Raw genomic sequence first — 72,089 nt, 5'->3', positions numbered from 1 at the left:
CCTTTCTTTTAGGTTTTAGAAGAACACCTCCTACAATAGGTTTTGAATATATATCTCTAACAAAAATGTTGAATCAAGATAACCCACTTATCAGAACCTAATTTAGGATACAGGGTATTACACAAAGTGAAGGGACGGTTTGCATATCCAAAACAAAGAAACCGAGCCGAGGATAGCAATTAGTTACCTCTACCACTATGACTAAAAATGGTCCTGGACGATGATTCTTCATTTCAACTGCAAAAAAATTGTGAAATGTAAAGCTCCGCATTCCATTGAATATATACAGTTCAGTCTAACGAATAATACTTGCAGCAATATAAAGCTAGTAGTTCTAAGCAGATACGCGAGAAAATGCTGAAACTCTTAATTCCATAACAACTATTACGAACTACAGGAAATGTCGACCTGGGGACATTCTCAGACTAGCTCTGGCATGCCCATGTTTCTTGATCTACCAACAAATCTCGGAATAATGAAAACTCATTAAAATGTATATCAGTAGTAATTCAGTATTAGATAGAAGTTTGAACACCATACTATAAGTAACACAAAACATCGTTAAAAGACCGAACAACTCCCCAATAATATCCACCCTATCTTTGCTTAAAACCATATTTCTTGCGCTCATAGAAGAGATCAGTTTTAGCACTTCCCAAATTAACAATCTTTGGACAGCCATCACGGTCCTTCTCCTGCTGAGTACACTCTTTGCAGTAGTAGGCATCAGAGATACCCACACCTCCACAAATCACACACCGACCCTGGAACGATCCATAATTGCATTCATCACAAGCCCGAACAAGTGTGCAAGGACGCACATATGAATCACATATCACACACTTCCCATCGCACTTCTCACACAATCGACCAATTGCAATCCCAGGCTGCTTCCTACACATAATCAAATCAGGATGATGCTTTGCCATGCTTCCTTTGTCACTGACTTATATATATCAACTGCAAAATTTCATACAAAGTATGAGCTGTTTGGTAACTTAAAAGGCTAAAACTGAATTGATAATGTTTAAATCAGAGGAGGATACCAGAAAAACACAACTAAAGACAAAATGTGTTTTATGAGTTAGGTAATTACTTGCTCTTCACATCATTGAAGAATTCCATTGTTCAAATTATCACCTTAACTAATGTTTTCCATGAAGTGTTTCTCGATTTGAACTAAAATTGAAACCCAAAGCTAGGGTTTTATAGAAAAAGACGAGACCCAAATCTTATAAGATATAGCAACAATTAATCGATTAAAATTTCCAAATAGACAACTACATAATTAAGGAATTGCTTTGAAAAGATGAATTCGAATTCAGATAAAACGCATATAGAAGGAATACAAAAGAAATCGAGATTATGATGATAAGCTCTTACCCGAAATCAAACTCTAGCCTGGCTGCAAGAAAAACCCTAAACCCAACCTGAGACGTACAGAAATTTTTTACAGGGAGACTCTCGACCGAGAGATTGGTTTACGCCCCAGTGAGGTGTGTCTTTTGGTTGGTAGTAGGAATCATTATTTATATATCCCTATAAAATTCATTATTTTCTGATCAAAAAAATAATATATTATGGATAAGTATAGTACTCTATGTTTTTTTTTTTTTTTTTTCTGAAAGAGATGTCAATTTTATTAATAGGTGACTTCTCTCAGGTACAAACGCCTCACAGAATCATTCATTACAATTACGTTTAGGAAGGTCGGACGTGAGTTGTCCCATATGTATGTTCCTGCTAAGCCTCTTATCTGTGATTGTATATCCGTAGCATAGTTCGCCTGTCCATCTGCAGCTTGGTTTGCTTCCCTATAGATGTGTGTTAATGTGTATTGGCCACTTTGTTGTAGATGCCTTTGGATTTCATCTAACATGTTGTGAATGATCCATGGTGTTGTGTTGGTGTTGCTGTCTTTCTGGAGTAATCGCAATAATATCTATGAATCTGTCTCGAAGCATATATGCGTCCATTCTTCAGTGACCGCCTTTTTTGTTGCTTGTACAATTGCCCATGTCTCTGCTTCCAATGTTGTTACCGCTCCAACAGGTGATGCTGCAGCCATTATCACCCTTCCTTGAGAGTTCCTACAAATCCACCCCGCTCCTGCTGCTACTGGCTTTCCATTTGGGCTTGATCTGCTTGCCCCATCAGTATTTATCTTGATGCAAGAGTTTGCCGGTGCTTTCCACTTAATCCATAACACCTTTCTGATTGATGGTTGTGTGTTATTTCGTCGTGTGGTGTTTAGTATGAGTTTGTGTTTCTTTGCCCAGTTGTATTCTTGGTGTAAGATCAATCCTACCTGGAATATCTGCCTTGCCGTTTGGATTTTTTTTTTGTATACTCTGGCGTTTCTGGCCAGCCATATGTTCCAGATTGTATAACAACATAAACCAAAGTTATTACCCGTTGTATCTGACAGCTTTAACATGTCTTTTAAGTGGTTCGGAGAATGTATGATGGATCTGTTGCAGGTATGATTGTAGCCTCCCTGTTGACGTTGTTGTGTCCCATCAACATTTGTGCCTAACACATTTCCTTGCTGGTGATAGATTGTGTTAGGTTCTGGATGTAGTGGGAGCTGTAATCCGTTGTATGGATTGGTTTCATTTGTTCTTATCATGTTGTTGACATAATCGCACAAGATGTCCCAAGTTTGTTTTGCAAGCTGGCATTCGAACAAGCAGTGTTGCACCGTTTCTGCCTGAGTTGTACAGATTGCGCAGATGTTGGTGTTGGCGATTTTCCGAGTGCATAGAGTTTCAAACGTGGGTATACCATTGTGACTGACTTTCCACAAGAAAAGTCGGATTTTTGGCAGACAATTTGCTTTCCAATTTTTTTTTTGTGGTCCTGGGTGTTGTATTGGACTGATGATGCCATGGTGTTGTTTTGATTGGCTGTTGTTGTGGTTATTGCTGTTGATGATGACATCAACACCATGTATCCACTCCTGACAGTATAGTTGTCGGATCTTGCATGCGACCAGATTCTTTTGTCCGGAATTGGTGGATTCGGTATGTGAATGCCTTTGATTGCATTGTTGATAGGTGGATGGAAGTATTGGTTCACCAAATCCAGTTTCCAAGAAAAAACGTATGGATCAATAAGAGTACTTACCATATCATTGACCCAAGCTCCCATTATGGTGTTGTCTTCGTGTAACGGAATCCAATAATCTTTTTTTCTTGTAGATTGTCCATTTCCAATCTGGATAACGATGTTTTGTTGAACAAAAAGAGCCACCTTATGCAAGTTTTTCCAAGCTGCACTCGCTGCCGGTGAAGGTGAACGGGTTATTGGGAAAAACGGTTGGTTTTCCAGATATTTAGCAGTGTAGAGGCTGTTGCAGATTGTTGTTGGTGCAGCATGAATTTGCCAGATACGCTTCCCTAACAGTGCATAATTATGTTTTTTGCTATTCCTTATCCCTAAACCTCCGCGTTCCACTGGAAAGTTTGCTTTATCCCATCCAAAACAATGTAATTTCCTTGTATCCTTGTCATGTCCCCAAAGTTTCTTGCAATTCTATCTATCTTTTTATGTGTAGTTGCAGGAAATCCTAAAACACACCCCTTGTATTATCATGACTATGATTTCTAGATCTAAACTTATTTGATATGAAAATAAAGATAAAGATAATGAAAATAGAAAATAAGACACAAGATTTACGTGGTTCGATCAATGTGATCTACATCCACGGGGTTAGGGATCTTCACTATGATTGTTTGTAATTACATATGGATTACAATTGAGACTCCATTAATGAGTATTTGGATCTCTTGGTTGAAGAAGGAACAAGAAGATAATAATACAAATTCTGCTATCTCTCTATCTACAAATGTGTCCTCCCTAAAGTGTCTCTCTCCTTTTTCTTTTTGATTATCCTCCTTTCTCTCTCTTACCTTTCTCTTTATATAGGTATTTACATAATGGATGACAGCTCATATATGGTGAGGTACAAGTAACATTTCCCCTAATTTCAGATCTGACTAGTGGTATTTTCGCAAACTTACAAATGTTAACTTCGCAAACATCCTAAATTTTGCACGATCATCATACTTTTCTCACGTTTAAGCTGATGTCATCTGTTATGTCATTTCTGAAATCATTCTGCGATGTCTTCGTGATGTATTGCTAGTAATTTCGCAAGCGTGTCGTTGTTGCGAGATTCTGATCCTACATCTTGCCTCTTTTTTCTTGAATATTGCTTGAAGAGCGATCTTCAGGAAAAAATCCGTTGTTGTAATTGTTGGAGCGAGATATGTGTTGTTGGAGTAGTCTTTGATCTTTGTTGATGAATGAACGAGCGAAAGAATACTGGACTTGAAAAGTACGTACTTGCCTTTATTCTTTTGTGAAGTTCCGGAATGTTGCGAAGTAAATAAGAAGTATCATCTTTTGAAGTATGCGAAGTATGAAGTATCCTTAAAGAAGTATAAGAAGCATCAAGTATCCTTGATGAAGTATAAGAAGTATTCAATCCTCGAAATATATAAGAAGTATGAAGTATCCTTTGAGAAGTATAAGAAGTACTTAATCCTCGAAATATATAATAAGTATGAAGTATCCTTTGAGAAGTATAAGAAGTATCTGTCCTTGATTGCGAATAAGAAGTATTGTGAAATTATACTCCACGTTCTCTACCTCATGCAATGTTGTAATGCAAATAAAAATTTAGATTAGTATTCAACATTTCTTTTATCAAAAATTTTCATTTAATTGCAAGTTCAAATCGTTTTTCTTTGTTTTGATTTCCTTTGTATAACTTGTTTCGTCTCATCCGATAAACATGTTTCATGGAAATGATCCTAATGAGGTCTTATGCAGCCTGTTGATGGAAGGTCTTACTAGCCTGTTGATGGAAGGTCTTATTTTTCCTCCTACTACTCTCCATGTTAGATATCATTCTCATTTGAAACAAAGCAAATTTTCAAGAGAAATATATAAATTGATCTGTGCGATATTTTTCTCGGTTTTTTTTGTAATTGTGGAATCTTTGTAATTATGAAATTTATGTAATTCTGCGATTATATCGCCTTTTGTAAATCAAATCAAAAATATTTTATTTCATGTAAAAGTAAAATGTTCAAGGAAAGTGGTACTTAGCTTTTATGTGATTCGCTGTTGTTGTCAATCTCGCGCGAAAAATACGTTGCATGAAGTATAAATGTCGCTTAGCAAAAATAGATGCGAGAGGCAAGAATTGAACCAGCGACCTGCTACTTGCATATTCTCACACCATACCAACTGTGCTAAGACTCTCTTGCGAAATAATCAAAGTTCTTGCGAAGTAATCAAATTCCAACTGTGTAAGAGGCAATTCTGTATAAATTTCGCGTAACAAAAATAAACATGCGAGAAGCAAGAATTGATCATCCCGCGACCTGCTGCTTGCATTCATGCCTCCTGACCAACTGTGCAAGCTTCTTCTTTGCGAAATATCTCTGCGAAATTATCATCAACTCTCTTCTGTGCGAAATAATCAAAGATATATCTGTGCGAAAAAATACGCATATGTTGGGACTTGATCACACGACCATGAACTCATTAACTTCGCAGATGACCAATTGTGGTGCCTCTTGTTTGCGAAATAATGAAACAATATTGCGAAATTATTCATTTTTTCGCTATCTGTAAAAAATAAGAAAACTATGTTCGTAGGCAATTCGAACTTGCGACCACGAACGCACATACTGCTCTCTGGACCAATTGTGCAAGAACCTCTCTGCGAAATTAACGCATAAATTTTTTCCTTATTATTTTATTCTCCCATGCAAATGAGAAGAAAATGAAAAATATGTGTCTCTGCGAATTCGAACCCGTGACCTATTTATTGTTCGCTCAGCCTTGAACCATCTGTTCGAATTTCTGTTTGTGATAGAAATTGCAGCATCTGCCTCTTATCTTTTCTTCGTCCTTCCTTAACTTCTTTCACATTTGCCTTCATCTCCTGAACATGAAAATATTCCACTGAAACTTCCATTTTTTCCTTAAATTTCACCACAACAACTAATTTTTTCTCTCACTCTTTTCATGTCTTTGAATTGTTGATGATGTTTACTTCCTGAAAGTGTGATTTCTTCCATAAAATTTCCATTTTTGAACCTAAACTTTGTAGATCTAGAAAAATATGAACAATATCTAATCTTCATGAAAATTTCTTGAACCAACAAGTTACAGGAAGGATAAATCCTTTACAATGCTGCAGGAAAATTTTCGCTGGGTCAAATTGAAAGACACTATGCTGAACAAGCACGTTTAACTCGCGAACGTGAAAGATTGAGAGCGGAAATGGAAGAACAAGAGCTGCAGGAGGCGATTTGCCAGAATAATCACGACAATCGAGAAAGAAGGCGTACACAAAACCGAAATAACGGTAATCTCAATGAAGAGTATGATATAGTACAAAGGAGGGCTGAAATACAACGAATGGAATTGATAAGAAATGAACAAAATCATGGAGGGGAAAATGAGAGACATCATCATATGCGAATTCAAGATAGAGATGAGGAAGAGAATCGCAGGAGAAGACGAGATGAGGATGATGAAGAAGAAATGCAAAATTTCGCGAGAGAAGAAAGACATGAACACAGAAGAAGGGAGGCGAAATTAAAAAGGCCAATGGATCAAAATGGTTTGAAATTAAAAAGGCCAATTTTCTGCGTTAACCATTGGCTTTTTTAATTTCGCCTCCCTTCTTCTGCGTTCATGTCTTTATTCTCTCGCGAAATTTTGCATTTCTTCTTCATCATCCTCATCTCGTCTTCTCCTGCGATTCTCTTCCTCATATCTATCTTGAATTCGCATATGATGATGTCTCTCATTTTCCCCTCCATGATTTTGTTCATTTCTTATCAATTCCATTCGTTGTCTTTCAGCCCTCCTCTGTACTCTATCATACTCTTCATTGAGATTACCGTTATTTCGGTTTTATGTACGCCTTATTTCTCGATTGTCGTGATTATTCTGGAAAATCTCCTCCTGCAGATCTTGTTCTTCCATTTCCGCTCTCAATCTTTCGCGGTCGCGAGTTAAACGTGCTTGTTCAGCATAATGTCTTTCAATTGGAAGATAGCTCGCGAAAATCCCGAGTGAGCGAGAATTTCATAGAACAGACGGAATATCTGGGTCATTAAGAGGAATGGGAAGACCTGCGAGAATTTGACCCATCGAAACTATGATTGATTGATCATCACAATGTTGATCAGAGAAAAGTTTGATAGAAAGAATTGATTTGTCACTTTCACCAGAAACAGTAGAAGGTGTGAAACCTTTCTCGGCAAGATCTTTTTGAACTTCCTTTAAGGTTTTCTCATATTTTTGACCACTTGGAGGCATATCTGAATATAGAGTATGGGAATGGACGACGAATTAAGAAGATTGAAGAAGGAAGATAGAAGAAAAATTACAGCAGAGAAATTTACGGAGAAAATGATGAAGTTGCAGAGAAGATGAACAAGAGAGTAAAAAAGAAGAAAAGGGAGAGTAAGAAGAGTATATGTAGAGGAGATTTTCGAGAGGATAAACACAATTAATGTGAAAAGACGTGAGCGGTTGAAAAGCAGCGGTTACAGAAGACGTGTCAAGAAACAGATGGGAGAAAGAATACGTGTGATAAATGCAGAATATGAAGTTATGGATAGTTGCGGAATTTCTCACATCGTTCTCTACTTCACAGATAAGATATGAGAAGAGGCAAGATGTAGGATCATAATCTCGCAGCAATAATGCCTCACCGAAATTATTAACAACACAACACGACAGTGTCGCAGAACAACTTCAGAAACGACATAATAAACGACATCAACCAAATCATGAGAAAAGTGTAACGGTCTTGCGAAAATAAGGAAGTTTGCGAGATTGATATTTATAAGGTTGCGAGAATGTCGCAAGTCATATCCGAAAATAAAGGACAGATTAGTTGTCATCCACTATGTAATTCTCTATAAATAGTCGTTCAGTTGTAAAGGAAAAGAGAGAGATCTTTTTAGAGAGAGGAATAAAAAACAATTAGGAGAGAGAAAATCAAGTGTGGTTGTTGTTCTTAATCCCTTTATCTTTTCTTGTAAGATTGTTCAAAGATTCATCAATAAAATTAAGATTGTTAATCCAAAAATGAGTTGAATGTTAATGAAATCTTGTGAGGGGTGTAGTGTAGGATTTCCTGCAACTACGTTATGCACATGACATGGCAACAGTTGGGTCGTCATCAGATGATTTGCCGTTGGAAGTAGTGAAGTGTTTATGAGCAGTTGTCTACCAGCCTGATTTACACACTTAGCTATCCAACCTCTCGTTTTTCTTTATAATCTCTGAAGTAGTTGTGAAAAAATTTGTGACGAATTTCGACCTTGTTTAAACTGCACTCCTAAATATGTTGGTGGATTATGGGTGGTCTGAATGTTGAAAGTGGTCGCAAGCCAATTTTTTGTCTGTGACGAAGTGTTGAGGTGGTGTATTAGTATGGATTTTTGGTTGTTGATGTGTTGGCCTGCGGAAGATGAATAGGAGTGTAAAATTTGGTTAAGGTTGTCACAAGTTTGTTGGTCTGCAGAGCATGTGATGAACAAATCATCTGCATACATCAAATGCAAAATTGGAGGCGCCTTTGTGGAGATTGTCAGCCCCTTTTCAGAGAATAATTACTGGTTTGGAGGTACATTACCGACTAACTTCCTTTGCAAAGTTATTGCAATTTGCATTATTAACTAATTACAATATAAATACAAGCACTTCAAGTGTTCATCATCCTTCAACACATTTTGTTGTGATTCAACAATGTGACTCCTGGTTATTTGAGTGCAATACAAACTGTTAGGGATGGAATACAATTTGATTTGAATTTAAAGAAAAACAAACCTATAGTGAACTATATTTTGAGAAAATTTAACGTGTATGGCATTTTTTTTTATCTTTTTATTAGAATTATTATTTTATATATTATTTAGGACCAATAAATGCTTAAGGGGAATTTTTGAAATATTTTATGATTTTATCGAATTTATTATTTTATCATTAAGGACCCAAGCCGGACCAAGGAATTTATACTGTAGGTAAAAATTTATTATTTTAGCATTAAAGAAGTTATACTGTAGGTAAAAATTATTTAGTCCAAATATTTACAGTTTAGTCCAAAGTGACTCATGATGATGTTAACAATTTTAAACAATACAAAAATAATTAGAAAACAACCTTATCTTTAAAACTGCTCGTCTACAATTCGCAAACTTTATAAATTCGAAAAGCTCTTTCCGAGATCTACAAACACAATCCAATATTTTAATCTTTACATGGCATATATCCATGAGACTAGACAATGGTGTATAACTATGTACACATTTACAAAAATCCAACATACATACTTATAAAATAGGCAATATTTTCATGAGATTGGGACAATGGTGTACAACTATATACACTTCTACAAAAATCCTGAAAATCCAACATCCATACCTATAAAACAAGGCATATGTATATAAGACGGGACGATGGTCTACAACTATGTACAAATCTATAAGAATCCTGAAAATCCAACATGAATAGCCATAAACCAAGGCATATATTCATGAGACGAGACAATGGTGTACAACTATGTACACATATACAAAAATTTAACATTCATACCCACAAAACATGCAATACATTCATGAGACACAGCAATGATGCACAACTATGTACACTTCTACAAAAATCCTGAAAACCCGACATCCATAACCATAAAACAAGGCACATATCTATGATAAGCGACAATGGTGTACAAATATGTACCCATCAATAAAAATCTTTAAAATCCAACATCCATATCCCCACAAAACAGGCAATACATTCATCAGATGGGACAATGGTGTACAATTATGCATACATCTACAAACCTAGAAAATCCAACATCAATGCGCATAAAACATGACATATATCAGGAAGACAAGATACTAGTGTGCTATTATGTACACATATACAAAATCCAGAAAATCTAACATTCATACCCACAAAACATGCCATATATTAATAAGGAAATACAAAGTGCACAATTTTATACACAGATACAACTTGAATCGTTTACCTAAGCACCAATACCGATATCTATATTGAGTAAACATAACACAGAAGCTCTGATGTATTTGAACTATCAACCTCAGCAAAACTTATGATAGGCTTGGGTGCTCTACCATTTTGAGCTTATGAGTCCCTAAATTAAATATATAAAACCAAAAAACATCAATGTTAAAGGTGCATTAGGGTATAATATATACAGTTATGTACCAATGAAAATCAACAGGTGTACAACTATATACACATTAACCATCAAAAGGTGTATAATTGCATATTAACGATTAACATGAGTTCAACTATGTACACATTAACAACCAACACAACAACAATTAACAATTATATACAACTATGCTCCCATTAACAATTCAATAAAAAAAGGTCACTAGTGAAATTAATAGACACTGGTGAAATTCTACTGCTATATAATTTGAGAAAATGAAAAAATAGGAAAAAAAAACCTTATACACAATCACATACAAACAACGTAAGAAGAAAAAACGATATACGAGAATTAATCCTAAATCTCCTTAAAAGTTATTCAACCACTGCGGAACATTCAAACATCTGAAGTAAAATAATAATTATGTGTGATGTTAACTCTGCCCAGATCTTATTTTTATCATACTAAAGTGTTTCAAGGAATACGATGGATGGATTTGCGTCCCCATTTTACACATTCCCCTATGCATTCAATCAGTAGTTGTATTGTTTCACATTGCACCGCCATGTTTACAGACACAAAACCTCATTTTCCTCGCATTTTCTGATATAAACAAGTCAAAAGAAGGCCAAGAATCAAAAAGGACAAAACAGACGGGGGCCTTACAAATAACAGAAAATGTACACATCCTACTACCCCTACCACATGTACCCATAGGAGTTGTTTCCATATAATCAAAAACCAACTTAAAAGATACCCCTAGAAGAGACTCTGCAGCTTTGGACATTTTCTATAAACAATTTCTCAGCGTACTACTAAAGTAAGCATGACTAGAGATACTTCAATCGAACATGTGAACTAAAACACAGAATAATAATCTAAAGAAGAAAATTATGTACCTACGTATATCAATGATTTTAAGAGCATGCTTGACCATCCTAAGTGCAACTAAGTCACAACGAGGCAAGCACCACATGAGTTGCATTTCCTGAGATTGACTATTAACTAATAATATATGCTATATTCTTCCCGACCGACCACCATTAATTGATTACTTATATTTCTATTACTGTTATCTTTCTCTTAATAAGGTTTCAAAGTGATACATATCTATGCAAAGCGATAAGTTAGAATTAATTATTTCATCGAACATGCTTCGTTGACATTTACTTCGCAATAAACATGATAAGCTCATATACAATTAAACATGAAACTAGAATGAGACACCGCAAGAGTGCCATTATTTCAATTTTAATTAAAAACAATAGTAAAAAGCATAAAAGGTTCCAAGTGTGGTCCTGGAAGGCAATTTATGATCCCAGGATACAAGTTTCAGAAGAAAAAAAAATAATATCGCAACAGTTTTCTCCACTGTTTATTGATGATTTAGTGATCCTCATTCAAGACGCGATCACCATAAAATATCATGGAAGAATCCCTCACCTTGTGTTGTAGATGGACCAATACACAACTTGCATGAATACTGCCTCTCAAATGCCTGAAAATAAATACCCCTAAAACATTATATATGTATCAAACCAACCTCACTACCTACAACCTGAAAACCTCGCTTGGCATAAAATCAATCGCCTCCTTACCTTTCTGAGAATATGAAACTTCAAAGAACCTCCACAAATCAACAAATCCCATCTAAGGTAGTATACTAGCACATATTTGTTTTTCTTTTAGCTTAAATTAGCTCCAGATAATTTCATTTGTGAAGAAAACAAGCACAATTAATCAAAGTTCTAAAGATACAAATAAAAGCAAAGAAATATAAACATGCTTATCGATCAGACAAAATCGATCTGATCGAGAGATTACTATAATGAAGATCACAAAAGAATCGAATTAATTCCAAGTTGGTATAATTACAAGGAATGCATCAATCATCATTGAATAATAATGAAAGCGATTGATTCCTAAAAAAAATCGTAAAACCACCAAATTTGATAAACTAAACCTAAAGCATATATCTAGGATATGAAATATTAAAGAAAAGATTTTGTTAGAGCAGTACTTGGTTAAACCCACCCAGCATTGGTATGTCAAGTTTGGTTGTCATATTTAGTTCTAAAACTCGTGTCACTTAATAAGTAAACTAGAGTCAACTTTGTTAGGTTAGGCTAGAAACAATAGAAATATTGTGCTCCAGTTAGTCACGAAGATCTGAAGATGGATTGAAGACAATGAAGTACATTATCCTTCAGCTTGAGGTTAGTAACTACAAACTTGACTTGTTCCATTTCTATCTTGTTTCTTTCAAGTCTTTTAGATTGAAAACATAACATGCGAGGTTATATAAGATACTCTAGTATTTGACTTGGTCATTTTATTATGATCAAAAGTGTGAAGGAAGAATATTTGATTACGAAGTATAACGTTTATCTTTTGAACTTCGTAAATGAGACATCGACATAATCTATGTAACTCGTTACTTGATTGTGTATTGGATATAGATGTGATTTCATCATAGGAAACTATGCTTGATTACATATGCTTAAAGGAAGTACATATACGAAACTTGTTTCGTAATCGGAAGGAAATCAATAGGCGTTTTGGTCCAGTTTTCATTGAAGATGTATTGGATGACCAATTCGAACCTAGGTAAGAACTTTGGTAGAACCGATCTTGACTTATGTTGAGAGTTATGGTAGAACCGATCTTTACATAGTTCGAGATATATGGTAGAACCGATCTTAACTTATGTTGAGAGTCTTGGTAGAACCAATCCTTACCTATATTGGGATACATGGTAGAACCGATCTTAACTTATGTTGAGAGACTTGGTAGAACCGATCCTTACCTATATTGGGATACATGGTAGAACCGATCCTAGCTATTGCTAGGAGTCATGGTAGAAACGATCCCTACCTATATTTGGATATTTGATAGAACCGATCATAACCTATGTTAGGAATCATGGTAGAACCGGTCCCAAGAGCAAAACCGATCCTCTACATTCACACATTACTTTACGGTTTTGTGTGAGTTTGGAATTAAGGTTTGATAAATAGGAAAGTTCCAGATGTCGACATAATTTGGACATGAATATAATTCTTATATTTTATTGTTAAAATATATTCCTTGATATATACTCAAGGTGATCCAAATCCGAAATATTAAGAATCTTTTAAATAAGATTTTCGATTATATGTTTTTGATTTTCCAGCAAATCAAAATATATCTCTTGGAAAGTTATATTAATTAATTGCTAAACTAATATTATATATTTTCTAATGAGAGATTTCAGAATTACAGGTTGGATATTAGTTGGAAATATGAAAACCGAAATTAGGTACTTATTGAACATCTTGAGAATATTTTCGGTTTTGGAATTTCCTTGTTGTCCAAACAACCTTGGTATATAGATAAGCGAGTTTGTATTTCTTGCACATGTGCTAAAGGAACCCAGGACATGTGCTAAAGGAACCCCCATTTTCGTTAGGGGGACTCCACTTTCTTCTTCACGTTCAAAACTGTTTTTGGCGGGAAAAATGTAATGTCCACTGCAGAGTTTTCTGGGTTGATTTACGAAGATATTCAGTTGGATTTTATGTGAATTTGAGTTTGCATCAGCCTGTTAGGATTAAATAGGGATGGTAATTGTTTTACAATCAAAAAGGAAAAGACTTCCACGCTATCTCGACAAAACATGGAATATGGAAGCTACGTGGGGCTGAGAAGAGATATTCTAGGAAGATTTGTTGAGATTGATTGACATGTTGTGTGTATATATATAGCGAGAATACCTAAACAAGGGTATATCGAGAGTTTGGGTATCGACAGAGAAGAACAGAGAAGTTGCAGACGAGTTCTGCACCAGCACGGAGGAAGAAGAAGAAGAAAAAGAACTGACTCTCCAAGTCAGTCGCATATTGCAGAGGGGAGTTGTTAATAAAACAATGCTCTTTTATTTCCCTTTCAGCGACAGTAAATATACGTTATAATTGTTTCTTTTTACTCCTTCTTAATTTGCGACGAGTATATGCGTTGCAGTTTCCTGTAACAATATGTTTCTTTTCTTCTCTTATTTTTAAACACCATTTGAGCTTTGTTTCTATCTTTTGAGAGTGTTTTGAGCATGATGAGCTAAACCCCAACACTAGGACGATGGAGGAAACCATATTTCATAATTGTTTGATAACTATTATTAATTTTTTTATGACTTTTTGCACTTATTTTAATTTATTTATGATTTTCACTAATTAGTTGTAATTTTGTTTAATGATGTATGGTTAGACTTAGTGTCTTTGATGCACCATGCTTTTACAATTAATATTTTAGAAATCTACCTTTGGCAAAGAAATAGAGTCCATAAAAGATATATAATTGTCAAGCATCATTATATGCATCATTTGATTTTGATTAATGGTTGAATCCTGAGTCCCAGTTTCTCTCAATATTGTTATAATCCTTTACATATTTTCTACTTTGAATTACAATTAGGTCCAAAATCGAATCTTCACAATTCTGAGTCACGAATATTTTATTACCACTTTTCTACAACAAATAAAATCACACCAAGCAGCTACAAACACTAGCATATTATCATGCTTCAGACTGGAATGTAGTTGAGACTGAATTCACCCTATATGCAACTCAAGTGCAGTCGTGCTCCTTATGTCTCTTGAAACTCACAAGCTCTATGCAATTGATTCCCTTGGATGACGCTCTTCACATCCTAAGAGTTGCTTCAACCTAAGTGAAGACTTTTGATACTAATATGTCTCTAACAGATAATGTCTTTTTTGATATTGTCATTCCAACAGAAGATGCAACTTAGGTTGAAGCAGAGGCCAGTGTTGTATTACTACAACAAATTAATAAACATAAGGATAGAATTGGTGATAAATACCTCCTAAATCAATTGATTCAGGCCAAATCTGTGCAAATATGCGCAGCCAACCATGGTTTCATTTCATAAACTGGACAAGATTTTCATTACGCAGACACTTGAGTATATAAAGCTAGGTCTCTCTCTCAATATCTGACGGTCACTCACAATCCACGTGGGCTAATCTAAACCAACAATTTCCCCTAACTGAATATTATTAAAGACATACACTAATATTATATGGGCACTCCTAAACAAATACTAATAGCACACATCCTGGTAGCCCCTACATTCTATACTACGACATTCCACTCCCCTTGAAAACATCCTTGTCCTCAAGGATGGAGAATGCAATAAGAAGGTTGTCTTGTAGCTGGGCAGGTGCAGGTTCAGTTGGGATTGCAGTAGCGCATCATCCTTCGAACATAGTAAGAAATGTGGCCTGGCACTAACTTCAAAAATAGCTCTTGAGCAAGGTTTGAGATGCTCTTCTTGTATGCAGTTCCCCAGGGTTAACAGATTCTTAATATCATTACTACCAGCTGGATAGATGAGGAACAATATGAAAACAATCATGGGCCTTGGTGTCGAACCACTGAACATTGCAATTTGGCTGTGACTATACACGAATAACTCCTAGAGCTGGGAAGCCGGTTGCTCAATGGGTGATGCAAGTATTGTTGCAAATATAACAACTGATATCCAAATTCTTCAGTAGACCCCAGATTAGTATGCTTGCACACTTTGTTGTGATGCACAATTACCCTTCTGACAAAAAAGTTGGTTGCTTGTAAGTATCCGTTAGTTGCAGCTTCTCCTTCTTTGCCATTATCGGCGAAGTCAAACTTATGATGCTCAAAAACACTGCAGTGTTAACTTTATTAGCCATTATCCCTTTATCAAACTCCAACTGGATATAATCCCTCACTGGTGGAAACTCCAGATACCACAGTTGGTAGTAGTAGAAACACTCGTGTTCAGCATGACACAAAAAGAGATAAACAATCACAACATAGTTTGGATATACTCTGTGAACTGTTGCGAGGATTTTGAGAGCTCTATAGATAACAGATGCACGGAATAGATAGTGCAAAAAGAAACCCATGTTGAAGAACTTGAAATAACTCCTAAAGAACGATAAAAGCATCATAAGTTGGTAATGGAATCTGAATTTAAATTGTAAGTACGCCACCCTTACCAACTCGTGGAGAACCTTAATTTCCATTAGCAAGGACTGAATGCCAAGTATTTGTTCCATATTCGACCCATGTGAAATTACAGTGATCCAGAATGGGATTTCCATCATCTTTATGGGAGATTTTGTCGTGTCATGAATCTTCCATGCTGAGTACATAAAAGCATTCACCTAGCTATAACCTGAAGGAAAATTCCAAACACCACAAGATGTATACATATAACTCCAACCTGAGTGCCAAACTATCATCAAAACTCTTTCCTGTAGCAGAAACTTCCAGAATTCGCAAAATGTAAACAATTGTGGACGCTGAAAATGAATAATTCGCCAAAAATACCACTGAGTTGGAACAACTATAGGAACTGAGATATTAAGCACCAGAAGATATGTAAACTCCTTCAAGTTAATCAGCAACCCAACTTCATTAGCCTTTCTAAAATTCATTATCATTTCCAAGTGTCCTGACTCATTACTGATCCCTAATAATTGATGACGGCATGCTAGAATATATATGAAAGGGAAAGAAACAGTTTGAGGATGATACAAAATTGCATTAGTACCTGGTTTTCGAATAAGAGCTTGAATAGTGTTGTAGGACTCTTGTGAAGTACTATGTAAACCCAGTTGAAGCTGCAAGAGAGTATCACCATTACCATAATTCCATCTCCACACTATACGCCCAACCAAGTCAGCAAACAGTTTCTGTGGCAGAAACTGACCAGTATTAACACACTTGGTTGTAAGCCCAAATTGAATGTTAACATATAAAACAAGTGCCTTAGCATCCTTGCAGAACACATGGCGATCAGGTCCAGTTGCAATAGCGAAGTGCCAACTTTTTAATCTCGTGAGAATGGCTTCAAGTTCATGATGGATCTTAGCCTTGCAGGACAAAGTGCTCTTATAAGTCCAATTTTTGCCAATGCGCAAAACTGATAAATGTACAACCGCATAAATACTTTTCTCACTCCAAAAACCAGTTGAAAATAGCTTGAGTTTCCATTTCAAGTACTCTATCCACACCAATATATTTACAATATGAAGTACCATGAGAAAGACCTGAGTGCTCAACCTTCTTACATAATTTGCGATACCTGTAGAATCTTCCCCTACATGATATACTAAACCCCACTCATAACTGTAGCAGAGAAGGAAATATTGATCGGAACCAAATTTGTTTAAAACAATCATCTGGTTGCGACAGTAAGTAGGTGGTGGAGGATTTTCAGCAGTTGGTAAACCTTGTGCAACTTCCAGTAAAAGAAGTCGTGGTTCAGCTTTATGTTCATTTACACCACCACTAGCTTGACTGCCTGCACATGTGGTACCATCCTTAAGAAACACCAAACTTTGGTTTCTTATGCGAGTCTCTGCAAGTTGCTGATAATAATAATTTGTATCCCAACACAGAAACAAAATACAACCCACAATAATCCAGTTGACATCTCTCGCACTCCAAGAACTCTTAGAAAAAAATCATGCATTCCCATCTCGAGAAGATAATCAGTATGCACAGTCGTTGAACATGAAGCACAATGAGCAATAGGAGAATTTTAAACTCCTCCAAAGGTATTCGCAACACATCACTTTGTCTATCAATTATAACCACGAGCGATTCCAGCAATACAAGCCCGACAAGAACACTCACACAAGAAGTAGTTGGAACAAAATAGTCTCCAGAAGCACCAATAAAAGATGATAACCCTTGAATAAGCTGAACTTCTTTTCCGCGATCAAATACCTTTATAAGTGACTTGCCACTGCTCCATGTACAAGATACACTCTCAGGCATATGAACAAACAATTCCTGTGCATCTCCATGTGTAAATATCCATCTAAAAACAAGTGTAAAAATGCTATTTCTAGCTGGCATTTTAACAAACAGTTTCCTCCCATCACAAACTTCAGCATCATTAACACATAAAAGATAAATTGATTGCATAGATGAAAAATTTGACGTATACCCAAATCTAGAAATCAATCGAAGGCCCAATTTATCAGCACATTTACCACGATCAAATAACAAACGAGAATCATGAAGTTTGAAGTGAAAATAAGCCATACCAAGGATTTTACTGTGAAGAAAGAACAATTCGTTCAAACATTCGACATTGCCCTGGTTTTCTGAAAAAATTTTGACGCAATTTCCTTTGTTAAAATCATTTTCCTCGCCAATTTTCAAATCGTCTTCTTCAACAACCAAAAATGAAGGAATCAAATCGAGAGTTGCATCGACATCAGAATCAACTACTTCATCAATAGCAAGAGAGCTTGACTTGGTTACTCCTGATTTTGTAGAAATTTCTTGAGCACCAACAGTCGAAACAAATTCAATGCAAACCCCTTGATTCATACTCGATCCCTGAGTTGCTCTTGAACTTTCCCGGTGATTTCCTACATCAACTATGATTTGACTAAGCTCGAGAAATTGTTCACTCAACTGATTATGAAGATCCAGCACAAGTGAATCCAACTTAGATGAGAAAGATGTTGAGAACGCAGCGATTTCTGATCTGAGTAGAGTGATTTCAGCTGTGGTTTGGGCAACACCCTCTTGAATGTTTTTGAGACTCATTGGAAATTTTTTTTTGAACGGCTCTGATGCCAATTGTTGTATTACTACAACAAATTAACAAACAGAAGGATAGAATTGGTGATAAACACCTCCTAAATCAATTGATTCAGGCCAAATCTGTGCAAATATGCGCAGCCAACCATGGTTTCATTTCATGAGCTGGATAAGATTTTCATTACACAGACACTTGAGTATATAAAGCTAGGTTTCTCTCTCAATATCTGACGGTCACTCACAATCCACGTGGGCTAATCTAAACCAACCATTACCCCTAAATGAATATTAGTAAAGACATACACTAATATTATATGGGCACTCCTAAACAACTACTAATAGCACACATCCTGGTAGCCCCTACATTCTATACTACGACAACCAGCTACCCCTATTTAAATGCCTGGGCGAGAATTTTTATGTATTTCATTTCCCAGTTATTAAATCATATCTCTAGATATTATATTAGTAAAATATTACTTGTATGCTAGATAATATTTGGTTGTCATCCATGAGAGATTTCGATGTATTAGTTGGACAACAGTTGAAATCTTTTACAAAACCGAAAATTGGTTTTTTATTGCCTATCTTCTGATATTTTCTAATATGAAAATTCCTTGATGTCCAAATTACCTTGGACATTATAAATAGTGAAGTTTGTTCTTCTTAAAAAATTGTCCCTTGGACACACTAAACTAATCGTTTGTGTGGGAAGCCCATTGGAGTATTCGTGTAATACTAATTCGAGAGGAGAGTAACCTAATTATATGAAATATATTATGTGCGCTTCATTTAAAGTCTTGTGTGGGTTCAAAGAAGTACTAGTAGTAGAGTTGGTGGGAAACTAGAATCGTATTGTTATTTTAGTTTTTGATTTGATTGACTAACAGTAAAGTTGAACCTTGATATCACCTAGTTTGTTTATTCTGTGATCATTCTCTTCGATATAAGGTCACTCGAACCAGATCAATGATTTCAGATCTGATCTTTATTGATTGAAGATCTGAAGATAGGACTTATAATTATCCATTGTTAACAGACTTCGTTGTGCGTGATCGATCACAAGGGAATCAAGATTTTTGTGTAGGTATATTGAAGACTGAAGATTTCAAGAGTATAAGAGTTTCTTATTGGTATTTTAATCTCTATGATTATACTTCATGCACACTTGATACAAGCTCGTTTATCTTGATAGATATCTTGTAGTTTGTTGTATGGATCGACGATCTATCATTTGGTAGTTTTCTTCAGAATCTGAATCTGATAGATTATAAACTAAGGTTATATTATTTCAATAATCTTAATCTTGATTGCATTAAACCGACATAAAGGAGTTTATATTGATTAAACGGAAGAACCTTTGCAACTCCACTTATCTCTGATTAACTTGTTAATCTGTGAGATTGATAGAGCGCTTACTGAAACAAATTATTCCTTTAATGTTTCGGAATACGATTTAAAAGAGTTAAGTGCTAGAAGTCTTTGCAATGGATGAAGCAACTTAAGATAGTGGATTGTATATTAGGATTCAGGTGCATAGATCAAATTGGTAATAGGCACAAGGATACTGAAGTAACTAAGTAACTTGGAGTTATTTTACTTGGTCTCAGGTATACGAAGTTGGTAATAGGCTTTGTATAGTGTCTTAATTCTGAGAGTATTAAAAACTTGATTCCTGGGGTTTTTCTGTATTTGTGGTTTCCTCGTTAACAAAATGTTGTGTGTCGTGTTATTTACTTTACTTCCGCATTATATTTATTTGTCTATATAATTAAAGTAAATACAATCGTATGTTAATCAAACACTTGGCTTGATCCCATAGTTGGTTCGGTCTCGGACGTTGACTATATAACAAGTGGATATTTTGTGGTTGTCGTCTTCTTGACAGTCTTTGTCTATATATTAGATCACACAGGATGTGTCTTGAATAGGTTGATATCAAAAATATTGTGGTGTACTTGGTACCCTCGTCATATGACTAACCCATTTATTTATCATCCTTTCATGTTTTTCTCCATCACCCCTCATTTCCATCTATTTTTTCTTCCACGTCATCCAGTTCTCAAACAAAATCATCATCGAGACCTAAAATAAAGCATTGGTGAATGAAGGGGATGAAATAGAAGTTAATACTCAAGAAATGACTTCTATAAGATAATAATCGAAAAATCCACCATTTAATTTTTGACAAAACCTAAGTACCAGACGTCATTAACCCTAAATAAGGTTACATCATCATTGAACTTTAAAAAGGGTAGTACAGGCGGTTGTTGGAGCATTTGAATCTGTCACTTGCCTTGAAAATGCAGCTCCCAACATAAGGTTTTCTCTAAATGCTACTTTGTTGGTTGGATTCTCGTCCATACTCTTTGAGGTATACTCTCTCGCAATTATTGATTCAGTAATATCATTTGCGTGAATAGCCCGAAATTAAACTGAAGGAACATCGAAGTAGCTATATTAGATGAACTTGTAGTGCAATAGTAGCACAACTGAATAAAAGTCAAAAGATGCATGTTCGATTCATGTCAGGTTCACTAATTCGAGTATGTCAATTTTGGTATCGACTTAGGTTGTTGACACCATATTATGATGTCAACTTGGGTTGTTAACACCATATTTGGTGTTAACTTGGGTTGTTGACATCTGTAGTAGGGTAAAAACTGATTTTGGAGAAAAGAGTAAAAGTGGGTAGGTTGACGAGAAACGAGTCTAGACCCTAGACAAATGTACTGCACAGGAGTACTTTAGATTCGAGAGATCAATCTGTACAATTATGGTGTAAACTAAGAAATAGTAGTTCCAGTCTTGTTTCTGTCACAAAATGAAGGAGAAGGGTTGATCTTAGGGAGGGAAGCAGAGAAGGTGTTGAAATCAGAGAGACATGCTCTATAACGTGTGGTTGTTATATGACTTGTATCAGAATATGGAACTTGCTCCAAAAGATGGTAAGCTGTAAGTTCTCTATGTTTTCTGGATACCTTCCCTTAGTTTTTTGATTGAATATATTGAAAATCTATTTATATCAAGTCATAGTCGAACACCCTGATCTCATAGAAAGTGGAAGTAATTGAGTAGTGAAGAGGTGGAGATCGTGTAGAAATGGTGAGAACCATGTCCCTATTGTGAAGGGAAGAATGGTCAGCTTTACATCCACTACTCCTCTACTTTTGTCAACTGTCCGCCTTTCCTGAAACTTTATCATAATGGGCGTGTTGCACGTCGTATGTTGTAAACCGCCAGACCAATACCCTGATGAACATCCCCCAGTTTGTGACATGTTTGATGTCTCGAGTATTTTGGTAGAAAATACTACCTAGTCGTGACTTGCATAGTAAAATCTATATGCTATGAAGCAAGTTACACCACAACTAATGAAAAGTGGAGTAAGTACCGTATGGTAGTTGCTGAATGGGCCCACCACTATGACATGTGAGAAGTGGTAATGAATATATTATTATTCCAGCAACTAATCATATATCATGGGTCTTGTTTGTAAAAACTAAATATTTCGACCAATCATGCGCAACCTAGACAGCAAGTGCCTATAAGTGGCAAGCCAAGTCGTGAAAATGGGACTTGTCGTGAGTAATACTCGAAAATATCACATGGTACTTTTAGGTGAAATAATTAAATAATTAAATTATTTATGAAATCGATATTCCAAAAATATCATTTTTAAACGATGCATGTAAAGCATCGTTTTCAAGCAAGTAACTCAAAAATAATCGATGCATGTAAAGCATCGTCGTATGGAGCCTGGTTGAGTTAGTCGTGGAGGCTTAGTCGACGTTTTTAATATGTTTGACACATGCGACCTACACATGCAGTCACATGTGCGACCAACACGAGCAAGTGGACCAGCTCTCTTTGATCGACTGCAGGAGTAGTTCGAGCAGGTCGGGGACGAGATGAACGGTCCTTGTAGAAGAGGGATGACCGGTAGTACTCATGGCACTTCGTTTATTGGCTCAAATCATATCTAAACCAGTCAAATCAGCTATCCAAGTTGGATGGTTGAGATGATTTGCGGTAGTTTTTGATTATCATTTAACCTAATTAAGATCCTTATGGGCAGCGTGACTAGCCTATTTTGGGCGATGATTCAGAGCAACGCAGGTAGGTTAGTGGAGTATCGGTGGTGTGGTGGAGGCAACGATGGTGGTGGTATTGGAGGTGGTGGAGTAGCAGCGGTGGCGGAGTGGTGACGGAGGCAGTGCCGATAACGACGGTGGTGGAGTGACGACGGCGACTGTGATGGCTGTGGTAGAGGTGTAGTTAGAGGTAGTGGTAGAATAGTGGAGTAGTTAGAGGTGGTGTTAGAGTGGTATAGAAAGAAACTTGTTGTTTTTTAAAATGAAGAAAGATGTTATATGAAAGATAAGGAAAAAATTATACAAAGAAAGTTATTTAGGTAATCTAGGTTTAATTGGATAAGATTTCTAGAAGGTGCAGATATTTAAGGGTATATTTGGAACGCGCAATTGGGGGATATGAATTAATATCCCCATCCAATAGCTTCTTCTAAGGGGTGTTTTTTAGGGTCAAAAGTACTAAAATACCCTTTAAAACAAATAAAATCTAAATCTAACCTAAATATTCCCCACTCCCTTTCAAATTCTCTTCTCCTTCGCTGTCAGCTCCTCACTTTGAAGACAATTTTTTTTACATTGCCGGTATTGTATTAGCGTTGAAGACCACCGTGAAAGTGATGAAGACCATACCGAAAAATGGTGCCGACATTGTAAGTTGGGAGTACCCATTTTCTGTACATTTTGTAACATTTGTCGGCATTGATTTTGTCGGCATTTTGTATGTTGGGAGTACTCATTTTAACCAAATTCCTATTACCTCAAAAAAATTCCTTCTACTCTCACCCAAGTGTATTGATTTTGATTTGTACTAATCATTTATCAAATAATTTAATAGATTAGTTAATTATAATTAATCAATAAACATGATTAGTGAGGGGTAGATCAGAAATTAATTAAAATACATGGATAGAGGATGACTCTGATTTACTATTTAAATCGCTATTTTGTCTTATTATTATATTCCCAATTACTTTATATATCCCTTAATTGCGTATTCTATATCTGAAAGGGTTCGGGGTTCATTTCTAGAGCTAAATTAATATATCCAAGGGAAAAAAAAATATGCATGTGTACCGTTATCTACATAGGCATTTATAGGTCTAGAGATATCTCCCCCTTTAATAGGAAGGCTATTATTGGGGCGTCACATTCCAATAAAGGGGCGTCACCTAATAGGACAAAAAGGATCACCCATAAGTAAATCCAAAAACCCCGTATATGAAATATTTTCATAATGTCTAAACAGCCCTTAATTAATTCGTGTTAATCGAGTTAAGTTTAATTAGTATTAATTATTTAATTAGGTTAAATAATTTAATTTTTAGATTAAATTACTGATTGTGATTTATAGTTGTCCGGAACATTATTTATTTTTTTGGATTACGGCTAGGACGTACCAATTTTCTAACCGTAAATGCATATTTTCTTACTATTTATGGCTAGGAATAAGCATCTTCCAACCGTAACAAGTTTTGAGATTTATTACGGTTAGGAATTTCTAACCGTAAATGAAGTTCTTCTTCCCTATTTTCAAGCCTTACATAAATGCATCTCCATCCATGGAACAAAGTCGTTACCATTCCCCGGAGAAAAAAGAAAAGAAAAGATCGTTACGGGAAGCTTTATGAACTTGAAACTAACCGTATAAACATTACAGTTGGCTTCTTAAAAATCAAACCCAATCGTCCATGGTTAAATGATACGATTGAACATAGATGTCGTGGGACTTGTTTTTGTTACATTGATCATTCTAGTTTTAGTTTTAGTTTACTTGTTTCAAATCAACTGAAGTGACTAAACTGTGTATCACAGATTGTTTTCAATTGGCAAAAGTTAAATGTCCAGGTGATACACATTTCCGTGTGCTGACGATGGTGGATATGAGAAGGAAGCTGGTGCATGAATGACGCCACTTTTCTTTGTGGACAAAACATTTTTGGTGCTAGGCGATTTTAAATGTAAAGGAAAAAAGAAGTCGATAAACCAAGAACCAAAGATGCTGAAAAGAAACTAATGGGTCGGATCAACTTTCATACTGTTCTGGTGTTTAAACCGCCAAAAGATTGCATATTCCCACTGCAAATCAAGGCAAATTCTCCTCAATAATTGACTTACCGTAGTACTCTCCATATTTGTGTTCGAGGTAATAAAGCTTCACATAATGAACAAGATATAAAACAATACAAACAAATCAACACCCTACCATCCCCTAACTACCTCTCTACGAGCTTCATCTTGCCTGCTTTGTTCCCAAACCATCTTGCAGAGTTCCTTTAAATCCCATCAGCCAGCATTCCATCTCTTCTTCCTCTCTCTCTCAAAAAGCTTAAGAGATATTCGAACGGGGTTACAATTTCACTATAACCAAAGAGCAGATTTCGAGAGATTGAAATTCCTGAAATGTTCCAGGTTATAAGCATTAACTTATTCATTCATTTGGTAACAACTGCCATCAAGGAAGTTTGTAAGAAGAGTTCTAATGCGAAGTAATGGGATCCTGCTGTATTTTAGGATTGGCTATGCTATATCCTAATCCAAACTTGAGTGCTAAGACACATTCATTGACTAACCGTATATCCTCCTTCGACCAAACCTAAATAAACTTTCAAAGATAAATACATGGACGGAAAATTTTATGGCTAGGTTAGGTTGTCTAGTCAACGGTAAAAAAAGTCATACCTAATTGAAATTTTGTTATAATACATGATATCTTAGGGTTATGTTTGTGAGAGTCGAATCCAACCGTTAATTGACTTACGGTTAGAAAAAAAAATAAAAAAACTTAACCGTAAATTGACTTACGGTTAGGAAATTAAGAATACCTAACCCTAACTGGTTTTACAAACCTAATTTTTCACTGATTTAAATCAATCTAACAATTTCAAATAAAATTGGTATGTTGATTATTATGACTTCTATTAATTTGTTTCTTCCACATCTTTAACGGAGATTTCAATCAATGATTATAAGTTTTCGGATCGCCAATTAATCGAAAATAATAAAATGATTCAAATTGAAGAAAAGAAAAAAGAGAAGGGTTTTAGGGCTGATGGTAGAGAGGAAGTTTAGAGAAGAAGAGGAGCAGATTTTTTTAGTTTGATTTAGGTTTTGATTTTCATTTTTATGTTTTTATTTTAGATGAGGGTAACCTAGGCATTTGATATTGCATCAAAGCACCCCATAACCAACTTGTTAGTCACTAGGAATCCATGTGAAGCCCTTCTATTGGAATGTGACTCCCCAATGATAGCCTTTTTTAATAGCAACAAGAAAGACCCGAAACATTTCCGTGTCTTGGTGTCTGCACATTTCCGTGTTGTTCGTCCGTTGGATCTGATGATCTCAAAATTCAGCCGTTAGATCATTTTATATTTTGGTGTCTGCATAGGAGGACTTAAAATGTAATAAAAAGAAATGCGGGGACTTATAACAGAATAAAGATAAACGAGGGGACTTCTAACAGAATGAAAGGTAAACCTAATGAACAGGGACCTAAACGTAATAAATAGAAACATGGGGATTTGTAGTAGATAATAGGCAAATTAGTGTACCTAAAAATAAAATTTCTGAATGAAAAAGTGCAGAGCACGTGCACTCTACTTGTAAGTATAAAAGCATTAGGCCTAAGTCCATTAGTAGGAATATTCTAGAATATATGTAACTTAACATATGTGCGGATCATGAAAGATTTGTCGTCATTATTTCTATAAATAGAGAATCTTAATATCCAAGTTAAGGATCAAACCCAAACCCTAATGAATAGAAACTTTCTCACACTTTCTATTACTTCTTTGCTAACTTCTTTGCTACTCTGTGTTATGCTTGGGGTGTATTGCCTAAATAATAACAACCACTATATAATGATAGTTAGGTTTCGGTCGGTGATGTTATCTATTTAGTTTTTGCATGAGCTTCGAGTGTTGTTGTTGATGATGAGTTGATTCGCCACATATTTCTTAGGATTTGTAAAGAAGACACAGGCTTTGGTTATTAATCACATAGAAAAAGAAAAAAAAAAACTTTTGAATAGTGCAACTTCAAGGGCATTATCCTCTTATTTTGACCGATGAAGATGTTAACTTACAAAATGTGAAACGTACTTTGATAGTATAAAAACATCGGAAAATGGGTCATTTGTCCAAATATTTTTAAAATATGGTTTAAATGGACGAGTAAAAATTAGGAAGGGTGAAATGGACACAAAAAAATAGTACGGATGAAACTGGATTCATCCTGACTTAAACTTAAAAAATAGCAAGGATGAAACTGAATGCATCCTGATGTAAATTAAAAATAAAAAAAATATTTGAAAATGGGTAGGATGAAACTGTTTACATCCTGGCTATTTTTACATTTTTGTCCATTTGAACAGTATCAAAATCTAAACGTCCTTTTCACTCAGGAATTGTTGATTTTGGTCTTTTTAACCAATTTTGTGTAAAAACATTAGACATAGCCGCTTTTAGATTTCTACTGATGTTAAATGTGATTGTTTTTTTTTTCATGAGACATGCTAGAAAAGCAAAATGAGATATTTCACACCATTTTTGTAATCCTGGCTAGTTTGGGGACAGTCCACTTATTTGGGGCCTATGAATTTTCTCTCACAACTCTATCAAATGGCTATAGGGTGTCAAATTTCACAAAAAGTCTAATTTACCCCCAAATGAATTCCTAAAACTAACTCATATAAATATCAATCCATTACCATTTTCAGTAAAAATCCAAAAAACATAAAAACATAAACCTAAAATACTTTCTATTTATCTTTCCAAATTCTCAAAACCCTAATCAAAAAATATTTGATCTTCTTCTCCAACGATCTTCGATCCAACCAAGAAAAAGATAAATCTCCATCAATCCGTTCTAGTATTCCCATTTCTTCATTGATACATGTTTGAATTTCGATTTTTGAAAACCAAAATCTCTGATCTTACCCAGAATTGGTTTATGTTGACATATCGTATAAACCGATTCTGGATTTTGTTCTTCGGTTATGAAGAGCATGCAGAGTAATCGGTTTATATGATGATTAACATCGATCGATTCTGGGTCCGAAATCAAAATATGAAAAGACATCACCAGTATCGGTTTATAAGTGCATTAGCATAACCCAATTCTGGGTACTAAATGCTTTTGAACTCCGGGTTTCCGTAATCGAATTTTATTTGCTTGCTAATGTACCGATTGTGAATTCTCTCTTCAGATTCCATTTCATAATCGGGTTTTATATATGTACCACATAAACCGATTGTGAATGTTTGACATTCCTGTGTGTTTTGTTGTTGAGAATCGGATTACATATGTTTAATTAATTATGTAACGATTGTTAAATTGATTTTTTTTTTGTAGATATGGACTTAGGCTAACCCCTATGGGCTAGATTGAGCTGCTAGATTGGCCATTAAGTGTTGCAAATCAAAAAAAAAGTGTGGTCTAAAAGTTAACACTAGTTCTCTCTCCTATCAAGTGCTCGCAGTTCAACTAGCAGCGAGATTGAAACGCTGAATGATTCAACCCTGAAAAAGTGATCTCTACGCTAAACGATTCAGCGCTAGGCGAATATTCCAGGGCATCAGCGCTGAACTATTCAGCGCTTTCCTGGGAGCTGTTCTGTTCAGCTCTAAACACTGGCGCTGCACAATTCAACGCTTGACCTCTTTTTTTCCTACACCCCCTACACACCACCAACGACTATTTTTTTTTCAAATTCTAAATGTTCGTCAAATGTTTGGAAATTTGTTCCAATTGTTGTTTGTTTCAAAATTTGAGAATTTACCAAAGTAAGGGAAATTTTCAATTACATTGCAAAACAAGGTTACAATGTTTTTTTTAAAAAATTAAAAAAATACATTAAAATTAAAATAACTTAAAACATAAAAAAGTACATTGAAGTTGAAATCCTACTTCTAAATAACGTAAAACATAAAAAAGTACATTGAAATTGAAATCCTACTTCTTAATAACTTAAATTATTACTAATATATCACTTTAATTTAGGGGATAAGTGGAAATCCATGACGGGCCAAAATCTCGTTCTTCCATATTTTATAGAGGGGTTTCTCACAATCCTCTAATTCATTCAAGTTTTGGCGTAGGATCTTCATGCCAGCTTCTCTTTGTTGTGTTTGTGCCAAGATTGAAGAGTTTTCCATGTTCTTCTTCAGGCACTCTTCCTTTGTTTCATACTTGGCAACCCTTTGTGCTTGTGTGTTTTCAAGAAGTTCGATGATTTTTCCATGATCTTCATGTCAGCTTCTCTTTGTTATGATTGAAGAGGTTGCCTTAGATGACGTGGATTTCCAATCTAGATGCTAGATTAGAAGACCATATGACTTAGCCTTAGGCCACCTTGCATTTTACTCTCGAGATATCACCCATGAGGACCTTCACTGGGCACCACAACCAGTGCTAGAAAGAAGCCTATACAAGTTTGCATATGGGCGTGAGACCCGTCTGGAGAAAGCACTCGCACTGGTAGACAAGCTTGCACTGGAAGAGCTCCATGAGGTCATCAGGTTCACGAGGAGAAGGAAGGATTTGATTTCAGCTGAGAGGGATCGCCACAGACATTTGGAAGCTATGTTTGAAGAAATGGTTGAATATCAAGCCATGGTTGATGCAGAAGTTGCTGCTCTTGATGCTGGTGGTGCTGATGCTACTCCTGATGCTGATGTTGCTGCTGCAAATGTTCCCGGTGTTGCTTCTCCTAATGCTGGTGCTCTATGATTTATAAGTTTAAGTTTTTAAGTATAAATTTTAGGTATTAAAAGTTTTAGGTTTTAAGACTTGGTTGTTTAAGTTTTTAACATTCTTTTGGGATGGCTAAGGTTTATATTTTGGATGATTCTGGTTTGAACTTAATGCACTTAAAGTTTTAATTATAATTATGTGTATCAAAAAAGTTTATGCATGCTCAATAATTATGCTACCCAAAAACATGCCAACAATCGGGCTACTCGATATGTCAACATAATCTGATTGTCGAGGATCTATCAAAAAATCGGTTTATGTGTGGGGTCATTATAATCCGATTCTTCATGCCTTAAAAATGCTGCTTTTTCTGTATTTTTTTCACGCTAGAATCGGATCATATGTGCATTTATATAAATCGATTAGTGTCGGTAAAAATTCAATTTTTTTACATGTCTTTAATCGGTTTATGTTGGTCACAACAAAGACCGATTCTTGGTGGCATAAAAACACAATCGGATTTTATGGACCTCCGAGAAGACTGATTGTCCAAATTATTTCATGTTTCTCAAAAAAAAAAACCATTGGGGCCTTTCTCTATATATAGAGAGCTCATCCTTTGACCCCATTTTCCCCAAAATTGCTCATTCCATTTCCTATCACTCCAAACCTCCACAAAAGAACACACACCTATATACATATACTCTCTAAATCTCATATCATTATATACTCTTTCTAACTCTCCCAATACCTCTACATACAACAATGGCATCACAAAAGCATGGTACGCCGAAACTCGAATTAAAAATCAGTCCTCCGTAAGGGTAGATGCCGAAACCTTTTGGACAAAGGTAAGTAAGAAATATAGGGAAGATTTTGGAAATCCAAATGGAAGAAGTGTTCTACAAATCTGTTAGAGCATAGCTCGGTTGAACCCACCAAGCGTTGGTATGTCAAGTTTGGTTGTCATATTGTAGTGAGCCAAAACTCATTTAAGAGTCGCTTGATTATGTACTAGAGTAAAATTCGTATAGGTTAGCTTGAAAGTATTAGGATATGAGACATTACAAGTATTGCGAAGACTTGAAGAAGTAAGGAGCTACAACGACAACATCATCCTTCCACTTGAGGTTAGTGATATTTAACTTGAAATGTTTCATTCCCTAACGTATCTTTCAAGTCGTGCATATTGAAAACAAAACTGCGAAGCATGAATGACTATACTCTAGTTAGACATAGCATTAAGGAACACAATACGAGGTTTATTGCTTAACCATTAAACTTTATAGATAAGACATCGACATAATCGTCTGAATGCTATTGTGATTATGTATGGGTATAAGGTGAAGATTCATCCTAGGAAACAATGTTTTACATTTGTTTTAAGGAAGTAAATTCATGAACTTGTTTTGTGAATCGAAAGAGAAATCGCTAGGCATTACTGGTATTGTTATTCATTGTATATCTTTTGAACTACCAATATGTGTGATTAGTATAACCGATCATGACTTGTTAATGTTCTTGGTAAAACTATTCACAAAGGCCTTACTTTTGCATTGGTATGACTTTTATTAGTGAAACCGATCTTAAGTAATCACCTGAGATGGTATGATCGATTTAGTGTTATTGGTATGACCAACTCTGGGTAAAGGGGAACCGATCCTAGTAAGAGGTGCAACCTATCACAAAGGAGAATCGATCCTTGTATGAGGTGCAACAAGTTTTTAGCAGAAAGGGGAACTGATCCTATGGACATCTGCAACACGTTTTTAGGCAAAGGGGAACTGATCCTATGGACATGTGCAACAAGTACAAGTTAGATACCATATATATGTGGGGAACCGATCCTAGTACCTAGTCAACCGAATTTTGGTAACTAGCGTGACTATGCAAAGTACTCACATGGAGGTAGAACCGAAACTTGTTTTGGTAGAACCGTGAAACCCATGTTTGGTGATTGAGTGTTCTTGATCAGTCACGTAGTTCTTAAAAGTCAGATGAACCAATTCTAAACTTGTTTGGAAGTGTTGCAAATCGGTTTCAAGATTGTAAGTATGAAATAGGACTTACAAAGTAAAGATGTCGACATAATTTGAACATGTGCAGTAACGCTTATCTTTAATTGTTCAAAGTTATTCCTTAATAGCTAAAGGAAGAAAATCCCAGATCGAATAAAATAAATTGAGAATATTTTATTTAAGATTTTTAATTTTATTTTTGGAAAATGAAAAATTAGTAATGTGCATTTACTAGTTGGAGATTTTCTAAGAGATTTTCGGTCATTATTTGGACAAAGCATTTCCAGGAATTATGGAAACCGAATACGGACGGAACTAGGTGAACTATAGGTTTAGTTGCTTGGTCTCAACTATACGAAGTTGGTTTGATTTTGTATAGCGGCTTATCATGAGAGTATTCAATTCTGGACAAAGTCCCGCTGTTTTTCTACATTTGCGGCTTCCTCATTAACAAAATATTGTTGTGTCATTTACTTTTATTTTCCGCAATTATAATTGTTGTTATTATAATTTAAAGTAAATTACACAAAGGTTAATTCCTATTTACTTGATAAGTAATCCTATTGTGTTTGGGTAAGTCCGAACCTTTTATCAAGTAAACATACTTCGTTGTTGCATTGTCTCGATCTTGTATCCATAGTCAATCACACAAGTTATCTAGTTGTCGTATTGTCTCGATCTCGTATCCATAGACGATCACACGAAGTGTGAACCGATTAGTTGTACTGTCTCGACTCAGTCCATAGACAATCACTTTCGGAGAAAGGACTTATAGGTGGAAAACTTTTAGTTTGAGGTATATTTGGGTACCCTCGTCTTTTCAAAATCCATGCTAGGAACCAAGTCATCGAAAGTGCGATACTTGCTTATTTACCTATCCAACATCGGATTTTGAACGCTAGCCACTCTAGCTTGTCCATCGAACAATTTGTAAGTATTTTTGTGGATTATTTTACGTAATCCATGTTGTTTTATCTCCAAATGAAACACCACTAACTAAGTAAGTTTGTGTTGTGTTTTTGTAGCATGAAGTAGTGAAAGCGCTACTTGGAGGAAAAGGGGGAAGCATTCGCATTCGATGCAAGCTATCACTTCATGGTATCCAAAATTTCGGAGTATGGCCCGGACTTTATGGTTGGTGACCTCTATGTAAACCCTCACGAGACTATAACTTGTTCACTAGGGTTTCCTAGGGGTTTAAAGGCATGATGCATGTGCTAAATGCATCCGCAATTCCTACAAAAAGGAGTAGATATGAAATGAATGAAAAAAAATTCTTATGAGATATAATAATCGGTTTATATATGTCCCACAAAAACCCGATTATAAGAATTTTATTTTATCTGTGTGTACTTTAACCGATTCTGGAAGTCCTCTGTTAATTTCGAAAACACCAACCCAGAACCGGTTTCGAGTGCATGAACGTAAACCGATTCTGGGTACTGTTTACGAAAAAAATTCAAATTTTTTTAGTTGTTTGATGTTTTGAAGATCGATTTACCATTAGCTGATCTCACATCTAAAATATAATTAACACCTAATATAATTAATTAATGCTAATTAATCAGGGGTAAAATAAGTAGTTAGATTATAGTTGGATAAGGGGTTGTGTAAAATTTATTTCCAATGATCTTTTTTGTCATCTAGTAATATGCCCCCGATAATTGGCCCCCAATTTAGCCAGGTTTTGTAATGGCAGATTTTTTTAATTTAATCATGACGAGGGGGATATTGATACAATTTTAAGTTAATATACACCAATTTCAAGTAGTGTATATTCTCTCTGATCACGGTGAAAATATTTTCATCTTATAGGCTCAAAAGCCATATATGACCGGGGTATTGCACTACATTAGGATTCTTTCGAAATTTAAGAATGAACTTGAGGAGATGACCAGGCTTAAGCTAGCCCACGTTAGCCCTCACAGTCACAGAGGCCAATCCCTGGTAGGAAGCTGATCACAACCTCATCGGAGATACTCTTAGCATCCTCAACTTAAGCTCCGCAACAAAATCTCCTTATATCCGAGTCTGTCCTTAAATGTGGGTTCATTTGGAGTGCGCTCTCCTATGCAGTGAAATAGAGGTGTTACCTATTGTGTGTGCCAAAGCCAGATTTCTTATAGATGGAACCCTTGTGTTCGGTTGGCAGGTGTTTACATGATTGGAATTGTTTCACATCGTTGGATTTTGGATCAGTCTTTATACATCGCTTAAGATAGAACCGAGGATAAGATCTTTAGTATAGATCTTATCTATGAATAGTCTCTGTATGGCCAGATAGAACGACCACAGAAAAGGTCTTTAGTGTTTGATTTGTCCAGGCTGGCGGAACTCACATGGAAACCTAGGCCATGACTTATGCATTATGTCATAGTCGTCCCACAACACTGATGAATAATTTATGGCTACAAAAAGTCATTAAGACAACTACTTCCCCATTACAAGAACTTTGAACTCTACGATATAGTGCCTCTCCGGCGAGGTCTCGTTTAGATTTTTCTTCTTCTTTATTCTCAGTTGTTTAGCATGAAATGGAAGCAAAATGATCAGCAGGCTTGTCCAGCCTTATAAGGTTTGACTCTGAATTACAGAGATAGCATGCAGTTGATTGCTTTATGAATACTAAAAAGCTTGCTTCTCATTATGAATCCTGAATTTCGACAAGCAGTGAATGGATAGCTCATTGTTCCGCAGGACAGACATAGAGTTGCGTTCGGTTTCTTAGTGACAGAAGGTAAAGTTATTTCTACTGAGAATCTAGAACTTTGGTTGACATATACACACAACTGTTAATAAGTTCTTTTACATTGCCAAGCGCAGAGTCAAGAGACTCAAGACTGAAGATGGTTCCAACATCAAGTAAATTAAGCAAGTTATATAAGAGTCTTTTGTTCTGTGGTGGGTAGATATTCTGGGTAGCTAAACAAGTTTTGACTTAGTAGTCGGTTTCTATACCCATTGACATTATCAAATGCCTCTACTGATTTGTTATTCAAAACACAAAACTAGTTTTGTATGAATTCTATATATTTTAAAGAAAAGCAGTTCAGATGATCTTGAAACCTACGTAGAACATGAGAACCAGATTACTGACTCTATGTGAATAATGCAAAATTTGAACTTATATAGACAGAAATAATTTAGTTTGAAAGATAATGCGCTAATAAAAAATGGAAGGGTCCATGAGTCTAGAATTTGTTTGCCAGGTTGAGAGAAAACTTATTATCAATGGAAAACCTTTGATTATCTATTAAAATTAGATGATAAAATGAGAGTAGTGTGTAAAAATTTAATTGGGTGAGTTGTTACATCATTAGGATTTATAGATTCTCCAAGGCTCCTTTATATTTAAGGATGGAGAAGCGAAGATAGATACAGAGAAACCAATATGAGGATGGGAGATAGATAAAACGAACCACTACATATGCTCTTACAAAAGCAAATGTACAAAGGTGACTACTTTTGGATGATGCAATTTTGTGCATCCCTACGTCATATTTTCAAAGCCTTTGTAGACGTTCTTAGTACATTACTTTGATGGGCAAGTCTGGTCCTAAAGCAAGGCAAACGTACAGAACTTTGCTTTGAGCATCAGGTCCATCAAGAGTGCCTGTTGAAGGATAGTTTCTTTCCCAATGTCTGGCAAGTGAGAAGGCAAAAACACAATTATGGTAGTCAAGTTCTTGAAAATAATAATGTGTGGTCCTCTCATTCACTTACACTCAACAGTTGATCCTAAGTTTTATTATGACGTTGCAATTTTGCATGTGTATATCATGTCTTCAAACGATTTGGTAATTAAATGCATGTACATTAGTTATATAGATGTCTTTTTCATAGATTAATTTGTTCTTCTCCATACAGAATTATGCACGTCTATATCATACTACTTGATGAAATGCGTTAAGCGAATACCATAATTATTCTAACAAGCAAAACTGCATATCCACACAGTTTATTTGCTAAAATTCCTAATACGTTAAAGAACTATGCCATGATCGATGGTGGTGTATGTGTATCCTACAATCTATCAGGATTATGTTTTTACTGTCTCAACTCAAGATAACACAAGATGCAAATCAACTCTAGGAAACACATACACCACCATCATGGCTATAAAATCATGAACGGCTAAACTGAGTTCTAAAGTTGGAGCTCGCATATGGGACAGAGGGCTTGGGCTCTATTTGATTCTACATTTCTCTGGTTCTCCATATCATCTCTCCCTCCCAGAACCCCGAACCATTCTTTCAAGGACGTATCTAGTCTCTCTCTCTCTCTCTCTCTCTCTCTCTCTCTAGCATCCGAAATCATTACCGTGATCTGGTGAGAAGGCATAGAAAGGGGCCATGCGCAACTCAATTTAGCTAGATGTATCATATATACAAGAAGTATTATTGCTGATAACTGTTCCGCGAGTTAAATGTCAAAATAGACCTTTCATGAACTTGCATGTACTTGAGCTAGGCATGACAGTTAACCTTACATCGGTTCAATAGGTGCTGTAGTGTTTCTCATAGTAATCCCTTGTTAAGTTAGTCTCTTACATATACTGATTGGAAACTCTTACATGTCACGCCCGTTAAAGGGAACATCCCAAATGGTAATTGCCTTTGCCTTTCAACAACTTTTGGTACTAGGAAAACCTTGGTACAATATCGTTACAAGGTTGCTCATTTAAAATTATTAGAACCCGTTTAGGGAATTTAGATAAGTCATATAGATTCAAAATCCTGATAGCCATATTTTCTTTCTTTCTCATCTTTAAATTAATGATAAGTCCCGAAGAATTTACTAATTAATATAACATGGGTTTTCTTGTTTCGCTTGGTTATTTTTTCTTTCTGTTTTGCCGGTATCACTGTAATACGGCCGTTAAGTCACTGGGAAATGATACAAGTGACTGTAGTTAAAAACTTGTCAGCTCAGCAGCGAATTCTTTATGTTTTTTTTTTTTTTTTTTTTTTTTGTAAATTATTGTTTCGTACGTAACTGTCTCCGGTCTCCCTCGGTTGTTACATAACCAACAAAAGACAAGGAAAATGAGAAAATGAGGAAAAAATCCTTCTGAAGTTGGAAATAAAGAAGTTCATGGCAGAAGGGCTACAAACTCAAAACTCAAACTCAAACTCAAACTCAAACAAAACATGCACAGCCTGGGAACAAAGCGAATTCCATGACAGATGCGGACGACTCTGCAGTATGCCTTTCTCCATTTTACGTTAAACATCTCCAGAATACACGCTCCAAAATCAGAACCAAAGTCAACCAAAGAGCTACGTTAACCTGTCTCTCTCGAATATTCTCATTATCTAAGTTTTTCTGAATGAAAATGAACATCAAAGATACATATACCTAAGAATACATAGCAAGATCTACATACAACTTTACTGCTATCAGAAATGAAAACCCCCACGAAAGACTAGCAAGAAACCAAAACAAAGACGACTTAGGTGGATCAAAGAAACAAGTCTTACCTTCTCACATTAGCGAAAGCTCGATTGGACAGTACCCGAAAAGAATGTAATATCCGTTAAGACGTGCTCCACATAATTACTGTTGAAGATTCGGCCACTGGCATTTTCCCAAATGCTCCAACATCTATAAATTAGTTACTAATCAACTTTCATCTCAAATTAATTTATATACTAAACTTTAAGCTTAGGGGCCAGGTCTCACAAGAATGTTATGAACTTGTGAAGAGTCCCTTCATTGATGGAAAGATATAAGTATGCAGTGACAAGATCTTATTTGCTTGATCATTTGCTGATATTAGCGCTGGTCGATCATTAGCACGCTGACAACGGATTTAAATTAGTAAACCTAGCTAGACGATGGATTAAAACGGTAAGTTCATGATCAGAAACAAACAGTTGATTATCAAACTTGACTTGGATTAAATTAATCAATCAAACATAGTTAGGATTACATCTCACAATATACATCATCATGCAATCTGTGATTCACTTGAAAAGGCCGCACATATTTAAATAGAAAATAGACAACTTGATCACTTATTTAACTATTCATAGAAACTACAAAACAGGTTTAGGTTTAAGCCCCATATCATCACACGATCTCCAAACTCCAAATACACAATATTTTACAAACTTTATACAGATATCACACAAAAACAAACAGCTCTTCTCTATAAGCATGCAAAGAGAAGAAGACAGGAAACTAGGGTTATGATTCCACAAAAACCCATTTTTAGCTCCAAACACCAACATTTCCAACCCAACTTAAGTAGTTAAGACCAGAGTGTGAAATTTAAAAGATCAGATTGCTTGAACCATCCTTGTATGCATCTGATCAGAGCATCGATTTTCCAATGGTAGATGAAGAACAAGAACAACGAGAAGAAGAAGAAAAGAACAACAAGAAAAAACATGATCAGCTCTTTTGAAGAGCTACTTTCAAACCTAACTATTTGACATGAAAAGTAACAATCGGCACCTGATTTGTATACCGTGTCTATGTATATAGAGGTGTCCGTTTCTAACATATATAGAAGCAATTACGTGTCACGGACATGAAATGTATCAGGGACCTTGACAACGATATCATACATATGTGTCGATTTGAACTTGGAAAAGTCATTAGGTAGAGAGATTAGATCAATCGAATTTCTTTTGTGAAATTGGAGAAGATCGGCATCATCGTAGTACCTTTCCCAACCTAAAGCAGTTAAAATTCGTTCCAGCTGAGAATAAGATCTTATCTTTTGATTCGTCGGTACATGAACAAGTACCTTGCTAGTAGCCGGATTCTCGACTAGACGAATTACACCATTTTGCTTGAATACCCAAACTCCTGACATTTTCTTTTAACTAATTCTCTCTCGAAGTTTGAGAAAGTAGTACTATTCAGATGGAAGTAAGTAGGGTTTGGGAAAATAAACAACAAGAAGAAGAAGATGAGTAGGGAAATGATTGTATGATGAGGAATATGATTTAGTGTAGGGTGTTAGGGTTTATATATGGGTTGAGATTATAAGCAAGTTAATAATTTCGGGAGTGGGTTATAAAGGAGAATTATGCCTTGTTTGCCTTTTGGTGGAGAATCTAGATAATGTGGGCCGTATTGGGTTTAATTAGAAGACTACATAAGTGCCACATGGGACCAATATTTTCCTTTTCATAGGGCACAGATACCATCTCTGGGGAGTGACTAGAGCAAAGCAAGTGGGAGAATCACAAGGTGTTTAATATTGTTGATGAATTTTCTCCCTACTGCCCACTTAGGGAATCATTCTTCTTTCCCATAGCCAGCTTGAATCATACAAATAAACAAACGTTCACTTCCTTGCACGGGGTGTTCACGTGAAATGATAGACCCACACAAAGAGATTGTGACTGTTATTTCAAACATTCAATATGTGGCTAAAGGATTGGCAACGTAACGGTTCACAGCATCGATCGTTGTGGTAACACCGGGGAAATTTGTTTTTAATTTCACACTTGCAATGAGAGAGGGACGGCCCTATAACGGGGCTAAATCAGGCATGGATAGTTATGGATGGTTCATACCTAATACAGATCGAGGACTACAATACTATGCCATACTTTTAAGGAAAAATACTGCCAGGATAAGATAGCATTTGTAAAAACTAACTCACGAAGTTTGTGGTAACTAGCACTATCATTGAAAATGTAATAATCAACATGGTTAAGGCCGACTCGAAAGCGGACTCGGGATATTCGAAGCTGAACTCAGAGTTCGAGTTAGGTTTTGCTAGGTCTAGAACAAGTGTATAAAAGAGACTTTTTTGCTAGACACCAGAGTGGATGATGCAACTCCATCCATGAATTCATATGAATAGTTACTATCGTATTGCCACCCAGACATAAAGGTGACAACATACAGAGTGGTGTATAGCCAAAGTAAAGTTTCTTTTTGTCTATCGGATTAGGTTGGTAGACCCGGAGACAGAGTCGTCTCCCAATCAAAAACCAGAGACGTATCTACATCTTTTTTGATTGGTCAAAATTTTCCGTGATGAAAAATCAAAAGCTCAATGCATATTCGGACAAACAAATATCTCCATATCTCATTTGTAGCCATTGGATTGGTGACATACCCAAGGATCATAATGGTAAAATATTTTGCTCATTTTTGGCCAAGTTACACGCATAATGCCACTTCAGCTCTCGATTTCAAACAATATGAAACTGCTGCTTTCTGTATGTGGTTTATTTGGAAGACAAGATGTGCTAAAAAATTTGATGATGTGAATCCAAATATTGATGTGATTTTAATGCCATTAATATGCAGATGAATGATTAGAGGAATTTCATTCCCATAAACCCCAATAATATTCAACTGCCTAGACACTTTCAACATAGTTGGTCTCCACCAACCAATGATATGATAAAAGTAAACTTTGATGCTTCATTCATAAACAGCAGTACATGCTCTGGATGGGCTCTAATGGCTAGGGATTTTGCAGGAAACTGCGATGGACTGCGAGGAGGTGCAGATAGTGCAATAGACCCGGAGCAGGCTGAGGCAAAAGCTTTGTTGAATGCAGTTTTATGGGCAAAGCAGAAAGGTTGGACAAGAGTACACTTGGAAGGAGACTGCCTGAATGTGATCAATGCAGTTAATGGATCACACACAGCAGTGAAATTGACAACTCAAAATTTAATAAATGATGCAATAGATATTCTAAATTCTTTTCCAGTTTGGTTATGCACACATGTGCATAGGGATGCAAACCACGTAGCTGACAGTATAGCTAAATTTGCAAGATCCCAAAATAGTTGCTTTCAATATTTCCTTAATATTCCTGAATGGATTCAAACATTAATCCAGCAGGATAAAACTCTTATGTGATTTTACTATCAATGAATATCATTTTTCCTATTAAAAAGAAGAAAAAAAAAGCATCCCATATCCAAGCCAACAGTTTGCGTTTTGTTATTTTATTCTACTTTATTTGGATCGACCAGGAAACTATTTTGGTGGTTTAGGATGCGTGCATAGGAGAAAATGGAGAAGGAAAGAATAAAAGAATTCTCAGAAAGGGAACAAGAAAATACAATGCATTATACAGAAGGCAGTAAGATGTTACATTTAAAAGTTAGTAAAAGTTTATATTTCCACTAAAAGATGATTTTAGAGTTAGAGATGCAATTGATCTGATCAATTGTCTTACACATATTACAGAAAACAGAGAAAAAAGGTTTTTGTATTTATACAAGAATACCGGATCGACAAACAACTCAACACCAATATGTGACTGAGATAAATAACTAATAATATAATGACACAACTTAACTGACAGCGGTTAATTAAATGATAGTTAAAAGTTCAAGTGAAGAGATAACTCATCTCTTACTAGCCCCCCTCAAGATGAATGTGTTTTGGTGAAAAAACCTTCAGCTTGTCACGGAGAAAACTGAATCTTAGTCCTTCTAAGCCTTTAGTAAAGATATCTGCAACCTGATCCACTGTAGAAATGTAATGAACATCCAAAATCTTAGATTGCGCAAGCTTCCTGATAAAAATGATTTTCCAGTGCTAAATGCTTCATACGACTATGAAAAACATGATTGGAAGAGAGAGAGAGATAACATTGTTGTCACACTAAATAATATGAGGAATGGATAAAAAGATGTGAAGATCCTTGAGCAGCTGACAAATCCAAACCACTTCAGCTGCAGTTTGAGAAGGACTTCTATAACAGCTTCCGCTAAATTTCTAGACGCCATATTTTGTCTTTTGCTTGACCAAGAAATGGGGTTAGACCAAAAAAAATATGCAATAACCACTTGTACTTCTCCTTGTGTCAAGATATCTAGCCTAATCTGCATCACTGAAACCCCGAACTGCTAAAAGATCCTTAGTAAACAGAATGCCATAAGAAATAATGCCTTTTATATATCTTAGTATTCTCTTAACAGCTAAGAAATGCACATCTATAGGATTCTGCATATGCTGACAAACTTGGTTGATGGCATAACTGATTTCTGGTCTTGTCCAAGTTAAATATTGAAGAGCGCCCAATAAAGTCTGAACTCAGTTGGATTAGCTAGTGGCTGATCGTCATAAGCACTCAGTTTGTAGTTAACAACTACTAGTAAAGAGCAAGATGTTTTGTCTAATAAGTCAAGAGTTTACTTTGTTTGAGATAAGAATAGATTAGATGCATTTCTCTTGACCTCAAGTCCTAAGAAAAAAAATGAAGTGGACCTAAGTCCTCCACACGAAAATGAGTACCCAAAATTGTGATGAACTCACTGCAGTAAGACTTGGCATTGCCTGTAATTAGAATATCATCTACATAAACTAGAATAATAATAATTCTAGTATCAATCTTCTGAACAAACAATGAAGTATCTGCTTTGGAGAAGATAAAGCTATAAGAAAGCAAAATGTTATGTAACTTCTCATACCAAGCCCTTGGTGCTTGTTTTAGACCATAAATTGCCTTATGAAGTTCCAAATATGATTTGGCTTCTCTTGATCAACAAAACCAGGAGGCTGCACCATATAAACCTCTTCTTGTATATCTACATGCAAGAAAGCATTACTAACGTCAAGCTGAGAGATATCCCAATTAAAGTGTACCACTAAGGAAAGAATTATTCTCATGGTTATGGGTTTAGCAACTAGACTGAAGTTGTCTGAATAATCTAAACCTTCCTTCTGATGAAAGGATTTTGCAACCGATCTGGATTTATATCTCTCAACAGTGCCATTTGGATTTTCCTCAATTCTAAACACCCATTTGCAACCAACTAAAATTTGGGAAGGATCTGGTGATACTAAACTCCATGTACCTGCATCTTTAAGAGCTGTAACTTCATTAACCATTGAAACTCTCTATTTTGAAATTTTGTTTGCCTGAGTAAAGCATGCTGGAGTAATAGAAGGATCCATGTAAATGAAACGAGCAGATAAAGCATGTTAGGTGGAGAAAAATTTCCTTTTAGATATACCATTTTTACCCATGGTGATCATATGATGGTTGTTGTGAGTATGAGTTAATAAATCATGTGCAATAGTGGATGAAGAAGATGCAAAAGTAGTAAGACTAGCATTTGTATCTGACAAAGAAGTTGAAGTATTTTTAGAGAAGCAATATACTCAGATATAGTGGCAGAGTCAAATGTTGTGTTAGAAGTAATTGCAGTGTCATAAATAAGAGAAGTAGTAGTAGGCAAAGTTGAAGAACTCAGCGATGAAGTATATATAATAGTAGGAGTTGGTGTAGGACGATATAAGGCCTTGGTTCAGTGGAAACACTGATTCATGAAAAATTACATGTTTGGAATGTAAATTTTGCATGTAGCTGGATTGTAGAATCTATATCCTTTATACATTGTGTTATATCCCAAAATGCGTTATTTGCTTCTAGGAGATAGTTTACTTGGTGCATATGGTCTTAACCATGGATAACATGGAAAACTACCAAAAGCTCTTAAGAATGAGTAATCTGTAGTTTGATGAAAAAGCATCTCAAATGGTGATTTGAATTGTATTGCTCTAGTAGGTAGTTTTTTGAATGTAAATGTTGCAGTCTGAAAAGCTTCTCCTCAAAAAGAATCGACAAGTCCTGATTGAATTAACAAAGTTCTTCCAACATCAACTAAATGCACATGTTTAGACTCTGCAACACCATTTTGTTTAGGATGATGTGGACATGATATTTCATGAACAATGCCACAATTATAAAGAAATCCAGTCGATTTATTATTAAGAAATTCTCCACTACCATAAGTTTGAATAACAACAATTTGACAGTAAAGCAAATTTTTCACTTGAACTTCAAACTGTAGAAACACTATTTTGAAATTTGATTTCTCATATAATGGATATATTCAACAGTACTTTGAGTAATCATCAACAATGTTTACATAATATATAAAGAAATAATTAGAAATAACAGGACTAGGACCCCAGAGATCAAGATGTAGTAATTCTAAAGGTCTAGACCTAGCATGACTAAATACGGTAAAAGGAAGTTTATGACTTATACCAAGTTGAAATTCATGACAAAAGAATTGTGTCTTGCAAGCATTATTAAGATCTAAAGTCTTACATACATGTTGGAAAGTCTGAAAGAATGGATGTCCAAATCTCAGATGCCAAATTTCAGCTGAAACTTGACTAAGAGCTCCATAAGCTTTATTTGATGATGTAGTAGTTGTAAGAGTTAAGGATGTGGTTGAAGTGTCCTTTGAGTATGTTGTATCAAGAAAGTGTAATAGATATAGTCCAGTACATTGTTGGCCTTGTAAAGTGATCTTCCCAGATAAGAAACCTTAACAGAAAACCTAATCCATCAAATGTAATAGAACAATTGTTGTCTTTGGTAAATTTTTGCACTGACAAAAGGTTTACTGAACTTTTTGAAAAAAGAAGTATGTTATTCAAAGCAAATGGAGTAGTAGATGTTTGCTTAACAGAATTACCAGTGTGAGTTACTTTCATACCTTCTCCATTTGCTGCATAAATTTCTTCAGAGCCATCATATGAAGAAGTTGTAGCTTACTCTCATCAAAACTTATGTGATTGTTGGCAACAGTATCAACATACCATAGATTTACCCCTAAAATATTAGCAGTAGCAAGAATAACACTCAAATTATTAGGTGTATTGACTTGATAAGAGAAATTAAGTCTATGCATACATGATAATACTTGATGTCCAGATTTGACATGGATCTGAATTTTTGGATGAAGTAAAGGCACTACTTGTGACTGCTGGAGGAACAGAAGTACTAGAAAGAGTATTTTGAGTAGATACTCTAGCATGTAACTGAAATTTTGTTAGAGCATTGCTCGGTTGAACCCACAAGTTTTGTTATCTCATGCTTGTTGTCAATATTAGGTAATCAAAACTACATCTTGATTTTTAGTCTACTAAGTCAAGTTTCATATAGGATAGTATTGTAGTTGAGTATCAGAGATCACCTTTGAAGACTGAAGATCAACGAAGACATTTTGTAGAACTTTTGTATCAGATATGTGACGACTGAACCATTCTATTTTACTCAGTATACCATCATTCTATCTATTGAGACTATGTTGTATGACTTATAGTAGATTAACAAAGAAGATGTTTAGAGTCAAGCTTGTCTTGTGAAAAATATCGAAATATGATTTAGCGATTGGATGTTCAAAGGTCCTTAACAATATATATATATAGTTCTACGAATTAATTTGTGGATAAATTAAAAATTTCCCATGCAAATGATTATATCACTTGAGAATGTTTCAAACACCAAAAGAGAGAAATATGAATTTATTGAATTTCTATTCAGGGTAGGTTGGCCAACTCAGTTTGCAAACCATAGATATCTGAGATTCAGAAATACAAGAAGGTTGGTCAAAAAGTTCGTAAACAACAAGTTCAGTTGGGAACAATTCACGAACCTGGTTGGCGAACCATGGTGAATTGGATTTTATATGTTGGATTAATTGGTTAGCAGTTGGCGAACCCAATTCACGAAGTGTGGTGAACTGAGTTCCGGAATCCAGTAGGGTTGGCGAACTCGGTTCACAAAATGTAGCACCCTGATTCCTGAAAAAGCCTTACGGTTGGCGACCGTTGTACCAACTGTCCCGACAATGTTTATCAGATGCTCAAAGAATAATTATTTTAATATGTTTAGCATTGCTAGAACTCTCTTAAACACTTCTAATACTTCATTGATTTATTAAACACTTATGTGTTTGAATCATGATTAATTTCTTAGGTGTTTAAATGAACATCAAGTAGATTTTAGTTCTTTGGCTAACTTGCCAAATCGAACAGTTATTATATACGGTTTAGTAACTGAACCTATGTGTACAGTCTTCTAATGTAGTTTAGATACTTATTTTGTTTGCTTGATTCTTAAGTTATTTTAGATTGAATTCTAATCTAACCCTGGTCTTTGAAAACTATAGGTAAAGCATTTATGTCAAATGGTAAAATCATTCCCTGACACTTTGTCTACCTGTCAACTAAAAAGACTTCACTTGGGATTCGTAACGCCAGGCCCGACTATCTTTACCTTGATAGTTCGTGAATCATGATTTTGCTTTTTTATTATCCATGTTCTCGTAATCTCTTTCAGGCAAGATATATAATAATTAAAAAGTTCTCTTCGTCTCAGACTTTGTGATTCCTCAAGATAGATATCTAAAGACTGATCTTAGTTGATATTTCAACAATTGTTCTTGAGAGGTGGTTAAGGATCTAGGATGCTCTTCGAGAGTCGTAAGTTTCGAATTTGTGAGGTTTGTTAGCTTGCTATTACAAACAGATTTTCACACCTTGATCTTTGATCTAAACGGAAATCAAATAGTCTTATCTATTTAGAGGCAAATTGTTATCAAAAGTCTTCACTTCGGATGAAGAAACTCTTAGGCTGTAAAAGACGTCATCTAAGGGAATCTAGCGCGTAGAACCTTGCGAGGTTCAAGAGACGTAAGGAGCGCGACTGTGACAAAATCGTTTGGAGGGTGGATTCGGTCTCAACTACATTCCAATCCTTAGTACGATAATAGGCTAGTGTCTGTAGCGGCTTAATACAGTGTGGTGTTCAATCTGGACGAGGTCCCGAGGTTTTTCTGCTATTGCGGTTTCCTCGTTAACAAAATTCTTGTGTGTGTGCTTTTTACTTTTTCGCATTTTTTGACTGTTCAAAGTTATACATACGTTCATACTCCAATCAAAACGAAAAATTTGGGTGTATTTTGTATCCCATGCTTATTCAAAGTTTCTCATATAATGAAGTGAATTACCTCTATATAAAGGATTGAAGTTATAATATCCTCTAGCTCGTAGTCTATAAGATGAGGATGGAAAATAATAACCAAGTTGAGGATGTTGTTGAGCAATAAAAGCTTGACGAGATTGAAAAACAACAAATAACAAAAGCTTTTCTAATTGCTTCAAACAAGAGTGCTTTGAATCTTTCAGCAAAAACTATTTCTTCACTCAATAGAAGGTTGTGTAATTCATCAAAAGAGACTGGTGGATTTCTAATACGAATGGAAGTGCTGAAAGAACTCTATTCTTGACCAATTTTATTGAGAACTAAGATAAAAAATTCTTCATTTGAGTTCTCAGATCTAGAAAATGATAGTTGATCTGTCAATTTCTTGATTCCTCCCGAATAAGTAGCTATAGAACTAGATCCAAGTTTTAGTGTTTGTCAATTTATACAAATTTAAATAGCATGCATTGTGGAAATGCGACAATTCTTTATTCAATATTACTCCATAGTTCTCTAGAAGATTCAACACAAACAACATAAGATACAACAGAATCAGAAATTGTAGATTGTAGCCATAGAATGAGTGTATTATTATCACCACACCAAACAATATATGATGGATTCCTTGAACTGGATTATCTTGATTAAGAAATTTAGGAGGATAAAGAGTAAGTCCATCAAGAAAACTAGAGACTTTGTAACGCTTCAGTGATGGAACAATTAAGCTTTTCCTAGTGAGAAAATTTTCATCCTTGGATGTGAATCATATTGGAGATTTAGTCTAAAGGAACTTGAGAAATTCTAGATTCGTTCAGAATATTAGCCATTCAATTAGATGTGAAAAATGAAAAAGAGATAACATAAGAAAGAAACAGAGATTTTTGCACTAGAAAGCTTAAAGAAACACCATTAATGGTGATGAACAGCGGAAGTAAGGTTCGAAAAATAGTCTGATACCATAATAGAAGTTTATATTTTCATTAACAGATGAATTTAGAGTTACAAATGCAATTGATTTACTCAACTGTCTTACACATTACAAAAAACAGAGAAAAAAGGTTTATGTATTTATACAAGAACACCTGACCGGCAAACAGCTCAGCACCAACACGTTAAGATAACTAATTCTAGTTAAAAAAAAATGGTTACCATCAGACTCCCAAAAATATAACTCATTCACCGAGTTGCAATACATAATTTTTTTTACCTTGACCCATACTTATGCAACTTATAATCTAGATCTAAACATCTTCATTTACAAGTCATTTTATCCCCATTAGCTATTGTCTTCTCAAAAATGTCGCTTAATAGTCGGAGATCCAGCTACAACTTTGGACGATGAAATAGGTTCCCTTGAATTCAGGGGTCTAGCATTAACAACACCAGTTTGCTTGTAACCTCGCAACCGAGATTGGAACTTGTAATTAATAGGATTGTGAAGGCTCTTTTCTAGTTTTACGTCATCCATGAGTGTGACTTTGTGCACCACCCTTAATCCGGGGTGCACATTCCCCCTTTCTTGATTGGCTTTCCTTTTAACTCTAGTTAGGTGGTCTGTTTACAATTTAAAATATAAAAAATAAATACCTCCATTGGAAATCGTATATAATAGTGAAACAAAATATTGGGCACAAAATCCTAATTCTTTCCCTTCCTTCATAGTTTCTTTTTTTATTGTTTCTACTTCTTAACAAGGAAGAAGTTTTCCCTCTCTTGATCGGATTTAAACGAAATTCGAACGAAAATTTTAATTTGAAACATCTAAGGAGAAATATATTCACGAAGAAGGTTTGTGTAAAACCACTAAGGATAAAGCCACAAAGAAGGAATGCCGAATGTTACCAGCAGCAGAGCTGTGTCTAAGTGAAAATTTGCGATATGTATTTCAAATGGAGACCATCAGTTGTCTGTTAAGGTGAATGATAAAAACATAAAAGAGTATTAAGTAAGTCATGTTTCTGATCACTACTAAAAGTTCTTGCCTGATCAGTTGGTTCTTACTGACGTGAGATTTAAAAATAAGAGGGTCAATAATGGCCATGAATTACTTTCTCTATTTCAATCTCTTTCGGCTAGCTAGACATCCTGAATTACTGATTGGCCACGAATCACTTTTGTTATTTGATCAGGATAATTAGATCAACATCATATTTATGTGTTTGATAGGACATTGAATTAGCTTCATACCCTTTCTTTTCTTTTTTGATCGATAACTTGAGAAGTGAAAAAAAGAAATAAATGGGAAATACATGTAGAAAAATTGAAAGAGATGAAAAAATGATAAATTTGGGTTCAGTTACCAATTCTATTTCTCCAATTCCCCATGTGTTATACCTATTTTTAGATTAGAAAATTATAACCAAGATAGTAATCAGGGTGAGATGTATAACCAATAATGATGGGAGGAATGCGCACCCCTGATTTAGTGGGGGTGCACAAAGTTGCACTCGTCGTCTATTAATCTACTTGAGTTTTTCCAACAATCCAACCAACCACCAAGTTAGTTAAACGTTAAAATTCTTCCTGAAAATCATTCGCTAGTTTCTCAGCATCTTCATATTGGTGATACCAAAAACGGTTAGTAAATTTATTTTTAAATCCATCACACGTTATAACAAGCTTAGCTCAACCACCCATATCATTATAAAACTTTGCTATCCAAATTACAAGATACCAATTTGACATTTTGATCCGGCAGGTTCATCATAATCAAAATATTGACCTACTTTAAAGAGCTAACCTTCCACGTCCATCTCGTCCAACTTTGAAAATATAATCGCTCCCTTTTCTAGGTTGATTTTTTCTCTTACATTTTACACTTTCCCTACTTTACACAAACGAACCGATCTTCTCAATTAACAAAGCTTGATTTGTTGTCATCTTCGTCGCAAATGACAAATTTGTGTAAGAATGAAACGTATATGCTAATGAAATAAGAAATATGCAAAAAAATTCGAGCATTTTTTGTAGATATATTTGTATTGAAATAGTATATAACATATATCTGTGATGTTACCGATGTGTCTGCACGTAGACGCGCGAGTTTGACGTGGACACATGACCATTTTAAGCTTGTTCGTAAAACTAGATACATAATGTTATAAATATAAAATTAAAAAGCAAACAAAAAATGCTACCACCCAATGTGCACGCACGGGTTACTGTCTGGTTCTCCCGTAACATCGGTTGTTGAGAAATAAAAAAAAAAAATAGAAAACAAGAAGAAGAGAAGGGAATCGGTGCTTGGTATGCCTTAAATAATATAAGTAGCTAAAATCTGTCAACCTGCTGCACCTACGATGAAAGTAAGACCGAAAATACTAGTCTTCCTCCATTCCCTTCCCCCGTCCCTTTCCTCCAATACGTGTCAAGTAGATAGTGGTGTGATGCCACACAAAATGACTCCCTGTTAATTCCAATTCAAGAAATCAACGGTTAAGATCGTTGCCACCTAATGGAGGAAAAGGGATGGGGAAGGAAATGGGGGAAGTGTAGCAGCTTCGAAGTAAGACAAAATCCACTGTTTTTTGCTTCGAAAACATAGAAGGATCCACTGTTCTATCGATCAGAAAATCCACGGTTCTTGTGTTAAAGAAGCGAAAGAACTATATTCCTCATACCAGTCTGTTGAAGGATTGATGATGACTTTTCCTTATCGTCATTTACGCGTCAAACTTCATTTTCAATAAAAACTGGACTCGGAAAAGAAAGAATTTTCTTAAAACCCTTTCTAAGTCTTTGTAGAGAGAGACTTGAGACAAACGCCCATGGGTTAGGGAGTGTTGTTTCCTCCTTTGCCCCTCTTTAACCATATCACACTGTAGAATAAACTATCCACAATGTCTAGATAAGTACCCCAGAAAGCTAAACAACCCTACCCATCTGTACCACCCAAATCTCTATTCTTCTAGGACCACTTCTGCTCAAGAATACTTTCCATATCTTATTTGCGGTTCATGTGAATTGTATTTTTTTTGGATATAATCCAGACCTTCTAATTATTTATTTATACTCATTTTTGAATTTCTTTTCACTTGTATGTTACCTGGTTGCAAATGGGAAATGGTTATTCGCTTAGTTTGTCGTTTTGGTTACAAATTGAAAACTAAAAAAAATACTCTCTCCATTTCTGGAAAAACGTTTTTCATTTTAATAATATTGGGCCAAATCGGAAAGCTGACAGTAAATGTTTGCGAAAGGAGTATGAGCAAAATCACAAACAAAAAAACTGAAGTATTATAAGCAAGCTTGTTATAGGGGCGACATGGTTTATTAGAGGAACGACATTGTAATATGACAAAAAAGGTCATTACATGATAATTCAAGTGTCCCTTATCCACAGAAAAATAGAAATGACAAATTAACCCTCGTAATTGATAACCTAGTTTAGTGATGATAATCAAGTTTAGTGTTAATGATTAATTTCACTTATATTAACTCAAAATCAAAACCAAAATCAGATTTTTAGAGTTAAAAAAAAGTTTAGAGGAGAAGGTCAATCTCAATCAATTGAAGAAATTAACCAATAAAATGAAGAATCAGGACCTGAAAATGACCGGGTATACTTTTAAATTAGTCCCAACTAGCTTTTTGTTGCTCAAAGTTATCTAAAGTACGTAAAAAATTCAATTTTTTTTATATTTTCAGAGCTAATTACGGTTGGAATTTTGCTCATAACCAACCGTAAATCGAAGTTACGGATCGTAAAAGATTAACTACCAACCGTAACTGGTTAAATTTGAAGAAAACCCAATCGTAAAACCAGTTACGGTTGGTAACTAAATGCTCGATACGAACCGTAACTCAGTTACGGTTGGTAACCAAATGCTCGGTAACCAAATGCTCGATACCAAACGTAACTGAGTTACGGTTCGTAAACTAAAATGGTTACCAACCGTAACTGAAAAAAATTCTCAGATATAAGAACGTACGGTTGGTAATTGAACTATTACCAACCGTAAAAACATCAAAAACTCCAGTTACGGTTCGTAATTGAGTTAAAATCAACCGTAACTCACATAAACCCAGAAATTTCAATTTCAATTTTCATCTATAACCCTAATTTTTGATACAAATTAAACTTAAATCGAATAAAATAAACCAAATCGTAATTGGGTTTCAAAACATACCTTGTATAAGTCATTACACTACACTTGATTAATTTTCGAATCGTCGATTAATCGAAGACGATGGAATTTTGAATTTTAATGGAGGTTACGGTTGATGGGAGAAGGAGAAAAGAAGAAGAAAGAAAACAAATTTTCAATTTAGCTTTGATTTAGGTTAAAAAATTGGGAGGGTAATGTAGTTAATTTACACCCTTATAGGACATCCCCTAACCAACTAGAGGGACATTCCCATCACACTGTCGTCCCTCTAATAAAACATGCCGCCCCTATAACAGGCTTGATTATAAGGTCGTAAGCTCATCAGCTCCGTAGACACGCGAATACTGAATATGGATCACAAAAATTTAAAGGATGATTCTAATGACAGGGTGAACGTACCGCGTATTTTCCACGTCTCACATAGAAGGTGGGTCCTTGACCCCCCCCCCCCCCCCCCCCCCCCCCCCCCACCCCACCCAGAAGTTATAGGGGGCAAGTTTTTGTATGCGACATGTGAGAATGTACCGTGCATTATCTTGGTCAACGTATCATTTTCGATTTTTAAATCCCGAGAGTGTACATTTTAGGCACTAACTAATTACAACTGATCTTATAAATGTAATATTCTCACTGTTAGACTTGATTCCTACCCCAGTGCCTGTCGAAATGCTGAGTCTTACTGTGTCATTTGTCTTTTCAGTTTTTTTTTTAATAATGTGATTTTATTTTCATTTTCTTCTTTTTTTTGTCTATATCTTTTGATTAATTATGAGTGTTAGTCAAATTGAAATTTATGGAGAAATTGAAAGAATTTTAGAGATTTTTGAAATCTCTTAGTCAATAGAGAGTCTTTCAAAATCTCAAGCAAACTCTTTTATTGGATTGTGATTTTCTTAAAGTCTTCAAAATTCTATATTATTGGATTTGGAATTTGAAATCAATGGTTTATGGTTTTGAGAGACTTGTAGAAACTTTTTTATTACAAAATATATTATAAAAGGCTAAAACAAAATCTCTTCAAAATAGGTGATATTTTAAGAGACATTTTTCTTTCTTTTTTCTTTTGAGGATTAAATATCAAAAAATTAAAAACAATAACCACATTAAAAAAATGAAAAAAATGTTATCTTCCAAAACCAAATAAGTTCACTAGAGATTCAAATTCATTATATTCGTCTTATATTTTTTTTATTGGTAAAATGGTTACAGTTTCTATTATCCATGCATGGACTAATACATTTCCATTGAATTATTCACATATTCGTTGTGTAAAAAAATAAATATACTACTTGTTTTACGTGTGTAAGGTGTAATTAATATATGTTTTGTTGTCTCTATGAATCACCATAATTTCTAGAAAATCATTCAAAGAATCTCCTAAAATCTCGAAACTCACAAAGGCTCACCCAAAATCTTTTAAATAAAAAGTCTCTCAATGTCTCAACTAATCCCAAATGACTAACCCCATATTAATCTCTATGTTTCCTTTCCTTTAGTTTGAAAGTCTTCCGCTTGATAAAAGATTTTAAGTTTTGTGTTGGTATCTCTATGTCTAGTCGTGAATATAGAGATGTTAATTTTCTTCAACAATCAATTTAGGAATCACGTTAGGAATGCTTTTTATCTTTTAGGCAATGACAAGATCGTTTTGCGGGTAGTTTTTCTTAACTAAAATGGATAAATATTCCTTTTTTCTAAAAAAATGTTTTAAGATTTAGATGACAACTGTTTGATGAACTCTCTGTTAGTAAGCTTAGTAGAAGTTTTTACCATATAAATTTTAAATTGCACAATGAAATGTTTAAAATCTTAGGAAAGAAACTAGGGTGATATTGTTGAGATATATTCATGATCCAAATTTGTAACTTTTCAATCCTCCCTGTAAATTTTTCTATCACTTGTGAGGATTTCGAGATAACCCTTCATAACTTTTTCATAAGCAGACTAGAATAACAAATTTAATTGTTAACACCTCTGATTTAGGGGAACTCATTTCCTTTGATGATCCCATACCGGCTCAACAAGGTTGTTAGAGCACTGCTCGGTCGAACTCGCATGCGTTGCTCTCTCAAGCATGTTTGTCAATGTTAGTGATCAAAACTATAAGTCTTGATATATAGCCTACTTATAGCTAAGTCTCAGACTAGGATAGAAAGTGTAGTTGAGCTCAAGACTCCATGGCGATCATCATACAAAGACGAAAAACTACTCAAGGAACTTGTGGAACTTCATCTACTAAAAGGTATGTGGAGACTTGAACTTATCTATCACTCAAAAGTCTATCTACTCTATCTCCTTTCTTGAGACAAAAGTCATATTGCTATATAGACTTTGATTATACACATTTGCTATTTCGAGCCGAGTTTATCTCGCGTATCTATTTCTCGAAATATGTGTTGGTAAGCTTTCGCTTTGGCCAAGTTCATCTTTACTAATGACGAAAGTCATATTAAGTTTCAATTATTTGAAAATGGCTTTGACAAAAAATGGTTTGTGAATAACAATCATATAACGTCCTCTAAGAATGTTTCAATGATTGAAATGAGAGTTTAGAATATATAACCTTGGAAGGATATAAACACTGTGTGGTAACACATATGTGTGTAAGTCCTTATTCCTTGAACCAAAGTATGTGTACTTTGCTGCTCAGGAAAACCGGAACTAAAGTCCGCGTACCAGTATGTGCACCATCGGAAGTTCACGTCCCGTGAAAATCTGCTGGAGTTTGTAAACTGAAAACAAACTCATTCCGGGTACTTAAGTCCGCGTACTTAGGTTGGTTATTTTCTAAAAACGATTATTCGTGAACATAAACTTATATAAACTAAGGAATGCATAATTACAAACCGTGGCTATAAAGTTCATGAATTGATTCGAGTGAATGAAATCGTTTTTGCTTCGATTGTGTCTTGTGTACTTCTATAAGATCTAAGCAATTGAACAACTCTCTAACTATTTCATTTGAGTCATTTGAACTAGTTGTGGTAAAGAAGAATATGGTTGATATGGAAGTGCTCATATGGCTAACCATTTGGTTAACTATTGTTGAACCAACTAACTATACATGTTTGGGTACGGCTACACAAACATAAATAAACGTGCATTTCATTTGTGTGTAACAAGCTAAGTTTCGATCTAACGGTTGAAAGATATTAGCTTGAATCTAATCAAGTTTTCATCTAACGGTGAATATTGAATGCTTTGTTACCAAGGTAACTTAGATTGCAAACCCTGATTTGAAAGTCTATATAAAGGAGAACTCTAGCAACTGGGAAACCTAATCCCCACAGCTTCTGTGTGATACTAGTTGTATTAGCTAGAGTCGATTCTCCTTTAACCTTAGGTTTCTTCTCGAGACCCTGTAGGTTAACGACTTGAAGACTTCATTGGGATTGTAAAGCCAGACCCAACTATTTTCTCCGTAGTTGCGTGATCTGATCTTGCTGTTTCTATCGTATTTGAGTACAATTGTAAGATTGTCTTGAGATTGATTTCTCTGATAGGAAAGATATAAAAGAATTCACAAAAACCTTCATCTCATCGTTTGTGATTCCGCAATATCTTCTTTCGCTAGTCGATTAAGATTATTGTGAGGTGATTGATAATACTAGGCTGTTCTTCGGGAATATAAGTCCGGGTTATCAATTGGTTCCTGTTCACCTTTGAAAAGCGGGGGTACAACAATCACACCCAATATTTCGATTAGCAATCTGTATGGACTAACTTCAATATACTTTCAAGAGAATCAACTAGACTCAATCTTAATAAAGTATCTCTCTTTTTCGATTCAATTCTTACTCAAGCAAATAAAAATCTGCGAGTCTAATTGAATATTAGAGAAATCACTTGAACGGTACCAAAGACCAATGTTCAAGGATCAATCAATTTCAGTCAACAACCAAAGGTCGGGTTTCCCAATTGATTGATTCAAACGCACAACCTGTGATATTTCAATTATAAAGATAAACAATATAATGCGGAAAAGAAATAACACAGAGACTAGAAGTTTTGTTAACGAGGAAACTGCAAATGCAGAAAAACCCAGAGACCTAATCCAGATTGAACACACACTGTATTAAGCCGTTATAAACACTAGCCTACTACAAACTAACTTCAGTATGGACTGTAGTTGAACCCCAATCAATCTCACACTGATCCAAGGTACAATTGCGCTCCCTACATCTCTGATCCCAGCAGGATACTACGCACTTGATTCCCTTAGCTGATCTCACCCACAACTAAGAGTTGCTACGACCCAAAGTCGAAGACTTTAATAAACAAATCTGTATCACACAGAAAAGTCTACGGTAATAGATAAATCTGTCTCCCACAGAAATACCTACGAGTTTTGTTCCTTCTTTTGATAAATCAAGGTGAACAGGAACCAATTGATAACCCGGATTTATATTCCCAAAGAACAACCTAGTATTATCAATCCCCTCACAATAATCTTAATCGACGCGGCGAAAAAAGATATTGTGGAATCACAAACGATGAGACGAAGATGTTTGTGATTACTTTTATATTTTTCCTATCGGAGATATCAATCTCAAGCCAATCGTTACGATTGTACTCAATACGATAGAAACAGCAAGATCAGATCACACAACTACAAGAAAGTAGTATCGGTTTGGCTTCACAATCCCAATGAAGTCTTCAAGTCGTTAACCTACAGGGTCTCGGTAGAAACCTAAGGTTAAAGGAAAATCGACTCTAGCTTATACAACTAGTATCACACAGGAGATGTGGGGATTAGGTTTCCCAGTTTCTAGAGTTCTCCTTTATATAGACTTTCAAATCAGGGTTTGCAATCTAAGTTACCTTGGTAACAAAGCATTCAATATTCACCGTTAGATGAAAAACTGATTAGATTCAAGCTAATATCTTTCAACCGTTAGATCAAAACTTAGATTGTTACACACAAATGAAATGCACGTTTATTTAGGTTTGTGTAGCCGTACCCAAACATGTATAGTTAGTTGGTTCAACAATAGTTAAACAAATGGTTAGCCATATGAGCACTTACATATTAACCATATTCTTATTTACCATAACTAGTTCAAATGACTCAAATGAACTAGTTAGAGAGTTGTTCAATTGCTTAGATCTTATAGAAGTATACAAGACACTATCGAAGCAAAAACGATTTGATTCACTCGAATTCATGAACTTTATAGCCACGGTTTGCAAACTTGCATTCCTTTTTTAATATAAGTATAAGTTCACGAATAATTGTTTTTAGAAAATAACCAAGCTAAGTACGCGGACTAGGTACGCGGACTTAAGTACCCGGAATAAGTTTGTAAATAGTTCACAAACTCCAGCGGATTTTCTCGGAAAGAGAACCTCCGACAGTACGCGGATTGGGTTCGCAAACTGGGTTCGCGGACTCTGTTTAGGTTTTCCTGAGCAGCAAAGTACGCATACTTTGGTTCAAGGAATAAGGATTTATACATGTATGTGTTTCCATACAATGCTTGTATCCAACACTAGTTATATAATCTTGAAAAGGCGAGGGTACCCAAATATACCTCAAGCTAAAACTTTTCCTACCTATAAGTCCTTTCTCCGAAAGTGATTGTCTATGGACTGAGTCGAGACAATGCAACTAATCGGTTCACACTTCGTGTGATCGTCTATGGATACGAGATCGAAACAATACAACAACGAAGTATGTTTACTTGATAAAAAGGTTCAGACTTAACCAAACACAATAGGATTGCTTATCAAGTAAATAGGAATTAACGTTTGTGTAATTTACTTTAATTATAATAAAATAATTATAATGCGGAAATATAAAGTAAATGACACAACAAAATTTTGTTAACGAGGAAACCGCAAATGCAGAAAAACCCCGGGACCTTGTCCAGAATTGAATACTCTCAGGATTAAGCCGCTACACAAAATTAAACCAACTTCGTATAGTTGAGACCAAACAACTAAACCTATAGTTCACCTAGTTCCGTCTGTATTCCCACGCCTCCAACTTATGAATAAGTCACGTACTTGGAACAATTCCTTTGGTTCGTATTCCAAACAGTAAAGGAACAACAAATCTGTTTGGTATCAAATCTATTCAACCAAGTGATGTGAGTCAGACAAAGGCTCTTCTGTTTATCTTAACATAAACTCCTTCGTCAGGTTCTTAAATCTATTTTATGTTCAATCACCAAAGTTAATTGTTAAGATTTTGGAATCAATACTTTAATCACAAAGAATTGTATTGATGCCGATCTAATAAACTAATTAATATAATCTACCACAAGGATAAATCGATTATAGTTGGATCCTCTTATACCGAAACAAGTATTGTGCACACCAAAGATTATGAACCCCAAATCAGAAATCTTCAATATCTTCTTTGTCTTCAAATCTTCTAAGATTTTCAATAAACACCTGCACACAACAACTTGAATTTCTTGTGATCAATCACGCACAGAACGGAGTCTGTTAACAATGTATTATCACAAGATCGTCTTTAGCACTCACAACAGTCTAAAGATCCCTGTCGAAAATTCGATCTAGTTTGAGTGAATCTTATATCAGAAGAGAAGATTCTCAAGTATAAACAAACTAGGTGCAATCAAAGTTCAACCACCATTAGTCAATTAAATCAATCGAAAACACAAGATAAACCGCAATTATCTAGTTTCCCACCAACAGTACTCGTATATCTTCTCAATCCTAAAGAAGACTTTAAACTGAGCGGCCGCAAGAGATTTCGCTTAATTAGGTTACTCTCCTCTCCGAATAGGCGTCTACACCAGTAACAACACAACCGAGGAAGTTTGATGTCACGAAGTAGTTTGCTAGAAATGCAAACTTCAAGTATTTATAGACAAGGAAGTTTGAACACCAAGGAATTTCCAAAACCGAAAATGTTCTCATAGATATTTAATATATTCCAAATTCGGTTTCCATAATTCCTGGAAATGCTCTGTCCAAAATAATGACCGAAAATCTCTTTGGAAAATCTTAACTAGTAAATGCATATTACTAATTCTCATTTTCCTAAAATAAAATTAACAACCTTAATTAAAAGATTCTTAACTTATTTATATTTCGATCCTGAGATTTTCTTCTCGTACCTATTAAGGAATAACTTTGAACAATAAAAGATAAACATTACTGTACATGTTCAAAGTATGTCAACATCCTTAATTTGTAGGTCCTCTTTCATACTCACAACCTTGAAACCGATTTGCCATACTTCCAAACAAGTTTAGAATTGATTCATCTGAATTTCAAGAACTATGGGATTGATCAAGAACACTCAATCACAAATCATGGGTTTAACGGTTTTACCAAAACAAGTTTCAGTTTTACCTCCAATTGAGTATTGTGCGTAGTCACTCTAGGTTTCCAAAGTTCGCTTGACTAGGTACTAGGATCGGTTTCCCACATATATATGGTATCTAACTTATATGTGTTTCACATTCCAAAGGATCGGTTCCCCTTTGCTTAAAAACGTGTTGCACATGTCCATAGGATCGGTTCCCCTTTCTGCTACAAACTTGTTGCACCTCATACAAGGATCGATTCCCCTTTGTAATGTGTTGCACCTCTTCATAGGATCGGTTCCCTTTTACCCAGATTCGGTTCAACAAATCACAAACTTGATCATACTATATCAGGTTATTACTTAAGATCGGCTTCACTAATAAAAGTCATACCAATACATAAGTCAGGCCTTTGTGAATAGTTTTACCAAGAACTCAAACAAGTCGTGAGCGGTTATACTAAATCACACATATTGGATGTTCACAGATATGCAATTGTTAGAGCATTGCTCGGTCGAACTCGCGTGCGTTGCTATCTCAAGCATGTTTGTCAATGTTAGTGATCAAAACTATAAGTCTTGATTTCTAGTCTACTATAGCTAAGGTCTCGGACTAGGATAGAAAGTGTAGTTGAGCTCAAGATTTCCATGGCAATCATCATACAAGACGAAGGACTACTCAAGGAACCGATGGATCTTCATCGACTAAAAGGTATGTGGAGACTTGAACTTATTTATCACTCAAAAGTCTATTTATCTCCTATCTTGAGACAAAAGTCGTTTTGCTATATAGACTTAGATTATACACATTTGCTATTTCGAGCCGAGTTTATCTCGCCTATATATTTATCGAAATATGTGTTGGAAAGCTTTTGCTTTAGCCAAATTCATCTTTACCTAGTGACGAATGTCATATTATGTTTCAATCACTTTGGAAATTGCTCTGACGAAAAATGGTTTGTGAATAACGGGTATATAACGTCCTCTGAGAATGTTTCAATGATTGAAATGAGAGTTTAGATTACATAACCATTGGTAGGATATAAGCATTATTGTGGAAACACACATATGTATAAGTCCTTATTACTTGAACCAAAGTTTGCGAACTTTGTTGATCAGGAGAACAGGAATGTGGCGTAAACCAAGTCCGTGAACTCAGTCCGCGAACTGGCGGAAGTTCTCGACCCGAGAATTTCTGCTAGAGTTTGTGAACTCCTTCCGTGAGCTTAAGTCCGCGAACCCAGTCCGCGAAATTGAGCAGGTTATATCTAAAATTGGTTGTTCTTGAACTCATGTTTATATAAACTAAGGAATGATTTTGCAAACCGTGCATATAAAGTTCATGAACCGATTTGAGTGAATCAAACCATTTTTGCTTCGATTGTGTCTTGTGTAGTTACATAAGATCTAAGCAATTGAACAACTCTCTAACTAGTTCATTTGAGTCATTTGAACTAGTTATGGTGAATAAGAATATGGTGGATATGAAAGTAATCATATGGATAACCATTTGGTTAACTATTGTTGAACCAACAAATGTTAATGATTGGGAACGGCTACATAAACCCAAAATTGGACATTTCATTTGTGTGTAACAAGCTAAGTTTTCGATCCAACGGCTGAGAAATATTAGATTGAATCTAATCAGGTTTTCATCTAACGGTGAATATTGAATGCTTTGTTACCAAGCTAACATTGATTGCAAACCCTGATTTGAAAGACTATACAAAGGAGAACTCTAGCAACTGGGAAACCTAATCCCTACACCTTCTGTGTGATACTAGTTGTGCTAATCTAGAGTCGATTCTCCTTTAACCTTTGGCTTCTTCTTCTAAACCAGGTTGACGACTTAAAGACTTCACTGGGATTGTGAAGCCAGACCGATACTACTTTCTCGTAGTCGTGTGATCTGATCTTGTTGTTTCTATTGTACGAGTACAATTGTAATAATTGGATTGAGATTCATATCTCTGATAGGAAAGATATAAAAGAAATCACAAACACTTCGTCTCATCATTTGTGATTCCACAATATCTTTTTTCGCTGCGTCGATTAAGATTATTGTGAGGCGATTGATAATACTAGGCTGTTCTTCGGGAATATAAGTCTGGTTTATCAATTGGCTCCTGTTCACCTTGATTTATCAAAAGACGGAACAAAACTCGTAGGTATATTCGTGGGAGACGGATTTATCTATTACCGTAGACTTTTCTGTGTGATACAAATTTGTTTATTAAAGTCTTCAACTTTGGGTCGTAGCAACTCTTAGTTGTGGATGCGATCAGCTAAGGGAATCAAGTACGTAGTATCCTGATGGGATTAGAGACGTAGGAGCATAACTGTACCTTGTATCAGTGTGAGATTGATTGGGGTTCAACTACAGTCCAGACCGAAGTTAATTTTGAGTAGGCTGGTGTCTGTAGCGACTTAATACAGTGTGTGCTCAATCTAGACTAGGTCCCGGGTTTTTTCTGCATTTGCGGTTTCCTCGTTAAAAAAATTCTAATGTCTGTGTTATTTCTTTTCCGCATTATATTTTGTTATATAATTGAAATATCACAGGTTGTGCATTGTTCAATCAATTAGAATATACGACCTTTTGATTGTTGATTTGAATTGATTGAGACTTGGATATTGGTATTTGGTACCATCCAAGTTATCTGTCTAGTAATTGATAAAGACTCCCAGATTTCTATTTGCTTGAGTATATATCAAATCGAGAGATTGAGATATAAACTCTTTGATATACTTTTTATCTTGATTGAGTCTGACTATCTAGTTGATTCTCTAGAAATTATATTTGAGTTTGTCCATACAGATTGCTCATCGAAATATTGGGTGTGGTTGTTGTACCCCCGCTTTTTCAATTGGTATCAGAGCAGGCAAACACGTTTAAGACCTTACAAGTCTGTGTTTGTAGCGATCTGAGGATGAATGATAGTATCTCTGATAAACGCATCACCAGAAATAAAGGCTCTGTCTTGTCTAATTCTATTAAAGAGAAAGATTCCTCAATCTTGAATATAGACGAACCATGTGTTCCAACAAGACAAACAGGCTCCGACATGAGTATTTCCGATTACCCTTTAAAAGAGTTTATTTCTCTAAATGAACGGGAAACAGCTGAAGAGAGTGTCTTGATTCTAAATCTTGCTAGAATCCAAGCTGATAGATTTAATCCGTTAAAACATCATGTCGATGTTCTACTTGGTGTAATTAGAAACTACAATTTCATAGAAAATACTGAAGATCATTCTTCACGTATGACTATTAAGGCTAGCCTCAAAAAGGATGCTTTGGAAATTGAACATCGGTTGAGTAAACTCTCTATTCAAGGATGCTCTAAGCAGTCTAATATACCAAGTACTTCTGCTAAGCCTAAAAACGTTCCATCTCCAGAAGTAAAATTGGAATCCCTTCCTGTTGCAAAGAATGTGTCTGAATTACCTATTGATCAAGGATGTTCCACATCACATGGAAGGAAGAAATATCCTAACGAGGTTGTTAAGACTGCTTTGCAAAAGGCTCTGCTAAACAAAAGAGAAACTCTAGGTTGAATAAAACCTCCTTGGTTCAACTTCAACACACCTTAGACTTAATTCTCAAAGGTGTAACTGACATTCGTATGTCTAAACCAGTTGGTTTTCGTACTTACCCTGTGTATGTTACCAGGAAGGTCAGTTCAATGAGTTCCTCAAATGCTCTAAAGCAGAATAGTAGTCTTAACAAGAATCGTCCAAGGAAGGATCAAGTCGTTTCCTCTGGAAATAACATTTCCCTTAATGTGAACGAAATTCCAGGAGAAAGAAGAAAAATTGATGATAACCTGATAGAGATAATCGAAGGATATAAAGAAATTGTCAACAGGTTGTCATCCTCCGCAAGTCAAAATTCTTCTGCTAAGAACTCTAACTATGTCTCGTATTTTGATGACAATAAGTTTTATGATAATTTCTCACATAAAAGGGAATCTCTCTTTAGATTCAGAAGGAAAAAGAGACTCGATCATAAACACGGTTCTTTTAATGAAACTCTAGGTTGAATAAAACCTCCTTGGTTCAACTTCAACACACCTTAGACTTAATTCACAAAGGTGTAACTGACATTCGTATGTCTAAACCAGTTGGTTTCGTACTTACCCTGTGTATGTTACCAGGAAGGTCAGTTCAATGAGTTCCTCAGATGCTCTAAAGCAGAATAGTAGTCTTAACAAGAATCGTCCAAGGAAGGATCAAGTCGTTTCCTCTGGAAATAACATTTCCCTTAATGTGAACGAAATTCCAGGAGAAAGAAGAAAAATTGATGATAACCTGATGGAGATAATCGAAGGATATAAAGAAATTGTCGACAGGTTGTCATCCTCCGCAAGTCAAAATTCTTCTGATAAGAACTCTAACTATGTCTCGTATTTTGATGACAATAAGTTTTATGATAATTTCTCACATAAAAGGGAATCTCTCTTTAGATTCAGAAGGAAAAAGAGACTCGATCATAAACACGGTTCTTTTAATGAGCTCAGAGCTCATACTTGTGCTAATTAATCACAAGGGTTAAGAACTTGCTCATAAAAATCCTGTCGAGCAAGATGTGTAAAAATCAGGTATACTATGGCAATTTGGTGTTCTGCTTAGTTGAGCTATCCTCTTATCGTTTATAGCTAAACTAGTGCACGCAGATAATATTGCCTAGGATGTATTTTTGTTATATCGTTTCTCTCTTTGCATTTCTTTTGCATCTTTGTGAGCTGCTACAAGTGTGCTCTAAATTTCTCCTATGGTAAGGAATTTGTTGAGCCATTTCTCATGTAGCAAAAGTTCTTTTGTTGTTTTAGTCTTTATGGGCCATGTTGTATTCGTATGTGTACACGGGTTACCATCACGAGTCAACAGTTTGCAAACCCTAAAGGTCTTCTTCCCTAAGAAACCATATAAATACCAAGCCTATGAGTCATGTTTGTATACTCTAGGTTATTTTGGTTAATCAAGAATGTCGTCCTCTTCACAAACGTGTGGTTTTGCTAAAGGCTTTCTTGATAAAGGTATTGGTTTTGAATCCGAATAGAGGAAGAAAAGAACCCTTGTAGATGAATATCATCCTAATGCCTCGTGTTACTATGCATATCCTCATGAGAATGTTGAGAAGGATGATATGATTTCTGCTGAAGTGGTTCATGACTTTCTTAAGTATTTTGAGGAAGCAAAACTTCAACTCGTTAATACTCTGAAAAATCTTGATGTGTTGAAAACTGAGTTGAAAAAGGTTTTGACTGACCTTGGTCTCATAAAACCTCACATAAATGATCTTAATGAAGAGAATCTCTTCTCTGAAGATGCAACGAATGCTGCTAATCACAAGCTCAAAGACGCCAAGACTCGTGAGGATCCTGAACCGTCTATTTGACCTTAGTTCGTGTTCGGACATGGCACTGGAGTCTGCTTTTGTTCCTTAGCTTGTTGATTTCTAGTAAATCTTCCCTTTTCTTGTTTTTATTAGAAGAATAACTAGACTTTGGAATAACCATCATTGTGATTACACATAGCTATGTCCAACGTTTTCATCTTCATGTTTTTAGATTTATTGTTTTAAATTCTAAACTTGTTTAGAAGATGATTTTTGCAGTATTAATCTTTATAGTTTTATATATTGCAATAGTTATGGGATTTGTGTGTTTACGTCCGTGAACTTGACCGTCCCATATCTTGTCAAAAGTAAAGTCTTTTGTATGTCGATATGCATGTATTGATAAAAGAATGAATGGACTTTTGACAAATACAAAAGTTAAGCCTATATTGTCAATTATTGACGGAAGATAGGTTAAAATCTTTTGTTTGCAAGGATTATGTCTATTGTATGTCATTGTGCAAATAGTGATGGAAAATTGAATGAATCCTTGTGTATTCCGCAGTAATTGATCTTCCCTAATCCATATTTTATGTATTACTGTGAGGCTTCGTAAAGTGTCTTATGTTGAGCATTAAACAACCAAGTTGATTATTTTTGATTAGCTATATTGTTATTCCGTAAGGTACTTTATGTCGAGCATTTTCAACTAAGTTAATCATCCTGTTTGGTTATTTAGTTGTTGCTCCGTAAGTTTTATTATGTCGAGCATGACCAATTAAATTGATTACTTTTGTGATTAATTTGGTTGTGTATTTCAATTAGGTTAATTATGGGTTCTCTTGTGATTAATCTAATTGTATTTTTTTAAGTCTCCATAAGTTTACTTATGTTTGAGCATTTGTTGATTAAATTAATCATGGGTTCTCTTGTGGTTAATTTAATTGAACTTTTTGGATTCAAATTCATACTTGTATGTGATTTGTTATGTCCAAAGAAATCCTTCTTTTCTTTCGAAATTAAGGTCGCTCTTGTTGTTCTTTCGGGAATGACATTTAATGGGGAGAGTTCTTTTGAACTTGCGCCTAATTGCCATATCATTGTGGGGAGTGCGGCTGTGGAATATTATAGGGGTTATCTTGTATCTTTATAAACTCCTTGATGAATGCATTTAACTTCGGCTTTATGATTGCATTTAAAGAACAAGTTGATATTTTTGCTTTCTTTTGGTCAAGAAATGTCTCTTTCGTAAATTTCATTAGGATCCCGTTCTTGTACCTTTGCCAATTGTATTGACAAAAAAGGGGAGAATTAATATGTGGTTCACACTACAAATACATATAGTTTTCGGATCATTATGTAAGGGGGGAGTGGTTTCCATGTGAGATGGAGTATTGACTAAGGGGGAGTGATACATATCACCATAGTATTGTTGTTGAAGTTGTGATACAATTAAACTTTGACGTTGTGTAATGATACTATGACACTGTATAACAATGATTGAGAACTATTGTTTTCTTATTGTTATAGCTACGGATTTTGAAAAACGATGATGCTAAACTTACAACCTTTGGGATCATTGGAGTACTTGGAAGTGGCGAAGATTTCGAGAAATGTTGAAGATTAGTCATGTGGAATAGGAGCTACAAAAGTTAATTTATTTATTTTTTGTATTCCATATGTATTAATAGTTTTTCCACTAAAATTGACAAAGAGGGAGATTGTTAGAGCATTGCTCGGTCGAACTCGCATGCGTTGCTATCTCAAGCATGTTTGTCAATATTAGTGATCAAAACTATAAGTCTTGATTTCTAGCCTACATAGCTAAAGGTCTCGGACTAGGATAGAAAGTGTTGTTGAGCTCAAGAACTCCACGACAATCATCATACAAGACGAAGGACTACTCAAGGAACTGGTGGATCTTCATCGACTAAAAGGTATGTGGAGACTTGAACTTATCTGTCACTTAAAAGTCTATCTATTCAATCTCCTACTCTTGAGACAAAAGTCGTTTTGATATATAGACTTTCATTATGCACATTTGCTATTTCGAGCCGAGTTTATCTCGCCTATCTATTTCTTGAAATATTTGTTAGTAAGATTTCACTTTAGCCGAATTCATCTTTACCTAGTGACGAAAGTCATGTTATGTTTCAATCACTTTGAAAAATTTTCTGACGAAAAATGGTCTGTGAATAACGGCTATATCCGTCCTCTGAGAATGTTTCAATGATTGAAATGAGAGTTTAGATTACATAACCATTGGTAGGATATAAGCGTTGTTGTGGAAACACATATATGTATAATTTCTTATTCCTTGAACCAAAATTTGCGAACTTTGTTGATCAAGAGAAATGAAAGTGGCGTGAGCCAAGTCCGTGAACTGGCGAAATTTCTTGACCCGAGAATTTCTGTTGGATTTTGTGAACTCCTTCCATGAGCTTAAGTTCGCGTACCCGGTCCGCGAACTTGATCAGGTTATATCTAAAAACCAGCTGTTCTTGAACTCATGTTTATTTAAACTAAGGAATGCTTTTGCAAACCGTGGCTATAAAGTTCATGTACCGATTCGAGTGAATCAAACCGTTTTTGCTTCGATTGTGTCTTGTGTAGTTACATAAGATCTAAGCAATTGAAGAACTCTCTAACTAGTTCATTTGAGTCATTTGAACTAGTTATGGTGAAGAAGAATATGGTTGATATGAAAGTAATGTTTGGGAACGGTTCGTAAACCTAAAATTGGACATTTCATTTGTGTGTAACAAGGTAAATTTTCGATCCAACGGTTGAGAAATATTAGCTTGAATCTAATCAGGTTTTTATCTAACGGTGAATATTGAATGATTTGTTACCAAGCTAACATTGATTACAAACCCTGATTTGAAAACTATATAAGGGAGAACTCTAGCAACTAGGAAACCTGATCCCCACACCTTACGTGTGATACTAGTTGCATAGCTAGAGTCGATTCTCCTTTAACCTTTGGTTTCTTCTTCTAAAACCAGGTTAACGACTTAAAGACTTCATTGGGATTGTGAAGCCAGACCGATACTAATTTTCTCTTTAGTTGTGTGATATGATCTTGTTGTTTCTATCGTACGTGGGCAATTGAAATAATTGGCTTGAGATTTTATATCTCCGAGAGGCAAGATAGAAAAGTAATCACAAACACATCGTCTCATCGTTTGTGATTCTACAATATCTTTTTCGCTGCGTTGATTAAGATCATTATGAGGTGATCAATAATACTAGGCTGTTCTTCGGGAATATAAGACCGGTTTATTGATTGGTTCCTGTTCATCTTGATTTATCAAAAGACGAAACAAAACTCGTTGGTATATTCGTGGGAGACGGATTTATCTATTACCGTAGACTTTTCTGTGTGATACAGATTTGTTTATTAAAGTCTTCGACTTTGGGTCGTAGCAACTCTTAGTTGTGGGTGAGATCAGCTAAGGGAATTAAGTACGTAGCATCCTGCTGGGATCAGAGGCGTAGGAGCATAATTGTACCTTGGATCAGTGTGAGATTGATTGGGGTTCAACTACAGTCCAGACCGAGGTTAATTTGGAGTAGGCTAGTGTCTGTAGCGGCTTAATACAGTGTGTGTTCAATCTGGACTAGGTCCCGGGGTTTTTCTGCATTTGCGGTTTCCTCGTTAAAAAAATTCTGGTGTCTGTGTTATTTTTATTCCACATTATATTTGTTTATATAATTGAAATATCACAGGTTGTGCGTTGTTCAATCAGTTAGAATATCCGACCTTTTGGTTGTTGATTTAAATTGATTGACACTTGGATATTGGTCTTTGGTACCATCCAAGTTATCCCTCTAGTGTTTGATAAAGACTCGAAGATTTCTATTTTCTTGAGTATATATCAAATCGAGAGATTGAGATATAAACTCTTTGATATACTTTTTTTTTAGATTGAGTTTGACTGTCTATTTGATTCTCAAGAAAGTATATTGGAGTTTGTCCATACAGATTGCTAATCGAATTGTTGGGTGTGGTTGTTGTACCCCCGCTTTTTCACAATTATAATAATTGGCTTGAGATTGATATCTCCCATAGGCAAGATATAAAAGAAATCACAAACACTTCGTCTCATCGTTTGTGATTCCACAATATCATTTTTCGCTGCGTCGATTAAGATTATTGTGAGGTGATTGATAATACTAGGTTGTTCTTCGGGAATATAAGCCCGATTTATCAATTGGTTCCTGTTCACCTTGATTTACCAAAAGACGGAACAAAACTCGTAGGTATATTCGTGGGAGGCGGATTTATCTATTACCGTAGACTTTTCTGTGTGATATAGATTTGTTTATTAAAGTCTTCGACTTTGGATCGTAGCAACTCTTAGTTGTGGGTGAGTTCAGCTAAGGGAATCAAGTACGTAGTATCCTGCTGGGATCAGAGACGTAGGAGCATAAATGTACCTTGGATCAGTGTGATATTGATTGGGGTTCAACTACAGTCCAGACCGAAGTTAATTTGGAGTAAGCTAGTGTCTGTAGCGGCTTAATACAGTGCGTATTCAATCTGGACTAGGTCCCTGGGTTTTTCTGCATTTGCGGTTTTCTCGTTAACAAAATTCTGGTGTCTGTGATATTTCTTTTCCGCATTATATTTTGTTATATAATTGAAATATCACAGGTTGTGCGTTGTTCAATCAATTAGAATATCCGCCCTTTTGGTTGTTGATTTAAATTGATTGACACTTGGATATTAATCTTTGGTACCATCCAAGTTATCTCTCTAGTATTTGATAAAGGCTCGCAGATTTCAATTTGCTTGAGTATATATCAAATCGAGAGATTGAGATATACACTATTTGATATACTTTTTATCTAGATTGAGTCTAACTGTCTAGTTGATTCTCTAGAAAGTATATTGGAGTTTGTCCATATAGATTGCTAAGCAAAATATTGGGTGTGGTTGTTATACCCCCGCTTTTTCAGCAATGAATAACAATCCCAATAACGCCTGGCGATTTCCTTGTCGATTCATAAACAAGTTTATGAACTTAGTTCCTTAGAACACATGTAAAAACATTGTTTCTTAGGATGAAATCCTCACCTCATACCCATACATAATCACGATAGTATTTAAACGATTATGTCGATGTCTTATCTACAAAATTTAATGGTTAAGCAATAAACTTCATATTGTACTCCTTAATACTATGTCTATCTAGAGTGTTCATGCTTCGCAGTTTCGTTTTCAATATGCACGACTTGAAAGATACGTTAGCGAATGAAACAGTTCAAGTCAAATATCACTAACCTCAAGTGGAAGGATAATGTTGTCGTTGTAGCTTCTTCACTTCTTCACTTCTTCGCAATACTTGTAATGTCTCATATCCTAATACTTTCAAGCTAACTTATACGAAGTTGACTCTAGTACATAATCAAGCGACTCTTAAAATGAGTTTTGATTCACTAAAATATGACAACCAAACTTGAAATACCAACGCTTGGTGGGTTCAACCGAGCTATGCTCTAACAATCTCCCTCTTTGTCAATTTTAGTGACAAAACTCTTACAATCATATGGATAAACAAATTACAAGAATTCATTAAACATACGTTTGATTCCCGAATTCAACAACACAATAACCTGCATTCATTCAATCCTTAAATGTCGTTGTTGACATTATAATAACAAATCTAATACTACCCCTAAAGGCGATATAGGTAGATTTCATCAATCCGCACGTCTTTGTTATACCAATAAATATGATATTCTACTCCCCCTAGTATATGCTTTTACTCTTTCCTTAGATAAACGTTTAAGCACAAATGTTCTTTTCCTTAGTGATACCAATCAATATAAAATCAATACCAGTATCACTTGTTTACTCTATATATTTCTCCCCCTTTTTGTCACAAAATGACAAAGAAACGGAAAAATAAAGGACAACACGAAAAGAATCTTACAAATTTCAAAATAGACTTGCAAACCTATAGAGTTAAGCACGAGGGTTCCACACACCATTTTTGATAACCAATATCAAAACCAAAACTACAAAGTAATTTGGTTTGATATGTTATCAAGGAAACAATTGCCCGAAGCAATTTTCCCAATTTAGTTTAGCAAACCAAAAATCAACTAAGCAACTTAGTCCCTTTGCTAAACCGATTATACAAATACAATCTCTTAATTCGATAAGACCAAAATAAAGATAACTCTATTTTTCTCATCAGGTTATAATTATCCATATAACTTAGACCTTTAAGTTTTAAGCAAGACAAGTAATAGGTTAGTTAACTAGCATTTCTTGTTAAGGCATTCGATTAGACTTGAATAACCGAAACCTCCACTTTGATAAGTTTAACTAAGATAAACTTAGCTTCTCTTATCCGGAATCAAATTGGACTAAACAATCCATCACGTAAACTTTTCTTTCGTTAAGCTATAAATAATTTATACAAACCAAATAAATCAACTTGCAAAATTATTCACCTCAACCTGAAGCAAATGAATCAACATAAGCATTAAAACACCACAACTGCATTGAAATTTTGTAAGCCTAAACAATTGACATCACACAATAAAGCAAGATAACAATAGTTTTTTTTTTAACCGGAACCAATTGATTCACAGACAAATCCATATACACATAATGGAATAAAACATCAATTGTACCGAAATTTTGTTAAGCAAAAGCAAAATATATATGAAATAAAAATCAGGCTTTTCTTAAACAGGAAAACAATTAACTAACAACATTGTTACCTCAAATTTCTCATCCACTTCTCCAATATGTTTGCATCTTCTTCTAGGGAGAATTGATATCGAAATATCATTATGTTGTCATCCTTATGCAAAACAAAAGAATAACAACAACCAACCTTTACCAGAGAAAGGTTGAAAACCGGTTTTAACAATTGCAAACAAAAGTTGAAAAACGGACACACAAGGTACTAATGTACCTTGAAAATCCCTATGGATTTCCTTAGATTTTCGAAAGTTGTTCTATCTAAGGGTTTGGTAAGAATATCAGCTAGCTGACGTTCGGATGGAACATACTCCAATTTGATAACACTATTCTCATATAACTCTATAATAAAGTGATATATGATATCTATGTGTTTAGTACGAGAATGTTCAACTGGGTTTTCAGTCAATCGAATAGCGCTTGAGTTATCATACAGTATGCTCATAGTTGAAATATTTATTCCATAGTAAATGAGCATTTTTTTCATCCACAAAAGTTGGGTACAACATGTACCAACAACAATATATTGTACTTCACAGGTTGATAAAGACTGTAAATTCCGTTTCTTGCTATGCCAAGCTACAAGATTTTGACCAACATAGAAGCAACCACCATAGGTGATTTTACGATCATTTATACATACTGCCCAATCAGCATCTGAATAAGCAACAAGACTATTGTTCGTATCCATAGAGTATGAAAGACCATAATCTATTGTACCATTAACGTATCTAATGATTCGTTTTACATCTTTGAGATGTGATTCTCTTAGATCTGCTTGAAATCTAGCACAACAACCCACACTAAAAGAAATATCTGGTCTTATTGCAGTTAGATATAGCAAGCTCCCTATCATAGATCTATATAGTTTCTGATCAACTGATTTTCTTCTGGATTTGATCGAAGTTTTCCAGTAGTTGGCATTGGAGTTGCCATAGGTTGTGCATCTCTAATTTCGAAAATTTTAACTAAATTCCTTGCATATTTTTCTTGAGAAAGAAGAATATTGTCCTTTTGTTGTTGTATTTGCAAACCAAGAAAATATGATAATTCTCCAACTTTACTCATTTCGAATTCTCCATTCATAAGGTTCAGAAATTCATCTGTTAGAGTCTTGGAGGTGGATCCATATATGATGTCATCTACATATATTTGTGCTACAAGTACATTTTTTCCAATGCACTTGGTGAAAAGTGTCTTATCAGCACCACCTCTAGAGAACCCTTTTTGGAGTAAGAATGATGTCAGTTTATCATACCAAGCTCTTGGAGCTTGTTTTAGACCATACAAGGCTTTTTTA

At 35.3% G+C, this 72,089-nt stretch overlaps 3 protein-coding genes and 1 long non-coding RNA gene across 5 annotated transcripts; 2 read left to right on the top strand and 2 right to left on the bottom strand.

Moving 5' to 3' along the window:
* Positions 1-343: 343 nt before the first annotated feature.
* LOC113293237 (PHD finger-like domain-containing protein 5B) lies at positions 344-1,507 on the bottom strand. Of its 2 annotated transcripts, none has more exons than XM_026541937.1 (2): positions 1,384-1,507; positions 344-960 (listed from the first exon to the last, which is right to left on the bottom strand). In XM_026541937.1, the coding sequence occupies exon 2, from the start codon at positions 927-929 to the stop codon at positions 597-599; it is 333 nt and encodes a 110-aa protein (XP_026397722.1). In that variant the 5' UTR covers positions 930-960; positions 1,384-1,507; the 3' UTR covers positions 344-596. The 2 variants fall into 2 exon arrangements, with proteins under 2 accessions (XP_026397722.1, XP_026397723.1); XM_026541938.1 differs by lacking the exon at positions 1,384-1,507 and adding an exon at positions 1,097-1,339.
* Positions 1,508-34,069: 32,562 nt separating this feature from the next.
* LOC113293712 lies at positions 34,070-34,681 on the top strand. The gene is made up of 3 exons (XR_003332493.1): positions 34,070-34,200; positions 34,297-34,362; positions 34,449-34,681. It is a non-coding gene; the product is annotated as an uncharacterized LOC113293712 (long non-coding RNA).
* Positions 34,682-37,505: 2,824 nt separating this feature from the next.
* On the bottom strand, positions 37,506-38,614 carry LOC113299257 (flowering-promoting factor 1-like). Its single transcript, XM_026548246.1, has one exon. The coding sequence runs from the start codon at positions 38,446-38,448 to the stop codon at positions 38,146-38,148; it is 303 nt and encodes a 100-aa protein (XP_026404031.1). The 5' UTR covers positions 38,449-38,614; the 3' UTR covers positions 37,506-38,145.
* Positions 38,615-39,995: 1,381 nt separating this feature from the next.
* On the top strand, positions 39,996-40,463 carry LOC113295727. The gene has a single exon (XM_026544052.1). The coding sequence runs from the start codon at positions 39,996-39,998 to the stop codon at positions 40,461-40,463; it is 468 nt and encodes a 155-aa protein (XP_026399837.1).
* The last annotated feature ends 31,626 nt before the right edge of the window (positions 40,464-72,089 follow it).

The sequence above is a fragment of the Papaver somniferum genome, chromosome 7, assembly GCF_003573695.1.
Source record: "Papaver somniferum cultivar HN1 chromosome 7, ASM357369v1, whole genome shotgun sequence".
NCBI lineage: Eukaryota > Viridiplantae > Streptophyta > Magnoliopsida > Ranunculales > Papaveraceae > Papaver > Papaver somniferum.
Note: the sequence above shows the minus strand (reverse complement) of the source record. Positions and strands in the feature narration are given on the sequence as shown.

Excerpts from the sequence above, each read along its gene's own strand:
- LOC113293237 (XM_026541937.1), bottom strand. The coding sequence starts at position 929 with ATGGCAAAGCATCATCCTGATTTGATTATGTGTAGGAAGCAGCCTGGG.
- LOC113299257 (XM_026548246.1), bottom strand. The coding sequence starts at position 38,448 with ATGTCAGGAGTTTGGGTATTCAAGCAAAATGGTGTAATTCGTCTAGTC.
- LOC113295727 (XM_026544052.1), top strand. The coding sequence starts at position 39,996 with ATGATAAAAGTAAACTTTGATGCTTCATTCATAAACAGCAGTACATGC.